Genomic DNA, 71,551 nt, shown 5'->3' with positions numbered 1-71,551 from the left:
ATCAAGAGGCTACCTCCCTGGGTGAGAGGAAAGGCAGCCAGAGAGGGCATCTTTGGTTCCGCCCAGACCTTGACCTATAGCAACTCTATATAAACTTGGTTGGCAGTAGTGCTAACAATAAATAAATAAAATACCCCAAACAAGGCCCCCTCTGTTTGAGTGGCCCATTAAAGACCCAAGGGAGGTTATTTCACTTGGCATCTTCCCCCATGAGTGGCCAAGAAGCCAAAGTTGGAGGCTGTTTTTCCTGAGCCTTCTCGTACTGGGAAGGAGAGAATAAATTCCACAGGACCTGTGGCGGGTGACTTATTTTTCTCTCCCCAAAGGCATTTTCAAAGCTGTGTGGTGCAGTGTTCTTTGGCCAAAGAAAATGTCCTGGGAGTAAGGGTGTGTGTGTGTGTGTGTGTGTGTGTGTGTGTGTGTGTGTGTGTGTGTGTGTGTGTGTGTGTGTGTGTGTGTGTGTGTGTGTGTGTTTCAAACAGGAATTATCTTTCAGCCTTACCTTTTTTTGGTTGGATTTAACCTAATCTATTGCTTAACCTGCTTAAGAAACTTGCTCAAGGTATAGGCTTGGCAACTCTGTGCCCAACACTGTGCTTTGTGCTCACGATACACATGGGGAGGTAGAAGATGAGGATGAGGATAACAGTGATAACATGGATGATGATGATGATGTAAATGTGGATGATGATGACCATGATGGTGAGGATGGTGATGATGGTGACGATGATGGTGGTGGTGATGGGACAAAGAGTCTACTGAGCATGTACTATGTGCCCAGCACTCTTCGAAGTGCTTTCATTTACTTTACTAATTCATTTAGTCCTCACAACCACCTTATGAGAAAGGGTCTATTATCATTGAATCCATCATTTGCTAGTTGTGTGGTGCTGGACAAGGTATTTCATCTCTCAGAGCCTCAGTTTCCCCATCTGTAAAATGGGGAGAAAAATAGCATTTCTCTGTAACATAGTCAATGTTTGACATAAGTGTACAGGAGATAAAAGTGACACTTATAGTTCCTCATTTGGCACTCCTGCCAACCCTGTGAAGAAGGAGGTATTAGATGATACCAATGTTACAGAACAGTGGGCAAGTTCTCCCAGTTAGGAGTGTCTGAGCTGCGGTTCAAAGCCAGGCATAGACTCTCAGTCCTGTTGGCTTGCAGAAGTTGTTTCTGCAGGGCTGTTTCTGATCCACAGGATTCCTGGGCTTAGGCTGGGTTCTGAGGTCCACAAGAGCCCAGATTGGCTCCAGAACAATCTGGACTCAGTCAGCCCCCAGCAGGGCCCTCAGAGGGGGTGGCCTGGAGCTGCCCAGAGGGTGGGGGTCGGGCTGGAGGTCTTGGGCACATAGAATGAGTCACCTGGTACCTAGACTAGTCTGGATGCCAGAGAAACAAATTGTTCAGCTCCCCTCCCTCCCACATAAGGAGGCCATGGGACAGCAGCAGTGATGCTTCTTGATTTGGAGTCTGATGAGTCTAGATAGTTTTTCCAGCTCTGCACATCCACAGCAGGTATCCAGCTCTCCTGAGCTACACCATCCACTATGGTGGCCACTGAACTCTGAGATGTGCAGTATGTGTAAAATGCACACCAGATTTTGCAGTCTTCATATGAAGAAAAGGAATATAAAATATCTCATTGATAATATTATTTTATATTCCTGTCATGTTGAAATGACAATATTTTAGATATATTGGGTTAAATTAAATATATTATTAAACTAATTTCACCTGTTTCTTTTTACATTTTTTAATGTGGCTACTAGAACATTTTAAGTTATGCGTATGGCTCATATTGTGTTTCTCTGCTCTGAAGCTTATAGTCAACTGGGGCGACTTAACAGCTTGGTTAAGAGTTTCAGCCCTAGAGTCAAACAAACCTGAATTCAAATCTCCAGTTAGCCCCTAAACAGCTGTGTGACCTTGGGTAAGTCACTGCCCATCTCTGCGCCTCAGTTTCCTCACCTGTAAAGGAAGGGTAATAAGAGTATCTGCCTCATAGGGTTGTTTTGTGGGTAAATGAGAGGTGATGTGGACAGTAGTGAATAAAATGCCTGGCACGAGGTGAGCATTTCATAACTAAGAGCTGTTATTGTTGTTCTTTTAACTGATATCAGCTAACCCCACAGAGCTCAAACCTCTCCAGACCTAAGAACTGACTTATTCCTCCCTTCTGTGTTTGGAAATATTTTTGTTTCTCAAACAAACTTCATGATTTTAAATAATATTTTTTTCACTAAATTAAAAAAAAACTATCAGAGACACTTATATTTACTGATGAGGAATTCTACTTAAGAATGGACTCTAACTCTGAGTCAATCCATTTCCAGCCAAAAAAGGCACAGAGTTGTACCATTTTTGAGGCTTAAAGTATAATTTCTAGGGTTTTGGAAATCCTAAGAGGTCCCATGGACCCCTGTGGTACCATTGGGGACCTTTAAGAGCTATGAGAGGGGGAGGAGGAGCCTGATATCTTTCAATCTCCTCATCCCTATGGACAGGGGAACAGATGAGCAGAGAGGTTAAGCAACCTGTTCAGTGTCACACAGCAAGTTGGTGGCAGATCATCTGGCTCCAGAGTCTGTGCCTGGAGCCACTTGCTATACGGCATCATCATACCCAATCATCACAGAAATACTATAATTATTTCTTTTTAAAGATGAGGGAAAGGACCAGAGAGGTTAAGTCACTTGTCTACCAACACACAGCTGCAAGTGGCAGAAGCAAAATTCAGTACCTGGTCTGTTGGGTTGAAGAGTGTGCCCCCTCCCCCAAATTCATATCCATATGGAACCTCAGAATTGGACCTTATTTGGAAGTAAGTGTCATTCATTAAGATGAGGCCACAGTGGATTCAAGTGGGCCCTAATTCAATGAGTGGTGTCCTTATAAGAAGCGAAAACAGAGACACAGACACACAGAAAGAATGAATGCATGTGAAGATGGCGACAGAGATTGGAGTGATGTATCTACCAGGCAAAGAATGCCAGCGGTTGCCAGCAACCGCCAGGAGCTCTGAGAGAGGCATGGAACAGATTCTCCCTCAGAACCTCCAGAAGGAACCAATCCTGCTTCCTGCTGACACCTTGATTTGGAACTTCTGGTCTCCAGAACTATGAGAGCCTAAATTTCTATTGTATTAAGCCCCCCAGTTTTGGTAATTTGTTATAGCAACCCTAGGAAACATCCACCAGTCATGACCTGCTGGCTGCCCCTTTACTGTGAAAGCCCCATCTTGTTCCAGGGAGCTGTTGAGATGTGCCCTTCTCCTGTCCCCAGACCCTCCCACCAGCCTGCAGCAGCTGCTGGTCCTCGAAGTGGCTCCACAGGCTCTGGGCTGTGAGAAAGGCTGGCTGTGGTGCAACTGTGCCATTCCGTCTGCTCCTTGCATTGTGAGCTCTTGCAAATTACTGTTTTCAGTTGAAAAGAGGCTCCACGGAGCTCTTCAGCTGCTCAGCAGGAGCCGTGGATGCTCTTGAATTAACATGGAGAAGCAGAACCTTCTATGGCTGATGGCCCAGGGGGTCCCCCTTTGTTCTGTCCCTTGGTCAGGCCTGGAGGGACAGTGGTGCCTCTCGGTGTCTCCCACAAAGGCAGTCTCTGTTGAGACTCTGAACGCAGAGTTGCCTGTGTTCAGCATGTCTGTTGAGAAGGGGTCAAGGGATGCTGAATTAGGCTCTGCAGTTTCCAGGGGTTATCAGGCTTCTGACTCCTTTGGTAGAAGGGCCTGCATGGGCCACTTACCTAATTGGCGGCCTGTCATTGGTCAGCACACACACAGTGGACCTCTGTTTGGTCCAATCAGAAGGGCAGGAGGGCATTGAGGAATAACCAACTCTGGCGTGTGTGTGTGTGTGTGTGTGTGTGTGTGTGTGTGTGTGTGTGTGTGTGTGTGTGTGTGTGTGTGTGTGTGTGTGTGTGTGTGTGTGTGTGTGTGGTGGGGACTGTCTGGGATTCAAACACCCTTCCTTTGCTGGGTAATTTGATGTAAACTCACCTCTCCCTCTGGTTTCCATCTTATATGGGTCCATTCTCCCCATAGCCTATTGAATGTATCTATCCAACTAATATTTTTGAGCTCAGGCCACTTTCTAGGCTCCAGTAAGCACTTTACAGCATTATTTTGTTTAATCTTTACAAAAATCCTGTCCTGTATTATTGTCTTTGTCCCCACTTTACAAATGACAAAATGAGCCCCCCCTCCACTTGCCTAAGCTCACAGAGCTGGTAAGTGGCCAAGTGGGATTTGGATGCTGGTAGGTCTTGCACCTAAGTCCACAATCCTTACTATATAAATCTTGGCAGATTTTCCGCTTTTCAACCACATTCTCGCCCCCATGCATCTAACAATAGATGCATGTATCTGCATCTATTGTTAAAAAAACAGGGCCTCCCTGGTGGCGCAAGTGGTTGAGAGTCCGCCTGCCGATGCAGGGGATACGGGTTCGTGCCCCGGTCTGGGAGGATCCCATATGCCGCGGAGCGGCTGGGCCCGTGAGCCATGGCCGCTGAGCCTGCGCGTCCGGAGCCTGTGCTCCGCAACGGGGGAGGCCACAACAGTGAGAGGCCCGCATACCGCAAAAAAAAAAAAAAAAACAACAACCAGAGCTGGATAGTAGTTGAAGTGGAAAAGCAGATTTTATTCAGGACTATTGCAATGGGAGAAAAGAGCTATCTGGACAGAACCAGCTCAACTCTGAATACAGCATGGGCAAATGGACATTTATAACTAAAAAGCAAGGTGGGGTGGGGGGATCAGTGGATGGAAAATTATGAGAAGCAAACATCGGGAATAGGGGAGGATTCTGACTAAACCAACCTAACAGGATTCGTGCTGAAGGCAGACCAGGTGACCTGACATTACCTGGGGAATGGTGAAGGGGGAGAAAACCTATTAGATTTAGCAGGTGATCAGATGTGGAGGATGGGAGTTCTGCTAAACTGACTTAGCAGGATTCTTAATAAAATTGGACAATGCAGAGACACCTGTGTGTAAAAGAGTTCAGGGGAGCCTGAGTAGAGTTTGGTTAAGGAGGGAATCACTGTCACTATTTGTTCTCCATCTCATCCTTAAAAAATATTTAAGGCTGCAGCTGCCTTAAATGGAGTGTGATAATCAGAAACTGGGACCTGGCATCAGACATCTCTAGGCTCAAATCCCAGCTCTACCACCCACTAGCTCAGTGCCTCAGTTTCCTTACCTGGAAAATGGGGGATAATCATGGACCTCGATCCCGGGGCCGGGTGAGGTGATGTGGGAACAACCTGACTCGTGGTGCATGGTGGCCAGAGTCTGATTGCCGGACAGTGTCCTCCAAAACAAGGCAGCTGGTGGCCGTCAGTATCACTCGTGCTGCCATGGTTTGCTCATCCCACAAAATGCCTTTGAGCCTCCAAAATGTGCATGCTAGGCACTACGGCAAGAGCCAGGGATGCAGAGGTGCAAGAGAGAGCATCAGTGCTCTCTTTAGGTGAGTCTTGGAAGGCAGAGGGATGCTGAGCTGAGCTTGCTTGTGTGTATCTTCACACGTGTGCCAGTGGTTCTCAACCAGGGGCGATTTGGCCCTGCAGGAGACATGTGGCAATGTCTCGAGATATTTTGGATCGTCACGACTGGTGGAGGGATGCTGGTAGGCAGAAGCCGGGGATGCTTCTGAACATCCTGCAATGTACAGGGCAGCTCCCCTCAACAGCGAATCATCCAGCCCCAAATGTCAGTGGGGCTGAGGCTGAGAAATGCTGGTGCGTGCACAAGTGATTTCGGTGAGCACTTTTATCGCCTTTGCCCAGAGACCCCAGGGCTTCCTTGGAGTGGGAGGAAATGCATGCCTAAAGCATCCTCCAGCCTGCCCTCTCCCATCCGCTGCTTCCAGCCAGATAATCAGCCCTCCCCACGTTTAATAGAATCCAGGCCGCTGAAGCAAATGTAAAAACAAAACCCTGTGCAAATGTGTTTTTTTGTAAACCCAGCAGGGGGTGGCGGCTGCCTGCAGAGAAAGTACCCTGTGGCTGGTACTTCTCAGAGCAAAAATAACCCTGAATGTGTTCCTGTTCTCAGAGCAGAGCAGACAGTGAGATGAGAGTCACGGTGGGAACCCAGGTGCTCATGGGAGCTTCCCTGCCCTGGCTGAGCCATCCCTTCCCTCCAGGTGAGCATCCCAGGAGCCTGGGATGAGAAGTGAGCAGGTGTTGATTCTCTTGGAAACATCCCTTCCCTTCGGGGCTCAGCCAGCATTGTAGGAAAAAGCACAGTGTGTTGGGATATTTTTTTAATGTTTCTTACTGAGTATCATTTGCCTACAGTAAAATTCACCCATTGTAGTTTATAGCTCTGTGAGTTTTTAACAAATACATTCAACCACGTAACAACCACCAGAATCAAGATATACAACAGTTCCATCGCCCTCAAAAATTCCTCTGTGGCCCTTTGTAGTCAATCTCTCTCCTGATCCTAGCCCCTGGCAACCACCAATCTGTTTTCCCTTGGCCTTTTCTAAAATGTCATGTAGATGAACCATAGAGCCCTTTGAGTCTGGCTTCTTGCACTCAGCATAATGCCTAGGAGATTCATCAGTGCTGTCGCAAATATCTATCAATTGTTTTTCCCTTTTTATGGCTGAGTAGTACTCCCTTGTATAGAGGCACCAGACTGGGGTTGTGGGGAGAATCCTGGGATCCTGTGGATTAGAACAAAGTTCTTTTGAGATGAGGAAAGAGACATTTTCCCCCAGAGATGATGCGTTTGTGAAGTTTGTCCAGGATAAACTCTCCATATGGATGGATCTGCTGGTTTAGGCCAGGCCCGTGCAGCAAACCTTGGCTTGGCAGATGGCCGGCACTCAGTGAATGTTTGTTGAATGAATGAATGAATGAATGAGTAAGTGAGTGAATTGTAATTAGAACTGCCAGGGGGAGAGGGAACAATAAGTAGGAACCAGAAGAAGATTTAGGGTAGTTTTTGTTTTTGTGTTTTACAAAGGAGAAACTGAAGGCACAGAGAGGGTAATCCACTTGCCCTGGGCCACACAGTCATAGAATGAGCTTGAAAGATAGGGCAGGAAGAGGAAAGGAAGGGAGAGGCCAGGCTTGCATCTCCACCCAGTGCCCTGCACGAGGCTAGGAATTTCAGTCACGAGCGTCCTTCCACTTTCACAACTACCCCAAACCAGCTACCTGCTTTGCAGGGCCCGCTACAGAATGAAAATGCCCCTTGTCCAAAAATTATTACGAAATTCAAGACAGTGACAGAAGACAATTAAAACCAAGTGCAGAGCCCTGTGGGACCACACAGGTCACACGCCCTTGAAAATGACCCTGCAACAATTTCAATTATAGATGAGGAAACCGCAGCTCAGAGAGGCTGCACATCTCACCCAGGACACCCAGCCTGTCTGCAGGGGTATCCAGATTCAAACCCACAGACCTTAGTGGTCATCTAGTCCACCCCTTCACTGAACTAGCCTTGCTGGTGAGCCCCATGGATTGAGCATCCGAGCACCCTGACTTTCCGTCCAGCACTCTGGGCCGGGAAGAGGGGAGCTTCCCTTCCCCCAGGGCCCTGGCTGCTGAAGCCTCCAGCGTCAAGCCAGCTGGCCTGCCTCCCTCTTCCTCCTGGAATGAGGAAGGTCGGTAATGAGACAGACCTTCCTCTCTCCCATCCTGGCAGATTTATTCCTGGGGGTGTGTGGGTGGATGTGTGTTTGTGGGGGGATATTCTAAATTTAAAGACATCATGACAGCAGCGACCTATTAATGTTGGGGCTGGGGAGGCCTCTCTTGTAGAAGAATCAGAAATAAGTTGAGAGATAAGGTGCCTCCTCCAGTTCCAACTTCTGCCCCAGGCCCACCCCGCCTGGCTCTGTGCCCGCCAGCCCTCCGGAATGGGGTAATAACAGTCAGGCACTGACTGGCGCCAGATGCCTGTGGGCGACCTTGAGAAGTGGCGTATTCCTGCCCATTTTACACCTCAGGAAAAGGGAGGCTCAGAGAAGGGACGTGCCCTCCCAAGGTCTTGACTTATAAGGTGACAGAGCTGAACTACTAACATATTCCAGAACCCATGTGCCTTCAGCCGTGCTGTAGCTGCCTGGGTTGATTCAAACATGAAGTTAACTATAATTGTGATTATGTTGAGACCCACAAGTGCGCCTGACCCCGAGCTAAGCATTTTACACGCGTTACTTGAACTAACCCTCTAAACAACCCATGCAGTGGGTACTGTCATCCTCATCCCATTTTATGAGTGAAGAACCTGCAGCTTAGAAAAGGTAAGTGGCTTCCTCACGTTCTCAGTGCTAGTAAGCGATGAAGCCAATTCCAGCCCAAGTCTAACGGACATCAAAGTGCACACGCGCTCTCCATCTCTTTCTCTAAACCCCAGCTGATTGTGAAAAAAGAAAATGCAGATAAGCCAAGTGAAAAAAAAAAAAAAACTACTCCTACACCTACCCTGCAAGAGGTAACATCTTTATAATCATTGGTGAGTTTCCATCCAGCTGTTTTTCTCTGCTGAACGGGAGGTTCTTGCTCCCAGCACACGACCCTTGGTGTTCTGTAATTGCTGAGCAACTTAGAGATGACAGGCAGTATGTAATTCATGGGAGCATCTTTCATCCTGGCCGCTGGAAGGCAGCGAGGCATGGCTATCTCCCAGGGAGAGTTTCAACCTTGACATGGGGGGAGATGGGATCTTAGGGGCTTAGAACACAATTTCAGAATCAGAGAACCTGCCAACTGACCTGAAACTGACCCTGGAATCCCAGCATAGAATGCTAGAAGTCGGGGCTCCTAGTATGGAAACTTCTAATAAAATCTTTTGAAAGAGCACTAGAATACAATCTAGAATTGAGCTTTAGAATGGGAGCTTTAGAATGGGAGACTACAACTTTGAAAAGCTGGAGTCAGATGGGTCCAAGAGTGGTGTTCTGGTCCACTTCACAAGGGCAAGATCTAGAACAATGTCTAGGGACATTTTGCATTGTCATAACTGGGGGACTGGGGAGTTGTGGGAGGACAACACCGGCATGTAACGGTTGGAGGCCAGGGATGCTGCTTTAACACCCTACAGTATACAGGATGGCCTCCCACACCCCTGCCAGCAAGGAATTATCCAATATTCAGAATAGTGGTGCTGAGGTTGAGGAACTCTGGCCTAGACTTTTGAAGACATGTGCTGGCTTATGCTTTTGACAATCCCAGGGGCTAAGAAACTATGTTTGGTCAAAGCAAGAAGCTTCAGCTTCTTGTTTTACCTTCAACACTAAACATGTTTCTTGGGCAAGTCACGGAGCGCCCTCTGTGTCTCATCTGTGAAGTGTCTCATCTCCACGTGCTGTAAATGGGGATGGACCAGTAGGGATGGGTACGTATGCATATGTGCTGTGAGGGACGTGGGGGATGCACATGTTCACACGTGCGTGTCTCGGTTGGCACATGCACCTGTGTGGTCGTGTGCCCCCTCAGTGATGTCCAGATGGTGAGCCAGGAGGCTGCCGTGTTGGTCCATTTCTGGCAGTGGTTTCCCGCGTGGGATGGGACATCTTTCTGTTGGATGCCAGAACTCCTTGGGCCACGGAAGGACATGGTGAAGATATCCCAGGCGTCTGGGGACCCCTATGCCTTCTACAAGGGGTTCACTTCTCTCATTCCCAGCTGAGGAGCCCCAAGAAGGGTGCCAGCTTACCGAGCAGACTCCCTGGAGAAAGGCCCCTGGACGTGAGGGCTTCCGAATCCAACCACTCACCCTGCAGAGGTCAGAGGAGGGCACTGTTGTAGGTAATGATTAACATCCGGGAGTCACACAGGCCTGGGCTTGAGTCTCACTCTGCCGCTCCCCAGCTCTGCCTTCTGGTGAGTTGGCTGACCTTCCCTACCTCGACTGCCTCACCTGTACAGTGAGAATAAAACCAACCTACCGAGCAGAGTCACTGGGGATAGTCAATGACACAGTTTAGATGGAAGGGCCTGGCACATAGTAGGTGTGCAATAAATAGTGGTTCATCCACTTTCCTTCCTCCCCAGGTAAGGTGCCAAGGCTTAAGGTCTGGGTCTGGGTAAGTCACTGGATGCATGTGGGGAGTCCCTCCACCTTACCCTTTAAGCCTCAGTTTCCCCATCTGTCAGTAAAGAAGCTGGCCTGGGGACTGTGAAGGGTCCTCCCTCCGGCTCTCATGGGCTCTGAGCCTACCTGTTAGTCCTCCTCTGAGTCAGCTGCAGGGGGCCGGTGACCCCTCCAAGGGCACTGGGTGCTCCATGCTGGAAGAGAACTTGAACCCGTACAAGTGGGCTGTGGGCAGAGACCCGCCCCCAACACACATACACACACACACACACACGTACACACCTACGCACTGCCTTAGACAGAAAAGCTAGGCTTGCTTGATTGGAGGGTGGGGACAGTGGTTCTTGCTGGTGAAACCCCTGGTGGAAAATTCCTCTCTGGGAAGAGTTGCTAATGAGAGCTGTCACTATTCCTAAATTAAAGCTTAAACCTCCATGGCCAGCATGGAGCCTGCAAGCAGCAAGTCACCCGTTGTGGTAGGGTGGGAGGTGATGGGGGCTGTCAGGGCGAGGCATGGGCACTGGGAAGAAACCTGGAACCAACTCAGCCCTGGCCTGGCTGTGTGACCCTGGGCAACTCTCTCAGCCTCTCTGAGCCACAGAGGCATGGCCATAGCCCACTGGGGCAGGGAGGGTCCTTAGGGGACTCCTCCTCCACCCTCCACATTGTATACCAGAAGAAACAGGTGTGGGCCACACTGCAGTTCAGAAACAGTCCTGAGCAGAATCCATGGCCCCTGCAGGATGGGGTCCTGCTCCCCAGCCCCTACTCTCTCCACTCTGACCCCGCCCCCGATTCAGGTTCCTGGGATGTTTGGGGCCCTTTCCCACCTCGCAGTCTGCATTGCGTCTTCTCGGCCTGCAAGAGTCTTGCCCCAGATCTTCCCATGGCTGTCTGTCTCTCATTTTTCAGGTCTCGGCTCAAAAGCCTTCTCAGTAGGTCCTTCTGTGACCACTTTACCCAAAGTAGCTCTTCCCTACTATTCTCTCTCAAATGATTTTTATGGACCTACAGGGAGAAATGCACTTTACATTAGAATCCAGTATACACGCACACAACTAAAGCAAAAGGTTCACAAAATCATACTCCTTACTGCATGTGAGTCAGGAGTGATTCGCTCTGTTCATTCCCTTCCATCCCATTCCTTCCCCTCCCTCCTTCCTTCTTCTCTGTTCTCTGCCGCCCCCTGTAGGTCTGCCCCTGTGGGTAAACATTCTGCCCGGAACCAGCAGAGTCATCCATTATCTCCCCCAGACAATTAGCAGCCTATTAAGGACCTCTATGCAAATGTGCACTAATTGACCCACAAGACAGCATCTCCTGGAGGAGAAGGAGGACACCGGATGGCTTAATGATAGGGATTTAGGGCCTTTCTTTAGAAGTCCCTGTTGGGGAGGAAAGTGATCTGGGCTCAGAGAAGGGCTGCCAGCTGCCTGACAGGGAAGACCAGTGGATCGGGTGACCCTTTCATCAAACCACTGGACAAGGGGAACTGTCATTTTATCATGACCTGTATCCCCTGCCCCACCCCTGTTCCTTCCTGCAACTCTTTCCCTTTTCCCCAGCTCAGAGTTTAGACGGCTCACTGACATCTACTCCAATGGGTCCATGCCTTTTCAAGTATATAATTTCCTCCCCTTTTTAAAAATTGACTTTACTTTTTAGAGCAGTTTTACGTTCACAGCAAAATTGATCAGCAAGTACAGAAATTTCCCACACACCCTGCTGCCCCCCACCACAGACAGCCTCCCCCGCTATCAGCGTCCCCCAGCAGAGGGGACATTTGTACAATTGATGAACCTACACTGACACATCATTATCACACAAAGTTGATAGTTTACATTAGGGTTCATTCTTGGTGTTGTACATTCTATAGATTTTGACAAATATATAATATGTATCTACCATTGTAGTATCATATAGAAGAGTTTCCCGACCCTAAAAATCATCTGTGCTCCACCCATTCATCCCTCCCCTCCTAACTCCCGGCGACCACTGATCTTTTTGCTGTCTCCATAGTTTTGCCTTTTCCAGAATGTCATATATTTGGAATCACACAGCATGTAGCCTCTTCAGATTGGCTTCTTTCACTTAGGAATATGCATTGAAGTTTCCTTCATGTATTTTCATGGCTTGATAGCTCATTTCCTTCTAAAACTGAATAATATTCCATTGTCTGGATATACCACAGTTTATTTATCCATTCACCTACTGAAGGACATCTTGGTTGCTTGCAGGTTTTGTCAATTATGAGTAAAGCTGCTATAAACCACTGTGTGCAGATTTCTGTGTGGGCATAAGTTTTCGACTCCTTTGGATAAATACCAAGGAGCATGATTGCTGGATCATCTGGTTAGACGATGTCTAGTTTTTGTGTAGTGCACCTTTGAGGACTAACTGTAGCTAACTCTTATTGAGTCCCCTTGGTTAAGAGTGCAGGTTCTGGAGCCAGATTGCCTGGGTTTGAACTCTGCTCCACCATTCCTAGCTGTGTGACCTTGCACAGGTGACTGAACCTCTCTGAACCTCAGTTTTCTCATCTGCAAAATGAGGCTAACCAATGAGACCTTTCGTATAGGATTGTTCTAAGGATTAAAGAAGCTAATATGTAGAACAGTGCCTGTCACATAGTAGGTGCTCAATAAACATTAGCACGTGCTATGTATTTTAAACACATTAGCTCATTTAACCCTTACACATTCCCAATGAGGCAGAGTAGATTGGTCCTGTTTTACAAGCGAGGAAACTGAGTCTCAGAGAGGCCACTTGCTGAAGATCACACAGCCACCATGTGGCTGAGGCAGGTTCAAGCCAGAAACGTCTGACACTAGATCTGACCTCTTTCCATGTTTCTCACTATGGCTCAGCCTGATTCCCTGTAACAAGCGATGATAGCCATAAAGTTTGCCCATGGAGCAAGAGGCACTGGAGTCATTACCCAGGGAAACAAAATTTTAATATTTGTTTATAATGGGCACCATATGTTCCCTCTGATTTTTTTATTTAATTACGTCATAGCAGATGGCTGGATGTTAAAGGACTTTAAGCTAATGGCACTTTGCCTTCTCATTTATCTTCTCGAGTTTTAGGAAAGACAGATGAAAATGGACATGGAAGGTGAGCTGTGAGTGCTGGGCGGTGGCAGGTGAGTCTCTGCCCTGGAAACCAAGGGAAGGGAGTGTAGGGGTTCTGGAGACTCTTCCTGGGAGATGGGTGAGGATGCAGGAGGCAACACATCCTGTGATCAGGAGCCCAGAGCAAGGTTCCCCCTGTGTGCACACACAAATATGTGGAATCTTGGATGAAAGCAATCCCCTTTTTTTGACCCAGGAAGTAAGTCTATACATACAGAAGTGCCCATTGCAGCTTCGCACAGAGTGGCCAAAAACTGGAGAAAAGAACACAATACGTCCATCCTGGGCACGATGGGCTCATTACACTATAGCGCACCCATGAGTGGGAGGGTGTGTCCTGGAGGGGGTTCACACACCAGGCAGGGGTGCGAAATTCTTCCCCAGGGTTAGTTGGGGTAATTAAATTCTGGATTCCTAAAGACCGTGAGTGAAAGCCACAAGACTGACAATTATAATGGTATTTCTCAGACTATTTCATTACCTCTTTCACTGGCCAAGTGACTGGTCCAGGAGCAGGAAGGATGAGAAGGAACTTTGATTTAAAGGAGTGGGAGGTTCATTTACCTGGAGAAGTGTTTGAGGGATGTCTCCAAGCTCAGGAAGCTTCCTTCCTTTGAGGCTGGGATTCCACTGAGAGATGCAGAGTGTAAGAGAAAGGGCTAGCTCTCCCGGTGGTCTGCTCCATGCGTGCCATTACATCATGACGTTGAGACTTAGTTCTGCACTTGAATTCATGCCCCACTTCTTGCTATCTGTATGTGTGGGCAAGTAACTTAATCTCCGTGAGCCTTAGCTTCCTCATCTGTAAGATGGGTATAATCGTGCTTACACTTCACATTCATGAGAGGTCCTATATTGCCTTCCAGGAATCTGGGTAAAGATCTACATTTGGGAGGTTTAGCATAGCACGACTTACTTACAAGGGATGAAAACTGGAAATATTTTACACATCTAATGATAAGGAAAAGATTGGATAACTCAAGATATATTCCAAGTAATGGATTGCATGAGTAAGTAGTTTATTGAGGTGAAGAGCACGCTAACCCCTTTCCTCCCCTGAGTGGGCAAGGAAGACGGGGAAGGGAAAACACCAAATACAGTGTGGTGCTGTCAACTCATTTACCACTGAGGGTGACTGAGGCTGGGGAAACTCAAGGAGCCTGTGCAAACACAGCCTCAGAGTTATTCTGTCAGTGGGGTTAGGGAGCTGGGGCATTTATATACCAACTCCCATCAGTCACTCATTGAGGCTGCTTCCAAATGGCATTTGGAAGTCAACTCTACAGGTAGGGCACATACAGCATCTATTACAGATCCACCAGACTGGCAGAAGTGAAAAAGGGTGACAACATTGCGTGCTGACGGCAACTGTAGCCGTAGGCAATGGTCCTACACTACCGGGGGGAGTTGTCACTACAGCCACTATAGAAAACAAATCGGCATTTCTCGGGGTGGTCGTAAGGTGCTCTCACAGTAGGACCCAACCATTTCACTCCTAGGTATATACACACCCTACCTTAATGCTTGTACACATGTATCAGGAGACAAGGATGAGAGCGTTTGCAGCAACCAGGGAGGGGATTCCATTCTGCCCAAGCCATGTGAGCTGAGAATTAATGATGAGGAAGCCCTGTGAAGGAAAATGGGATCCTTATACCAGGAGAAAAGGGGCACTGGGAGGCAAGACCACATGTATTCTCTACAAATGATAATAAGAGGTAACACTTAGGTGACACTTGTACATATTAATTCAATTTAATATTTAGTCCTCACACCAACACTATGAGATAAGTACTCTTTTTTTTTTTTTTTTTTTGCGGTATGCGGGCCTCTCACTGTTGTGGCCTCCCCCGTCGCGGAGCACAGGCTCCGGACGCGCAGGCTCCGGACACGCAGGCTCAGCGGCCACGGCTCACGGGCCCAGCCGCTCCGCGGCATATGGGATCCTCCCAGACCGGGGCACGAACCCGTATCCCCTGCATCGGCAGGCGGACTCTCAACCACTTGCGCCACCAGGGAGGCCCGAGATAAGTACTCTTATTTCCCTCATTTTATGGATGGGGAAAGTGAGGTTAATAGCCATCTCAAAGGGTTCTAGTGAGGCTCAAGTGGTGCAATGGAAATAAGATACTCAGCACAGTGCCTGGCACATAGTAAGTGCTTAACAAATACCAGTGATTTCTGATATTGTTACTCTTTGGCCTGGGCTCTCAGTTTCTTGGAGAAAAACTGAAGAAACTGAACTGTCACAAACCTGGTTTCTCAGCAGCTATTTCTTGGCAAGTTTGGATGGTCAAGGGGTCAGCTGGTGCCTGGGCTTATGCCCTCAAGTCAAGTTCAGGGAGTTGTGGAGGGAATGCTGGCCCCTGCCCAGCCTCCTGGGCTTCTAGCCAGACTTACCTGCTCCCCAGAATCTACGGCGCCTCCCAGGGAGGGAGCCACGGGGCAGGCTACACCTCCTGTTCTCCCTTCCCACAGGGCAGCTCTGCCCTGTCCATCATTCTCTTGGCAGCTCAGCACCCGAGGTTCATTCTGGTGCTAAAAATAGGCTGTATTTAGACACTCCAGGGCTCTGGCTGGAAATACGAACTACAGTAACCAAATACTGTCATGCCCGCAAAAGGGGGCCTCTCAGCCTCACCCTCACCCTCGTGGCAGCTCACACTGCCCTGGAGGCAGGGTAGGGGGCATCCACCACTTTCAACAGATGGGGAAACTGAGGCTCAGAGGGCGGTCTCACGTAAAACACAGAGAGATGAAACAATGACAGCCAGCTTTTAGCGAGCGTCAACTCCGCCGCTATGGGTTATCTCCTCAAGTCCTCCCTGGACCCCGGGAGGGAGATTGTATGGGCCACCCACTCTGCAGAGAGAAATCAGCAGCTCAGAGAGGTGAAGACGCCTTCCCGACTCACACACCCGTAGGTGACGGGAGAGGATGTTAATGTGATTCTGGCTTCCAGCATGTAATGAACAAAGAGAACCTGAGAGGTGAAGGGACTTTCTGGAGGCCAAGCCATGCCCCCTGCCCAGGGTTGGACAGACACGAGCTGTGGAGTACAGGGAACCATCACACCTGCCTTGCAGGTTGCCAGGAGGGAGGAGTTTGTGAGAAGATGTTTGTAAAACCTTTAAACACAGTGTTCAGCCTATGGTAGGTTTTCAGCCGATGGCAGTCAGCTTCATTCCCCAGTTCTGTCTGGACAGGCAGAGGCAAAGAGAGGTTGAGAGAGACTTGGAGAGGGAGAGAGGGAGAGACAGGAGAGAAAGGATGATGGATGGGCATGAGAGACTGAGAAGGTTCCCTGGGGGAAGTGGGACTGTGACTCAGCGGGGGCCCCTGCACCCCAGGACCACGCAGAGCTGCCTCCACAGAGCCCTGAACTTATGGCTCCCTCAGGCTGTCACGCGGGGCATTTGGCACATGGCACGGACCCATTGGTGTAGGTTTAAGCCCCAGGGAGAGGTCAGTCCTCTGAGTCTTCTCACTCATTTTCTGCACCAGTGTTTCTTGGGGACCTGCTGTGTCCCAGAGGCTGGGGCTGACACTGGGAGAGCACAGGTCGGGTCCCACTTACATGGGGCTCAGATTCCAGGGTGTTCTCTGTCCAGGTGACCCTCCCCACCTCCCGGCACTGGCAGGACGGTGTGGGTGACTCAAGTCAGGACCCCCCTTCCCCCGCTCGCTCTTCCCACCACTGCTGCCTCGGTCTCTTTCTGTTCCCTGCCAGCCTCTAATGAGCTCATTATCCTCTTAAAACCCATTTGGCACCCACTTAGAGGAAAGATGTGTTGAAATATAAAAGCACGAGAAGGGAACAACAAAAAAGAACTACACCCAGAAATATCCTCAGAAAGACAAAAAAGCACAGGGAACAGAACAGCTGAAATCTTTGCTGTCTTCACGCCTGCAGCAAATGTGCTGCTGTAGCAAGTGGCTCTGATGGCAGCTCACGTGTGCTCACGAGAGGGGCCGTGGCCGCAGGCTTTTCTTGAGCACCTACTATGTGCCGGGCAGACTTCCTACAATTTTTAATGCAATCCTGCCAGCAGTATTTGCGGGGCGGGGGCGGTGTCAAGCTTCTTCTTGTCCACTCCCCAGGAAAGGAACCTCAGTCAGTGAGAAGAGGTGTCTTGCCCCAGTCACATAGGTGGCGGGCGGAAGAGGCAGGGTTGGACCCCAGGTCGGTCCATGCTCCTGCTTGCCGGTCTGGTGTCCCCTGCCCATTCCCTTGAGGGCTGCTGGCCTTTTTTCATCCTGTCCCAGCTGCAGAAATCTCTGCCATGTGTGTGATCTACATGAAATACCGTGGGGCACAACCCACTGCCTGGAGGTTTTCTAGCTGGTAAGAGACTGGTGAAACTTCAGTTAGAGCACAGTCCAGACTCCTGAGCTTGGCATTCAAGGCTCCCCATGGTCTGACCCCACCCAGCGCTTCCCTGCATTCTCACCATGCCCTAAGCTCCTTGGCTGCCTCCACCCCAGTGCCCTGCCGGCGGTGTGTGCTGTTCCTCCTCCCTAAGGTGTCCTTCTGCTGTTCCTTCACACAGAAAGCTGACTCCCCTTGCAAGACCTGCCAGCGTAAAGACCCCTCCTGGAAGAAGCCCTTCAGGGCAGCTACAGTCCCTCACTTCTCTGGGCTCCTGCATTCCAGGGCTTCTTACCCCGGGGTCCAGAAACCCCTTGACATTGTAAGCCAAACTCTAGGAGCTTATGTGCAAGGGCTCTTTTCTGGGCATGTGTCTGTAGTTTTCGCCATATTCTCAAAGGGATATAAGTCAGGAATAGGCGTGTGGTTAGGAATACAAGCTGTGAAATCAGATGGGCCTTGGTTCACAATCCAGCTGCAACTTCACAGCTGTGTGGCCCTGGACAAGTTGCTTAATAATTCTGAGCCTCATTCCTCGCCTCTGTAAAATAGATACAGATCTCCCTCATTGAATTGTTATGAGGATTAAATCAGAGTAGGTAAGCATTTAGAGCAGTATCTGGCACATAATAAGTGCTTGATAAACATTAGCTATTAATATTAATTGCTGCTCTATATCATATATACATCTACTATGGGATTTATCATTGTCTATGTAGTGTAGTGATTTAGTATAGTGATTGTTTAAATTGCTGGCTCCCTCAGTAGACTCTGAATTTTCTGAAAGCAGCAACTCTGAATTATTTATTTCTGCATTCCAAGCACATATACAGTAGGCAAGCAACACATGTTGTTAAATGAATGGAAGAATGGGTGGATGAATGGATGGGTGGAGAGTTGGATGGATGAGTGGGCTGCTGCAGTTCAGATGAATGGATAGATGGATGGATGGATGATGGATGGATGGGTGGGTGGATTAATGAATAGATTAATGATGAATGGATGGAGGGGTAGGTGAATTGATGGGTAGATTAAAGAATGGATGATGGATGGGTGAATAGATTGTGACTTGATGGATGGGTAGGTGGACTGCTGGATAGATTAAAGGATGATGGATGGATGGATGGATGGATGGATGGATGGATGAACAGATAGTTTGACCCCGTGAGAGCATGGATTTGGGCTGTTTTGTTCATTTAATTATTCCAAGTGCCTACAACAGTAGCTGGTGCATGTAGGTGCTCAGTACTTAGTTCCTGAATTAATTGGATGGCATATGGAGGGACACTGGACTCTACCTTGAACCACAGTTAAACTCCCCTGCTGCTGTCTGGATTGGTAGGGGCTGTTACCATTCAAATCACCCATTGGCTGACAGCTGAATTCTTTGCACTGGCCAAGATTGTCATGAGGCCCCCTGCTGGTGATAAAGTGAAACAACATAGGCCAAGTCGAGTCTTCTATTTTCTAATTTAGATTCTATTTTCCTCCTGACTGATGATTCTGAATGTTTACTCATAAAGCCGTGGTTCTCAAACCTTTGTGCTCATTACCATCACCTGAGGGCACCTTGTTACACTTGTAGGTGTCCTCTCCAACCAGAGATTCTGGTTGGAGAGGTCAGGAAACTTCATGTTTAACCAGGCTGCCAAGTGATTCTGAATCAGATGCTCCTCAGACCACACTCTGAGGGACCCTCAAAGGATGAGCCACTGCTGGTCATTGGGAGGCAGTGGAGATGGGCTGCTGCTTCGGGGGCTGTCTCTGGATTCCCAAGTGATACCCAGACCATCACTTGGAGAAAGAGCGTCAAAAAGGCCGGGGTTCAGAGCTGCGGTTTTGTGTTTGGACCATCCTGGGTTCAAATCCCACCTCCACCACTCACCAGCTGTGTGTCCTCAGTTTCCTCATCTGTAAAATGGGAAATAGTTACTTCCCACAGGAACATGGGGAAGAATCATTAATACACATAGAAGGCTTGGCACAAAGCAGGGCATACCAGAGGCACTCAGTAAATACTGAGTGAGTGCGTATGTTGCTAAATAACTCTGCTTTCCTTCCTTCTTTTCTTCCTTGGATAGAAGAGAGGGGCTATGGATTTGATCTCTCCCATTACAATGTGAGCACTGTGAGGGATGGGACTGGGTCTCTCTGGTTTACAGCTTTATTTCCAGCACCTAGGACAGTGCCTGCTACACAGTAGGTGCTCGCTAAACATTTGTTGGGGGAAAAAATGAATGAATTTGATCTGGATCAGTACCAGCCAGGTACAGCAGACAGTTCAGCAAGGACCTAGGAAGTACTTTTTGGCCTTGAAGTAACCCACGAATCAGTGTATATTTGACAAATATGCAGACGTGTGGGGCATAAGAACCTGTGCTTGTCCAAGATAAAGCTTGCCCTCAAACCAGGACTCAGTAGGATTCGCTTCTACCCAGCACTGCTGGGTGCTTTGAGCCACTGGTTTCCTCCCTTCTCTGACTCTGCATCCCCCCTTGAGAATGTTCAAGAACGCTTCGGGTTCTGGCCTCTGTGAGGAGATTTCTTATGTCTGTACCTGTGCTGTTTTGCAGGTGACAGCCCTGAGCCCGTATGCTTAACCGGATGAAAGCCCGCTAGCTTCTGTTTCTGCCAGGTGGACACGCTGAGCTTGGTCCCCAGCTGGGGAAGAGGCCAGACACAGCCCTCAGTGAAATAATACAGCCCCTATAGGCCTGAGCAACTGAGAAAGGGCAAGAAGCGAACTCCAGCTGCTGGTGAAGCCTCACAAAATCCTCCTCCGATTGCTATTTTCAAAGTTCTTTGGGAACTCTGAGGCAAAGAACAAGATGTAGGAAAATGAGACCAACTCCTGCGTGTCCCGAGCCTCAAAACCCCTTTCATGGCCCAAAGAAGCTCACCTTGGCTCCGGGAGGGCTGGTGAACTCTGTCCTCTATTCTCTTGGCTTCAGCCAGGCATTGGACTTGCCCTCCCGCTCTGATCTTGGCAGTCACCTTCGCAGACGGATTAAGACTGAAGACCCCCAGGGGCTCCATCCCTAAGGGAAGCTTGAGAAGCAGAGCCCTGCCTCCATTCCCTCCCTGGATCACACCCCCCAGCCCCCAGCGGAGCCGAAACGATCCAGTCCGGAATGATCCCGCTATGGCCAAGCTCTGGTTCAAATTCCAGCGGTACCTCCGCAGGAAACCTGTACGTTTCTTTACCTTCCTGGTGCTCTACCTGACAGCTGGGAGCCTCGTCTTCCTTCACTCTGGTTTTGTGGGTCAGCCTGCTGTCTCCCAGAACCAGGCCAACCCCGCTGCGGGGGCCCCAGTGGAGGGCGCTGAGCTGCCCTTTTTGGGTGACTTAAATCTGGGCAGAGCCTTCCGGGATACAGGTGAAACCTCGAGCATCGCCCGCAGGTATGGACCCTGGTTCAAGGGCAAGGACGGGAATGAGAGAGCCAAGCTGGGGGACTACGGGGGAGCCTGGAGCCGGGCCCTCAAGGGGAGGGTCATCCGGGAGAAGGAGGAGGAGCGAGGTAAGAGGGGTGAGCATCTGGGCTTGGAAGGTGGCTGAGGAGAAGGGAAGGGGGATGATGATAATAATAACGTAATAACAGCTGCCAGTGTTCAGTGTTTAATAGGAGCCAGTCATCATACAGGCAAGAGATTTCACAGAGGAGAAAATTGAAGCTCAGAGACATTAAGTAGCTTGCCCAAGGTCACACAGCTTGTAAACAGCCAAGCTTAGATTTGAACCCTGAATCTGTCAGAGTCCAAAGTCTGACCCTCCCCTGCAGACTTTTTTAGCCCTTGTTACATACACTTGAAAATCAAAACACCTAGCATCTACTGAGCACTTACTAAGGGCCAAGTACTTTTCTAAGCACTTGACATGCATTGAATTATCACCACAACTCTATGTGATAGGTGCTATTATTCCCATTTTAAAGGTGAGGAAACTGAGGCACCAAGAGCCCAAGTTTACACAGCTAGCTAGTGGCAGAGCTTCTGCTCCACTGCATTGCCTCTCAGTCCACTTTGCTGGGTCGCTCAGTGATGGCACTTGGGGAACCTCATCGCCCTGGGCATATTTCGTTGCATTTTCTTAGCCTGTCACAGTCCAAAAGGGCTTTTCTTCATAAGTGCATTACCTCATTTGATTTTCACTACACTCCACGGACTTAAACAAGGAATATGAACTTATGCCCAGTTAACAGACGTGGAAACAGGCTTGAAGAAGTGAAGACTCTTCTCCAGGGCCACATAACTGGTAAGTGGTAGGTTCAAATCAGACCCATCTGGCCTGGATGCTGGCTCTATGACTACCTCCCAGAGTCAGCCGATGTCTCCCCATCTAACCCGCATTCTGGGGAGGACCCCACAACCCCTGCAGCTCATGAGATTAACACGAATGGATGTTTCCAGAATCTGGGACAGATGGTTTGGGAGGATCTACGACCAATCAGGACAGAAGGAAAACTTCCCTAGCCCTTGTGTTCCCTGCCGCGTGTCACGCTTCTGCTGTGATTCAACCTATGAAAAACCCCTTCTCCCACCGCGGAAGGAAGCAGGACTAATGGAGGGGACTCATCCCGGGGAGCACATTTCCCTGCTTCAGTCCCACCCTGCACCTGGCTCAGGAGCATCCAGAAGACCCTACCGTCTCACCCTCAGGAATGTCCTAGAATTCTGCCTCTTCGAAAACTTCACGGGGAGGTGAAGGGGATTGTGGGAGGTGGCAGAATGGATTGGAGAACTTGGATTCATAGTCCAGGTCCACTCCAACCAGCCGTGTGGTCCAGGCAAGTGGCTTTACCTTCTCATACCTCAGTCTTGTCATCTGTAAAATGGGAATAATGACCCCCTCACTTCCAGGTTTCTCCTGAGAGTTCAATGAGACACGGTTATGGAAACACTTAGCACAATGCCTGCACACAGTAAATTCTTAGGGGTGATCAGGAAATTCTTGTGAATCTACCTGGGTAAGGGACCCCATCTTGTAGGCACAGTTGAGGTGTGAGGTGCTACACTGATGGAGAAATCATGATGTGGCTTCCCTCTCTCCCTTCTCCAATCAGTAAGCTTCATCTCACCCCAACCACTCCAAACTCCTTCTGCTACTTTGCAAACCCCAAAGTTTGCCACAAGCCTGCGCCTTAGGATATGCTCCCATCATACTTAGGATAAATTCCAGAGTCCCCACCATGGCCCACCAATCCAGCCTCATGTTATAACATTTCCTACCCCTCCTCACCACACACTCCTCCCCGTTCTCCTTCTTGCTGGTCATCGAACACACCAAGTCTTATCCTACCCCGGAGTCTTTGTATAGATAGTCCTGTCCATCTGGGATGTTCTTCCCCGTATCTTTGCATGGCTCCTTTCCTCCCTTCCTCCTGGACCTCAGTCAAACCTGGCCACCCTGTAGAGGTCTTCCTGGACTGTCCTAAAGTAGCCCCACTTTGTGCCTGGTCAGGACCAGATTCCCCAGCTCTATTTTTGTCACAGTACTTACCACTATCTGAAAGTATCTCATTTTTACTTGCTTTCTTGTTTATAGTCTGTCTCTACTACTAGACCGTCAGCTCCAAGAAAGCAGGGATAGTGCCTGTCCTGGTCACCTCATTCTATCAGCACCTGGGACAGCACCAGGAACAAAGATGGCGCTCAGTACCTACTCGTTGAATGAATGAGTGACTGGATGGACAAATGAATGAATGACCACCCCTCTGCCTGGAGTGTCTCCACAGGCTTAGCTCTACTCTTCCTCCAGATCTCAGCTTAGCTCACCTCCAGGAAATTGTCCCTGACCCCCCCTCCAGGCTTGATCGAATGTTCCTCTTCTGTACTCCCTGTCATGGCCCTTATGTGAATGGTAATTGCCTGTGTTTATCGACGTCCTTTGGTAGAATATGATTCCCTAGTGTCACAGTTCACTTATCCAATGACAGTAACAACATCTCCCCATTTGTTATGAGAATGAAATACGACTGCCACTATTACGAGTAATTATTACCATTTCTTGAGCACCTGCTTCATGCCAGTCACTGTCCCATTTGCTTTTCATATGTTATTTGAATGGAATGATATATGTAAAATGCTTATTACACCTCCTGGTTTATAATAGTAGGTCACTTAATAGTTGCTGCCATTAGTAGTAGAAGTAATAGCTAAACATCTATCGAATGGTCATTATTGGTTAGACCATGTTATACGTGCTTCATTGCCTTATATAATTATCACAACAACTCAAAAAGTTAGAGACTATTATCCTATTTTACAAATGGGAAAATTTAAAACTCAGGGAGAGGTCGCTTTCCCCAGGTTACACAGGTAGTGAGTGGAAGAACTGAGGTTTGAAATAAGGTCTATTTAACTCCAAAGCTTGTGAGCCTTCTTCTCTACCACGCTATCCCCGCTGCCTCTGGAAATCTTATATATTTTATAAAATATAAAGAGAGAAGGAAGAGAAAATAAGAAAGAAGTCTGGACCCCAGAGCTCTCATCAGGCAGCTTTAGAATCAGGTGGTCTTAGTAAGAAAACACAAATTCAGACTGTCCTTGATTAACTTATTCAGAGTTCAGCAAGGAAAGACAACATATTAGATTAACGCTAAAAAAAATCGAGACGCTTCTCTGACCTGATGCTACACACATTTGGCTTTTCTCTGAAGCTGGCAAGGGCTCAGCTTGATACAGTGATGCAAGACTTAAGCTGTAAAGGATTCGGAGCCCATCACAGCACAGGAGGTGAGGGTGGAGCTGCTCCCAGGCTGGGCTGGGGCTGGGCAGGAAGTCTGACTTCCTGGGTGGAGCTGACACCTACAATGTGCCAGTCACCTTGCTAGGCTTGCAAAATCCTGTGCTCTGAGCAGCCAAATGAGGGTTCAAATCCCAGTTCTGCAGCTTGCTGGCTGTGCACCTTTGGGCAGGTCACTTCACCTCTCTGAGCCTCAGTTTCCTTTGGGAGATAAAAAGTACTTAACATCAGATGACTGATGTGATGATTATATAAGATAAATCAATAGCATGCTCTCTGAATGCCAGGCACTGTTCTCAACCCTTTGCATCTATTACTTCATGTAATCTTCGTAGCAACTCAATTAAGTAGACACTGTTATTAACTCCCCCATACAGGGAAGAAACTAAGGCACAGAGAGGCTAGGTAACCTGCCCACGGTTATCCAGCTGGAGGAGGGGGTAAACCAATATTTGAACCCAGGTGGTTTGAATTTTACACCTGAACCTTAACCGCTACATCGTCTCACTTCTCAACACACAAGTACTCAGCACAGAGTGTAGCACACAGTAAGCAGTATGTGCTGGCTATTATTATTAATATTGTAATTCTATAGGAGAAAACACAGATGATTTGACTTACCTTAGGTGACCCAGTTGTTGGGACCAGAGCCAGGAGCCAAAGCCAGTTTGATTTCAAAGTCTGTGCTGTTTCTGTTTCCCCCAGATTACAGAGCGGGTGGGCTGGGTCTAAAGAAGGACACGGGGATATTCTGTCAGCATTTTTGGAAAGGACAGCAGGGCACCCACTCCCCATCTCCTCCAGCTGAAGACGCAATCTCTGCAGATTATGGAGGGTCCACTCTGTGTCGGAGACTGTGTGCTCGTACTCAGCCTCACATCAGGTCGGAAGTATTAAACTCTTCTCATACATTAAGAAACAGAGGCTCAGAGAGAGTAAATGACTCGCCCCCCATGTCACACGGCTGCTAAGAGGCAGAGAAGACTCCAACCCGATTCTGTCTGAATCCAAAGCTCTTATTCTTAACCACTGAGCTATAGAATCCCCAACTGTGATCATTCATTCATTCATTCATTCCATATTTACTGCACATCTGTATGCCCCACATAGCTGGGAGGTGGAGACACAGGAATGATTCAAGCAGTTTTTTTTTCCCTCAGGAATATTCACACCCTCCTGGGGAAAGACAGACAAGTAAAAGATAAATTATAATTTCAAAAATAACTTTTTTCTTGATTATTAAAGTAGAAAAATTAGAATACATAGCAAAAAAAGAGGTGGAAATAAAAATAGCCCAGAGTCCCACCATCCAGCAACAGTCCCAGTCAACACTGTTGGTGTATCACCTTTACCTTCCTGTCTTTTTCCTTTATGTGTGTATTTCTAAAGAATAGAATGGTGTATATATAGCATCATATCCTGCTTTCCCCTACTATAGCACTTTTTCATTTTGTTAAAAATTCTTCCCCCATGGGCCTAAATTATTTCTAATTTGAAAAAATAATGGACAATACTTGGAAAATTGTTTCAGAAAAGTGTTAAGGTGGGGTAAGCCAGGGGACTCTGGGATCCCAAAGGAGGGATCCCGTTCGGTCATGGGGCTGTATCATGGCTGCCTTCCTGGGGGAGGTAATAGTTGAGCTGAGCCTGCAAGATCCATGGGCTTTGACCAAAGTGAAAGATGCATCCCTTCTACCCCAGGGAACCCTAGATATGAGCAGGAAATTCCATTCCCTCTGCAAGGAAACCCAGACAGCACTGGAGTGATCCTCTTGAAGGACAAGTTTCCAAGATGATGGAGAATCCCCAGCAGGAATATACAGTTTCTCTTCTCCATGAAGAGATCAATCTTACAATCAATCTTAAAATTACCCCTGTATTAGAGTCTGAGGGCTGCTATAGCAAAATACCATGAACTGGGTGTCTTGAAACAACAGAAATGTATTACCTTGAAGTTCTGGAGGCCAGAAGTGCAAAATCAAGATGGGCTCTCAAAGGCTCTAAGAGGAAATCTGTTCCAGGCCTTTCTCCCAGCTTCTGGCATCAGCAGGCACCCTTGGCATTCCTTGCAGCTGTATAATGCCAGTCATTACCTCTGTTTTCACATGGCCTTCTCCTTGTGTCTCTGGGTCTTAAGAGAGCCACTTTCTTACAGGGACACCATTCACATTGGATTGGGACCCACCTGCTCCAGTATCACCTCATAGCTAATTACATCACCAATGACCTTATTTCCAAATAAGGTCACATTCTGAGGTACTGAGCTTAGGACTTCAACCTATCTTTTTTTTTTTTTTTTTTTTTTGATGAGGGGCACAATTCAACCCATAACTATCCCCACTTCTCAGGCAGGAGCTTGAGTAATACTACAAGGCTACTGCAGTGTCAGGATTAGAACCCAGATCTGGTGGACTCCAAAACTGTTCTTGTAGGACACTGTAGTGCCTCCTGTCTATGAATCTACTCACAGACAGTAAATAAGAGGAATACAAATTAGCATATGTGTAGCTATCTTTTTAACAAACTACTTTCATTGAAGAGAGCAAAACTTCTTGAAAAGGAAGATTAATTGAAGCAAAAGAAAAAAAAGTAAAGGAAAGGGGAGAAAACACAGTCAGGAAAGCTCCTTTCCAGATGCCTGTGCTCTCCTGGGCTCACCCCTCACTGGTTTCTGTGCTTGAGATAAATAGGCAGTCTGGGACAGGACTTTGCCATTTCAGCAATATTTAGATGGCTGCAGAGATAAACTGATAGATTATGTGAACTCGGCCATTAATTCAACCTCGAGTGACCTGTAATTTTTGTGCCTGTGTTACATACTCGATCTCCCCCTCACCTCTGGGAGATTCTGCCACCACAGCAGAACTTGAGGCGGGGCCTTTGGAAAATGGCGGAAGTGGGTTGGACAGTACCCCTGCTGATGAGCTCATTGCTAGCAGGGTGATAGAACTCCAGGGACAGGGTCACCGGTTGCGTTGGCCACAGCCTGCACTGAAGGGTCAGTGGGGAAAGAGTCACCAGCACTTGCCCAGGACAAGGAGGAAACAGATTCAATATCCATTTCCCGACCCAAAGAGCTCAGCCCATCCATCAGGTCACAGTATGTAACACGCCCATTCTTCTCCAGAGCATCAGTGAAGGTACCATGTAACTCTTTTTTCCTCCTGTTGACAGATGAAGAAATGGAAGGTTCACCCAACAAGTCTTTGAGCACCTGTTATGTAGGACATCTCAGCCTGATGCCTGGCCTGTGGGAGGGTTAGGGGTTAGGGAAGGGGTGGCATAACATTTAAAAGCCCAGGCTTAGGGGCAGTTGGACCTATGGTCAAATCTCAACTCTTCTCCCAAAAGACCCTCCCTCTCCCGTCATCCCTCCAGGAAGGCCTCTCTTGGAAGATGGAGAAGCCCTTCTCCCAAGCCGAGACTGAATGTGGTACATGGGAAAAAGCAGCCTAGACATGGATGTAGTCTAGACTCTCCAAGCTGGGTGGACTCAAGCAACTTAGCTTGACGATCAGCATATTAGTCCGTGCACCTTTGGTGACAAGGGACAAAAACCCATCTTGAATCAGCTTAAGCTAAAGAAGAAAATGTATTGTGTCTTGTCTCCAAACTACCAAAGGAGCTAGATTTTCAAATGAATGATTTGTGCCCTTCTCTTCCTAAGTCTCATCTCTGCTCGCCTCTGACTTAGCTTGGTTCTTCTCCTGTACAGACTGACTTTGATGCCAGGGATTGTGGCTGTCGGTAGCTCTGGGCTTAGAGAATGCCAGTGTCATAACCCAAGGGAAACAGATTTCTTTCTCCCAGCTTTAATCTATAAAAATCCAAAGAATGGGTCATGTGCCCTTCCCTGTGGCCATCAGTCACTGGCTGGTGGCAGGTGCAATATGATTGGCTCTTTCAAGGTCAGTGTCTTCTCATGGTCAGGGCAGCTAAGATCTGTTAACAGAAAGAGAGGAAGAGGGGGTGCTTTGAAGGTACAAACAGTACCATTACAGTCCACCCGGCAGAGAACGTGTGTGTACATACACTCGCACTCCTATTAATTTGATTATAAAAATCTCATCTAACACAATCCACTATCCCATATGTGGCCAAACGCACCTACCCTCACCCTAAGGTGAGACCACCCATGGTCATAGTACATCCCACTCCAAGCCCGACATTTCTGGGTCACGAGTGTTACCCTCCATCAGAACTCAGTGTGGCGCCTTGTGATCCTGAAGTCTGCGGGCCAAATGGAAGTGAAGCCTCCCCAAATGTAAAATGGCTGGAGGACATATCTGGGCTTAAATTTTAAGTGAGACACTTCCAAGCTGTAGTAACATAGGCAGGCTACATAGTTTCGAATTCTACATAAAAACGAGTAACATGGAGTAATGTGAGTGGTTACTAGTCAACATATACCATACGCCAAAACAAAGGTTTGCGTCTAAGACAGAGAGATATAATAGTCATTAGGATCAGCCTCTTCATCTATAAAATGGGTTAATAAGGGTGTGAGGACTGAATTTTTTAAAATAAGGCATGGCACTTAGTAAAGTAGATAGCGCATAGTAGATACTCAATACATATTCTCTCCTCTCTCTCTCTCTTTCTTTCTCTCTCTCTCTCTCTCTCTCTCTCTCTCTCTCTCACACACACACACACAGACACACAGAGTTTTTGATCTGATGACAGTGACCTCATGCTGACAAAATAAAACAACCATTTCCCCCCTTCCCCTCTCCCTCCCTCTCCTTCCTCCTTTTTTTTCTCCTCCTGCCCATCCTTGGACACTCTGTCCTCTAGTGAACTATTGAGCTAAATTTGGTGTGAAGCTCTCACCACCATGGCCCATGGAAGTTCTCACTCCCAGCCCAGATGTAAACAGCATCCATGCCCCAGGGCCGTGGTTCCTTCTGTGACACAGGAGGGACATACATTGTTGAACAAGCACAGTGACAAGATGTAGGCTTTTCCAGAGCTGTCACCATCTGATGTGCCCGCTCCAGGGAGGCAATGTTTCTTTTAAAGATGAACTGTTCTTAGTTGACCAAATCACCTCTGTCTCATGAAAGAAATTCAAGGTGATCAGGGATGAGACGCATCTCCAGCGAGGCTGACAAATTCTGCACTTACCAGGGTGGTGTTGAGGGAAACAATTGCTCCATAATGAGCCTGTATCCTCTGCTAGACCCTGCTCTCCACCATGAGTGAGAGGGACAAGAAGCCCACAGTTTAAATAGACAGCAGCCCACCCATGAACGAGATCAAGTGGCATGTAATATTTCCCTCAGTTGTTCCCTATGAGGGCCGTTTAATTCCAAGGGCTGGCTGGTTCCTCGGTCTAACCTTCAGTTATTTCCAAGTGCAAGGGTGGAAAGAGCACTGGTTTGGGGTCCCATAGATCTAGATTTAAATCTTTTTTCTACCGTCAGTTAGTTTCAGGTCTCAGACAGCTCACTTCACCTTTCTGGGCCTCTGTTCAATCATCTAAGAAAAGAGTTTAAGCATGCCAAGGGTCATTGCACCTGGGTCATTGCAAAGATCCTCGGATTCAAAGAGAAACAAGCAGTAGTTCAGAACATGGGCTCTGCAGCCAGATTGCTTGGGTCCAAACCTAACTCCACAGGTATAAGCTGTGTTTCCTTGGGCAGGTGACTTAGCCTCTCTGGGCCTCAGTTTCCTCTTCTACATTGAGTAGGAATATTAATACTTACCTCATAGGGTCATTCTAAGGATTCACTGAGACAATATGTGTAAAACAGTTAGCAAAGTGCATGTCCAAATTAATAATAATGATTGTAAGAACATATGGGAAAAGACTTTATAAACTGTAAAGTACCATCTTTGTGTACTATTTACCAGGAAATACAGGAACATGTGTACTACTTTAAGAAAACTAAGTGAATGGTTTGTAATTGTATAGTTGTTTTACATTATTTAAAAACTTCCTTTTGTGTGGACTGTGTACATTTAATAGGTATGAGAAGAACTGTTCTCATAGTTAGTTGACTCATATAGTAGAGATGACTTTTAATGAGTCAATATGTAAACTGTTTTTTTTAGATACCCAGAAACTTTTTCTGGAAGGAGCTAAGGCAGGTCAGAGTAGGCCTGATGGGAAACTCAGGTAAAGATGCTTTTCTTTTATCTGAACCACTTAATGATTGCTTTACTTTCAGTTTTTAAAATTTGGAACCCCAATAAAGGAAAGCACTGTAACCTTGAAAAAAAAAAATTCCTTTTGGATGAAAGCATTCACCTTGGCGCACAAGGTGGGAAAACTGTAAAGTACTTATACAGCACTGTGAATGGCTGGTTTTTTTATGCCACTCACCTTAACTTTGTGCCTGTTATATTCAAGACTCTGTGGTAGAGACGTTTATACAAATAAGTCCATTTTAACTTCATTGGGCTGATATTTTCATCCCCACAATGAAGAAAACTAGGCCTCAGGGAGGTAACTGGCCTAAATGCACTAGGTCAGCACTAGAATGTAACCAAAATGATATGACAACCTAGATCTTGAGATATCCCAGGCCAGTGTTCCTTCCAAGGGAAAATCACACCTTAAGCCATCTTGCAGAAATGATAACAGGCTGTCAACTTATCAAGCTCTTCAGAGCTGTCCTAATACAGGTCTCATCTGCTTGGTGCTTAGGGAATGATGTTGGCTTGGGTTACTGGGTGCCCAATTGTCACCAGTAGAGCCCAGGGGCATGACCTTAACCCTGGCCTTGGAAAGGTCCCTCCCTCCTCTCTGCTGACCTCCAGGGCCCACAGCCTTACCCATGGGACACCACTGCCCTTATAGATCATGTTCTGCCAATGCACATGAGTTTCAGTCTCTCTTGTTTCTACTTTACTGCTCAGAGGAAGGAACTGGTACCAAAATGTCAACAAGGCCACATAGCCAGAGGCACACTGGTTACTCCTGAAACCCTTTCAGCTTTGTCCCACCTGCCAAATCTGACTTTTTTCATCTCCCCAAAGCTAAGTACATCGGCTGCTACCTGGATGACACCCAGAGCCGGGCCCTTCGAGGCGTGTCCTTTTTCGACTACAAAAAGATGACCATCTTCCGTTGCCAGGACAACTGTGCAGAACGGTAGGGCCCCACCAGTGTCCCAGGCATTCAGACCCCTTCCTTCTCAGATTCCTACCTGTGGTGGTCTTTCTTTTTCCATGGGAGGGCATGATGGAGGATGAACATGTGGCTACAAGGAAACGGTGATGCAAGGGTGATGTGTGTGTGTGCGTGTGTGTGTGTGCGTGCACATGCATATATGCATGCAACTGAGCAGGGAGTTGGTCTATGGGAATTTGTGAGACTCTGCCTAGGAGTGAGTTTGCAGTGTACAGTATGCAGGGTCATATGTTTGTAAGCTTAATGCCAATACCTAACTGTCTTTACATAACAGTGGCTGTGAGTGCAGGAGTCTCTGTGGATATGTTTGCAAGGGTCCCGAATTGTGGGGAAAGCACAAGTGGGTGTTTACATGCAGGCAAGTGTGAGTCTGTGAGCATGAGGCTTGTGTGATGCCCGTGGGAAGGGTGAGGTGGGAGCCTGGGATCAGGGCTATTTAATGGTTTACCAGCCAAGAAACTATTTGTTTCTCTACCAGGGAGAAACACTCACCTGTCCAGACAGTGTTTTCCAATCTAAGAATAAAATGATGTTCTTGATTAGAACATGTACTGGGGGGAGGGAGCTGACTTTCCAAGAGTGGATGAGGCCCCAGAGGACTGGCGAGTTGGGACCCTCAGTCCAGGCCTGGGAACCAGCACTGCTGCCCTAGAGGCACTGTGGAGTGAGCTGACCTTCTCTTCCCCTGTGCCCTGGGTCCCCTGACATGTGATGGCTTGTGAGAGGCCTCTAACATGCTCATCTTCAGGCTCTAGCCAGTTGCCTCTGCTGATCACAAGCTCTAAAGCAGCTCTGCTGCATGGCTGGAGTGGAAACGGGCAAGTGGGTGGCCAAGGGACTCTTCCCTCAGTTCCTGACTAGGAAACACTGTCCCCTTTATAATCAGCTTCCAGAACAGTCCACCATTGAAATCCTGAGCCCAGGACCATCTCCAGCTTGGGAAAGACTCCAAGCTCTTGAGGATATTGATTCTTTAATTTATGTATTGAACGGTGGGGAGACAGAAGTGAATTTCAGAGTCCATGCCCTCAGAGAGGTCTTGTGGGAGTTGAAGAGTTAATATTTGCAAAGCAAATATTTGAGAACAGTGCCTGGAAGAGAGCAAGTGTAAGCTATTGGCATCCTGTGGCCCAAGCCCGTTCTTGCTTCTGCCTCGCCAACTAGCTGGGGAGCCCCTTGGGGGCAGGGCTGCAGCTGACTCATCTCTGCATCCATCTGGAAACCCACGTGGGCAGCCACAAGTATGCGCTGAACCAGAGTGAATTACGCGAGTTGATCTGACTCATCTTCTGAAGCTCCACCTTGGCTGTCACCTCCTCTGAGAAGTCTCTCCTGACACCCCAGGCAGGTTGGGGGCCTCTTCTGCATTTCCACAATCTGGGACTTATTCCATCTCAACCCTCATCTCACTATGCTGGCGTTTTCTGGTTAAGCGCTTGTCACTCCATCTAGGCTGTGAGCTCCAGGACATACACGTCAGCATCACCTGGAATCTCTCAAGATTGCCGGGCCCCACCCGCAGCTTTTGATTTGGTGGGTTTGAGGTAGGGCCCAAGAATCTGCATTTTTAACAAGTTCCCAGGTGACACTGGATGCTGTTGGTCCTGGAACTATGGTTGGAGCACCACTGCTCTGATTTTCACACCCAGCTGGGAAATTTTAGAAACTTCTGCTGTCCGGTGTTCCTTCTATCAGTGGGTCCAATTATATGAGACGGGCCCCAAGGGCACCTGAGAACCAAGGCTTGAGAGAGACAGTGACAGACAGGTGGAAGAAGGAGGCTGGCCCAGCTCCAAGATGCCCAGATAGTTTAAGCTGCTCTTACTGCGTCTGCCCAGGTGACTGTGTGATTACACGCTACCCGAGTAGTAGGGGTGTTTGGAGACATGAGTCTGGGTGGGTCTGTCTCTCCAGCCAGCCCCCAGAAGTCCCAAGTGATGGCATGAGCTGACACCTCCCATAGTTCCAGCCTTGCATGACCAGTATTTTGCAGGCTGCTCCCCCAAGGAGCTTTCACGATTCTGGAAAGTGCCTCAGAGGCCACAGTGGGCAAGAGGACTGAGCAGGGGCCGTCCTACTCCCCTCTCCCCCACCACTTCATACCTACCCCGCGAGCCAGAGCAAGCACTTCCCTTTTCATCTGTTTACAGAACAGGTCCTTACTAAAAGTCCTTTTTAGGAAATGATTCCAGAGCTATGAAAAAAATTGACAATCTTGCAGTGCCTGGATTTTTTTTTTTTTTTTTTTTTTTTGCTTTAAGGAAAGGAATTTTTTACTTGGCTGGATACGTGACCTTGGTTTTGCCACCTTCCAAAGACATACGAGAGTCCCTGCCCCCTCCCCTGGGTCCAGCTCCTCTCAGGGGACATAGAGGCATCATTCCTAGGGGATGTTTCCTGGAATAAAGAGGCTGGACTCTGCAGATATGATTGGCTTGTGGCTCTAGACAGGGAAGAGCAAGAGAGTGGGTGAGGCAGAGGGACCACAGGACCAGAGGGGTGTGTGTGTCAAGTGTCCTGTGTGTTGAAGGTATATGTAGATGGGTGTGAATATGACGTTGTGTGTCTATGTGGGTAAGTGTATGGGGGTGTGAGACATGAGGCAGGGATGGAAGCAGGTGGTCCCTGGGGTCTTGTCCCCTTCCAGAGTCTCCCTGTCCCCCAGGGAACTCCTTGTATTCCTTCTTGGCTTCCTGCCCATCCCACCTCCAAGACTTTCTAACCCCTTAGCCTCCCTGACCCTCTCAGGGTCTCCTTATTCTCAGTCCAGATCCCCCGTCCCTTGGAGTATCCCTGTACCTCAGATCTCCTTGGGTCTCCCTGACGCCCAAGGTCTTCCTTGTTTCCCCGCTTCCAGGGAGATAGGGAGACCCCCACCCCAGTCTCCTTATTTCTCTGGGGTCTCCCTGTCTCCTGGAAGCCTCTGTCTCCTGTCCCCTGAGGTCTCCCCTGTCTCCCTTCCATCATCTGTCTCTCCATTTCCCCTGGGACCTCCTGGTCCCCAGAGCCCTCCCATCCCCCAGGCCTCCTCACTAGGTGAGTCACCCTGTCCCTGGGGTCTCCATGGTGGCAGTTACCCTGGCCTGACAGCAGCCTCCCCCAGGGGTTACCTGTATGCTGGGCTGGAGTTCGGCGCCGAGTGCTACTGTGGCCACAAGATCCAGGCGACAAACGTGAGCGAGGCGGAGTGTGACATGGACTGCAAGGGCGAGCGGGGCAGCGTGTGCGGTGGCGCCAACCGCCTCTCCGTCTACCGTCTGCAGCTGGCCCAGGAGTCAGCCCGCAGGTGTACGTGAGTTGGCCCCTCCCCTCTCTGCCCTTGCCCACCTGTACCTTCCACGGCTCCCACCACTCCTAAGCCCTTGGCTGCCCTCCAAGGCTGCCACCATCCTGCCCCAGCCTCACCTCCAGCCACGCCCCTCTTCCTCCTTAACAAACAGCTAGAGCCTGAGCTGGCCTGTCCTTCCTCATTTTCCAAAAGCAGATTGTGTCTAACGATGGTGACAATGACAATGACAACAGCAAACACTTCATCGTTTTCCAAGTGCCTTCTATGGGAGAGCACATCTAATCCTCACGATGACCCTTGAAATCGCACTGTTATTCACCCACTCCCATTTTACAGATGAAGAGACTGAGGCTCAATGTCACACAAGCAGCAGAGGATTTAAACCAACTCCAGAGCTTACGTCTTTAATGCTCCTGTAGAGAGAATTTATCCCTCGCCTGCCAGTGCTTCAGTCTTGTTGGAAAAACTCTCCAGTTTCCAAACTGAGGGAGGGAAGGGGATGAATAGCCAAGGACAAGAGCCACCCCCTCTTCTGTGGATATTGTCCCGTTGTCCCCTCTCTGGGTGTTTAATAGCAGTTAATGTCTATTTATCAAGCATCTGCCGTGTGCCAGGCACCGTGCTGAGCCCGCTGCAAGCCTGATTTTGTTTCCCTTCCCTACAAGCTTTTCAGGCAGTTACCATGGTTAATCTCCATTTTACAGTGAGGAAACCGAGGCTTGATGAATTTAAGTAAGCCTGCCCAAGGTCACACAGTCTTGTGACCTCAAAGGTGACCTTCAGACCTATACGAAGAGCTAATGGCCTTGACGAAAGACAGAGGGCTGAGGTTTGTCCTGGTTACTCTTCTGATGCAGTCCTGAGGTAGGAATAGGAATCCAGAACTAAGAATCCCAAATTTGAATGCTCCAATGAACCCTAGGGAGATCTCGTTAAAATGCAGATTCTGATTCAGCGGGTGAGATTCTGCATTTCTAAGGAGTTCCCAGGTGATGCTAGGTTGCTGGTCCATGGACCACACTTTGAACAATAAGGCCTTAGACCTCCGTGGCACTGACAAGGTCTGCTGAGAATGTCAGCCTGCCCACCCAGGTGGATTTGGCAGAACCTTAATGCCTGTCTGCATGCAGAGAAAGGCCTCTTCCGTATGAATGTCATTGTTTATTAAATTCATTGCTGGTGTGCTTGACACTGTGTTCTGTTTTCCAAACCCCATGTTTCTGAAGCCCTGTTCAAGCTTTGCTTTACAGCGGGGTCCTGCGTGCCGCCAGTTTACAAAGTGGCTGATTTCTAGAAACAGAGGCACCGTCTGCCTCCCCATCGTTGCCTCAGTTCATCCAGCTCTGCAGGTCTGGCTGGCAGAGGGTGGGGAGGGTGTGTGAAATCCAGGCTGGATAATGTCCACACAGCAAGTCTCTGGTTTGGCCATTAGTGTAATGAGGTTTTAATTTGATAGCAGATTTATCATCCCCAATACTGATTTCTTTATGCCAATGTTTACATTATTTTGATGGTGACGTTGACCATATGAAGAGATGGCCTTAAAGTTGTGTGTATTTAGAGGGAAAGCTGATGCCACTAGAACATTCTAGTGGATGATGCTGAGCTAGATAACAAGAATTGGACTGTGTATGTCATCAGCCACTATCAGCTAGACCTCCTTTTGGTTAATGTTCAGATTGGCTGGGTAATGTGAACACTCTCCTGTCTTTCTGTCTCTGTCTCTGTCTCTGTCTCTCTCTCTCTCTCTCACACACACACACACACAAACACACACAGTATTGAGATCACCTGGTATAATAACACTCTCATGGACCATCAAAGATTTTTCAGTCAGCTAAAATATATAAACCTCAACACACCGAGACCACTAGATCCCGTTACAATTGGGTGTGTTTTGCCCTGGTAGCAGTGGGCGGGCTGTCTGGGTGGTGGCTGGTGAGAAACCCCTGAGGCTGATGGGAATGCTGCTGTGCCCCTCAGCTTGCCCACCTCTGCAGTGGTGTTTTGTTCCATCTGAGAAAGGAATCTTTGTATTTATGACAAAGGCGGGGAACCCATTCATTTCTACTGAGAGGGGAGTCCTGGATTCTCTAAGTCCACCCCAGTTGTTCTGAATCATCACTGTACAAGGTTGGAAGCTTGGCCACCTTCAGCTGGAAACTCCAGAAGGAAATCTAAGCCTTACTAATCTCAAGGCTACTGTGGCTGAGATGAGAATGGAAGTGGCTTGGATAAGGAGACAGATGGTTTGTCAAATGGGGACTCCTGGTGGGCTCCCAGTTGGCAACATGGTATTTGGAGAGATCATGGGGACTGTTCATTAAACACTTGATTGCTCCCATGTGTACTAGGCATGGAGAGGACAATGGGGAATAAAGCACAGTCCCTGCCCTCAAGGAGATCACCATCTAGTGGAGAGACAGACCCAAGATGAGTGGGATCTGTTCAAGCACGGGGGTTATATATAGGAGCCACGGGAGCAACATTTGAGCTGAATCTCATTGTGAGATTTCCAGGTGAAAGGGAGAGTCGTGTATTCAGCCATGAACAAAAGGATCATCAAAGGTGATGTTTTGAATGACCTGTTGGAAGCACCTTCCTCACTGATGCTTCCTTTTACAGCTTTAGAAACTGAGACCCAGACAGCACAATTGGCTAAATTGAACAGCCCTGTGGGAGGCTCCACAGAAGAGGGGTGACTGATTAAGGCCTTGAAAGATGCATAGGATTTTGCCTGGTGTAAAAGAGGAGGATATCCAGATTCAAGAAATTGCCAAAGGGTGGGGGAGAAATCTAGGCAGAGGGAATAGAGTGTGCAAAAGCTGAGAGGTAATTTCTAGAGATGATGGACAGGCATGATTTTTCCAAGGCCACAGCACTCCTTAGGGACTGAGCATAGGCTGGAACCCAGGTCTCTGACTCCTAGTTTGAATGCTAACTCTATATAGTGCTGTAGGCACCTTGACCTCTTGTATTGGATTTTGGACCCCATTGCCTCTCTTTTGGGAGTGTTCCTTGGATTTAACTTACCTCCTTTCTTCCTTGACCCCTAACCTCTCCTTCTGCCCTGCGTCCTGACTCTACACAATACAGAATATCCAGTGCCTTTGTTCTGACTCAGTGGCTTCCCATTCCTGAGATCTGATTTATACACAAATAAGTCAGAAAGGGAGGCCTTCCACTGGCACACAACACTAGCATGTATTACATTAGGGAGGGCAATGAGCAAACACTCCAGGAAACAGGTATGGTGGAAACCAGATTCCATTTGTAGAGTCATTAGTTTGTATTAACACCGTGTCCTAATTGTGTTTCCCTGAGCAGTGGCACAGAACTCTTAATGATTGTGAAGATCCAAAGGAGGCTTATTATCGCCCAAGCACCACTCTGGTGGGGTGTCCACCTTGCGTGGGGAGCCAGCCTACATGTTTCCGAGGTGATGGAATGCTCCTACAGTAGTGAGAGCATTAAAAGGTTGGCAGAGCAAATGTCTGCAGGCACCCTGCTGTTCTTTCTTGCCACAGACACTTGGGCACATGGACTTTTTGCCCTTGTTACAAAAGAACTGAGAAATGGACTTCCTTCTTGGTTGGATTACATTTTTTCGCAGCAGTTTGCTAAATGTGTCAGCAAGTGTAGCTTCTCCTCCCAGGGGCAGAGACCTGCTGGTGACTTGAGAGTATTATGGCTTTATAGGGTGTTGCAAGAGATTTCATTTGCCTGAAAGATTCTTGCAAGATTTGCATTGCAAGATTCATTAGAATTACACAAAATATACAATATATGTGTGGGTCCCGTGGGTGGCTGTCCGTGGTGCTGACCATCCTTTAGTGCTGCCTAAAACCCCCATGACTGCAGACCAGCCTCTCCCAGGACTCAGCACTTTTCCTTCTTGTTTTTTTCTTTTCTATCTTGGTGGAAGTATTATGAAGCTCATGTTATCACTGAAAAAATAGATCTTGACTTATGGATCACAATTTACATAGTGACTCTTGTGTACTATTGTTAGTTCTGGCAACTTTTTGTCTTTGAAAGTTAGAAGGGAAATGTTGTGCAATGCTTGTACTTTTTGTTCACTGATACTCCATTTTAACCAGTTCTGCTGAGGGGAGCCTCAGATGACCATGGAAAGTCATATTGGATGCATGGGCTATGCCTAGCTCCTTCTTTGCCAGGCCTGGAGGCCCCTCCTTTCCCTTGATATATGCCTGGGACCCCTGAATTTTATAAGTCATATGGGTCTTCATGTGTTCTGCTGTGTAGGGCCAAGGAGATGTTAGCTAGAAAATTTTTCTCCCTCTGCTTGATGATGGGGGAGAATTAGTTTGCTCTTCTCCATGAGCCATAATCCAGGAAGGCTACGGGAGCAATGATTGTAGATTTTGAAATCAGGCAGACATTGTTTCTATCCCAGCTCCTTCACTTACTTGCTGTGTTGATTTTGGTCAAGCCACTCATTCTGTCTGAGCCTCAAATGCCTCATCTGTAAAATGGGGACAGTTCCAACCTTGAAAGATTGCTCTGACCACCAAGTGAGATAAAATTGAGAAAGCACATAGCACAGTGCCTGTTATGGAGTAGTGGTGATGCACCCTCCTTCCCGAAATGAAAATTCCTCAGTTCACTCTGAGTAGCACCCAACTCAAGCTATTTGAATTTCCAACAGCTCATGGGAGCCTTTGGTGATGCCTAAAAATAGCTGGTTTGAATTCTCCTCGGACAGTTAGGCTCTTTGTGTAATTCAGTCCCTCTCTGATTATAGGTAGCCATTAACAGCTCCCAGCTCACTGCCTTTCCTCCTCACCAGCATCTTTAATGCAGTAGAGCTTGGCCTAATTACCCGGGGGGTGATGGCCTCTTTCAAACCAAGGAGAACTCTTCCACGCCTGCCTTTAAGCTGATGCCTGGTGGGATTTACCTCATCTTTGTGAAGCCCCAGAACAAAGAGATTATGGACTTCAGAGATACTTGCAGCTGGTTCCAGGATGTTCTTCATCTGCCCCCAGTAAAGGGAGTTGATGAACAGTTGCTCTGCTCGCCTCTTGCTAGTGAAAACTCCAAGCTTCCGAGGTCATGCACCATCCCAGCTGGCCTGGCAATGAAGAGCTGACATTATCAGAATGTGGGGCACGGGCTTTTGTGATCCTTGGACCCCTACTGTGGAGCCTCAGAGGGTTTCTGGGAAATTCAGGTGGCTGGCATGGGGTCTCTGGAGCCCAACCGTGTTGGAATTCGGCAGGCCTCCTGCAGAAGAGCAGAGAGGTGGGAACCTAGGATGTGATGTCAAGTAAGATTGGGGTCAAATCCCTACTCTGCTCCCCACTAGCTGTATGAGCTGGAAAAGTGACCAAATCTTGTTACGTCTCGGGGTCTCCACCTGCAAAACAGGATAATAGCATCCTCTACCTCTTAAGTTGTTGTGAGGATTAATTGAGGTGTGATATGTGTAACATACTTAGCACTAACGACATACAGTAAACGGCTGTTATTATTACCTTTGTTGCTCTTCTTCAGCAAGGGTTGGTCGTTAGGAAGACACTACTCAGGGCTGCTGCTATTGTCCACGGACTGTGTACCTCACAACTCCAGGGAGTGCCATTCTCACAGGCTACAGGCTGTGAAGAGCAGTGACTCTGAACTCTGCAGGATTTCCCTTGTGAATTAAGAATGCTCAAAGGGGCTTCCTTGGTGGCGCAGTGGTTGAGAGTCCGCCTGCCAATGCAGGGGACACGGGTTCGTGCCCCGGTCCAGGAAGATCCCACATGCCACAGAGCGGCTGGGCCCGTGAGCCATGGCCGCTGAGCCTGCGTGTCCGGAGGCTGTGCTCTGCAACAGGAGAGGCCACAGCAGTGAGAGGCCCGCGTACCGCAAAAAAAAAAAAAAGAATGCTCAAAGAGGCTTAATCCCACTGGGGAGCTGTGGGAGGTGCTGGAGAGCGTGCTTCAGAGACGTCCCATTGGAGGAGCAGGAAGCTGCAGTATTTATCCTCCAGCGTTCACCCATCATTGGCTGAGGGTGGCTCCCAGGGAGATTAACTCCCTGGCAAGTGCAGTCTGTCCCTCACATACCCTAGGTGTTTACAGTAGGTCACTGTCAGCCTGTACTGGGATGGTGAGTGCCAGGAGTGTATTAATGGGGCACTGATAGTGTCTCCTACCTGCGATCTAGCCACCCTTCACCTATCATGAACGAGCAATGAAGAAGGAGCAGGAAGACACATTGACTGAATCCTGGTAGGTCTCAGGCACTGTGAATGTCACTGCATCGCCTTCTGTCCCACCTGTGCAGGGTAGAGATAATCATCCCCATATACAGGTGAGGAAACCGAGGCTCAGTCCAAGGACACACAGCTAAGTAAGTTGTTGACCCAGGTCTGTCTGAATTCAAAACCAAGGCCCTTTCTGCTGGGCACGAGAGCTTTTCTGCAAACAGGAAGGCATCTACCTACTGCTGTGGAAGTCCAAAATTCTTTGTATCACAGGAAGAGTGTTAGGAAGGTCAAGGGACCCAGGCTGGCCACTTCTCTTTTGTTTTCAGACGTAAGAGAAAAGAAAACCTCTCACCACTGGTGTGGAGAACCGGTGACCCAACCCATTTTACAGATGGAGGAAATGAGGGTAGCAGGAGGATTCAACGTGTTGGCCACCGTGCATGTTCTCAGTGCTCCAATCACCAAGCCATCATGGAGAGCAACCTGCAGAGAGAGGTGGCCTCCAAAGTGTTCTCCAGATCCCTGGGAGTCCGACCTTCCCGTTAGACATCATAGAATTCTCTGTGAATCCATGCGGTTTCCCTCCAAAAGCAGAATGGGCAAGACTATAGGACTATAGGAAGACCCCACATCCAGCAGGTTTACTGCTCCTAGAACTAACTTCCCAAACCTGTTCCTCTCCCCCACCCCACCCCAGGGCACACCTTGACCAAAGAGAGACTCACAGCAGCAGCTTCTGATCCCTCTCTGGCCCTTTAAGGCCTCTGAAAACGTCACCTTACTTGGTATTCAGGACATTCAGCTCAGCTCTGCTTTCTAAGCTGGGAGGGTCAGGGACTCATTAGCAGATGCTTAAATGTCAAAGGGAGACCTGTCTCAGCAGAGCTGGGCTTACAGAGTCTTCCTTCCTCTTCCCACACTTGCAGTCTGGACTCCTGGCATCCAGGAAGGCAGGAGAAAATCATCTGGGGAGATGCCAGGGTAGAAATTCTACTTCCTCTAAGGAGACAGATTCACAGCCCTTTGCCTGTCCCTTCCACTGTACTGACAAATCTCATTCATGTCCGTCTCTGAATGATCCACCCAGTATTTATGCCTCCATTTTAGAGATGAGAATACTGAGCCTCCAAAAGGAGAGGAAACATGCCAAGGTCAGTGAAGAAGGGTGGACCTGCCAGTGTGCACTGTGTGGAGGAGAGCTGCCCGTTTGACAGGTGAAGACGCCACCTTTCAGGGAGGAGAATCGAAGTCAGGATTAGAACTTGTGTCTCTGAGCCACTGGTCTTCTGCTCCTTGGCCAGGGCAGCTTGTCCAGAGAAGTGCCATGGTCCTGGGAAGTACCATGGCCTTCTGGTGTGGTGCCAGGCCAAATGGCCTCTTCTGGAGCCCCTGGGTCAGAGTTGGGCCCTCGAGGCCATCTGGAGATGCGTGCTGATGTGGCCCAAGAGACAGGCATCCAGTTGGGGGTGATAGGAGGGCAGAGCATTTGGCCAGAGGCCTAGGTGAAGAGCCTGTGGGTTCACAGGGCCCTGAGTGATACCCCAGTGCCCTCAGTTACTCAAGGTCACGTCTCCAAGAGGATCCAAGGGTGAGCCCCTAATCGCAGGTGACTCCAAAGACTACCATGGGTGGACTCCTGGTCTCACGTGCCTACAGTCAGACACACACACTCCTGTACAGAGACCCATATGCAAGGTGTTCTGTGATATGCAGGACCTGGACCGGTACCAACAGTGCACCTGTCTGTGGGCTCCAGGTAGAAGGGTCTCTGTGGTCTTGACATCCTGGGGAGAGGCTCAGTCTGGGCTGGACTCCAGCAGAGGGGCCTACCCCTCCTGTTCTGCTCTCTCGTGTGGCTCAAGCGTGAAGTGGCCTTGCACTTAGGAGACAAAAGTTTTTGTTCGAATCTGGGTGCTGGCTGTTCAGGGGTTGTTGGGAAATGCCCAACCCTGGTGGCATTGGGCCAGTCCAGTGGGAGGCTGGCTGAGGCTCAGCCAGGCCTTCTGGTAGAAGAGGGGGAACTCTTCTCTCTGGTGCATGGTTGCCAGGCAACCCAGAGAGAGCATCCAAGATTATGTCTCCTCCCCTTGATAAGACTCATCCCGTAGAGGTCCAGTGCACAACCATACAGTCACAGCCCGAAGCACACAGCCACAGCCCAGTGCCCGCTGTCAAGAAACCAGGCAGGCAGGTGGACATACACCTGCTCACACAGGTTCCTAGACTCCCACATGGACAGACCCAAGTGTACTCGGATGAACCAGGTCCACGGGGGCACATTTGTAGTCTCAGAGCTCAGTATCCATGCACCCAAATAGGTAGATCTCTACTCACACCATCACAAACCCAGTCACACACACGCACGTGCACACACACAAGATGCACACACTGCCTCCCTGTCACACACACTGTGCACAAGTGTCCCACCTCCCAGACACACCCTCACTACAACCAGGCCCAAGCTACCCTCATGGTCTGCATCTCCTGCCCCATTGGTTCCCTCACACCCACACGTATCCCCAAACCCCCAACGCCTTCTGATACAACTCTGTCTTCCTCTGCACAGTCCTGGGTTAGGGAGGGTCTCAGACCCCCCAGGGTGATGGGAAAGGGCTCCAGGAAGGATCCACCCTATAAGATAAAAGGTGGTGGGCTTTGCACCCCTACAGTGTACCCAGGACCACACCAGTCCTGAAGGGGCCTCCCTTGGCCTCAACCCCAAAACCATTGCCCCAGCTGGGACCCAGGAGGATTATAAGATGGTCCCTCGAATAGGGTCCTGGTGGGGAAGGGGCAGGTTAACAACTTGAATATGTTTCTGGAGACTCAGTGTCAAGTTCTAGGCATTTTTAGGTGCTTAAAGAGAGCGACAGCCTTTGTGAATGATTAGTGGTCAAAGGGGAGTGAATATATATCACAGTGTTTTGAAAATGCTCAAACAGTGCCTGGGGGTGGTTCCTTAAAGAGGGACAGTCCAGAGTGTGAGGACTCGGAGCTCAGATGTTCCCAGGTTAGAATCCAGATGCTGCTAGTTGTCAGCTATGTGACCTTAGGCAAGTCACTTACCCCTCTGAGCCTCTGTTTCCCCTTCTGTATAATGGGGAGAGTGAGACTTTCTTTATAGGAATTAGGAGGATAAAGTATATCAAGTGCTTACACAGTGCCTGGTATGGCGAGAGCATTCGATAAGGTCGTCAAGAATGGAAGCATCTCAGACTTAGATGCCAGTCTCAGCTCTGCCTCTTATAAGCTGGGTGACTTGTGTCAAGCGGTTTCAGCCCTCCGAGGCTTGAGTTTCTCCATCTGTAAAAGTGGGGATCCTTATACCACCAGAATGATGCAAGGGTTCAACGGGGCCGCACGTGTCAACAGTTGAACCTAGTTCCTGGCTGATAGCACGTGACCCATATATGGTGGCTGTGATGATAGCAATGATGTTATGATATGACTATAAGCATCTAATGATCATAGTAGCATTATTATTATTGGAAGAAGCATAGACTTGGGAGACAGAGCAACTTGGCTTTGACCTCACTCTGTCCTTAGACAGCTTTGTGACCCTGGAAGCCAGAGTGCCTCCTTGAGCCAGCCGTGGCAGCTACTGCTCATGGCTGCTGCGAAGATTCAGTGGATCCAAAGCTCCCAGCTTGGAGCCTGGCATCCGTGCAGGCTCAATAAGCACTGGTGGAGTCTAAAGAGAAAAGGCGAGTCCCCTTATTTCTGAGAGTAAGGCCAGCGTCTCTGCCCTGGGACCTGATTGGCATCCAGCTAATTGCGTTTTCTGGTTACGTGAGGTTTCGTCCACACTGCATCCGGCTTCTCATCTCATTGCTGTAAACCTTTAGCTTAAACGCCTGACTCCACTCCCCATCCTCACCTCGTACGGCACATTCTCTGAGCATCATTAAGTCTTCCTCAGGGTGATCGATGAAATGGCGCATCCCTCGGTACATCCTGGGCCACGGGATGGGAGACTGTCCCGTGTTCCCCCACGGGATACTAGTGCCATTTGGGGTCTGGCCATTCCTCATTTGGGGGATGGAGGACTGTCCTGTACAGAAGAGACTGCATAGTCTAACCCCCTCCCTATCATTTACATGTGGGGAAACTGAGGCCTGGACCACAGCGTCCACCACCATCACTTCTCACCAGCCTCTCGCAGCAGCCTGGAGTGAGAGGTGGGGAATGGAGGAGATGGTGCTGGGTGGCGGGAGCCTGCAGCATGCTCCGGAAATCAGTCATTTAACCCAATTCCAGATGTCTTCTCAGCTTGCTAGATTTGCCTCCACGATGAGCACTTTCAGGCTACGGGGTGCCAGGTGGTAGAGGTAATCACTAGGGTGCCTTTGACAGCTGAGATTTAAAATTTTCATTCCTAGACTCCCTCCCCCCTCCTCCACCATCCTTCTGCCCGGGGAGTAATTTCATATCCTTTTCTCTGCACTTAAATATAGATATATACGTATATGCTAAAAAAAAAAAAAAGAGGGCTCCTTCCTGGAGCCCTCTCCCACCACCCTGGGGGATCTGAGACCTTCCCCAACCCAGGACTGTGCAGGGGAAGAAAGAGTTGTATCAGAGTTGTTGATTTTTGTAGCTTGCTTCACTTTTCCCCAAGGATTGGCATTGTCTTTCTGAGATAATCCTTAGCACGTTTTCGCTAACAGTGGGTCCCTAGTATTGTCACATAAACTCCCCTCTCTAAGCCCTGTGTCTCTCATCCGTAAAATGAGAGTTTACTATGGACCCTGCAGAGTTCCCAGGAAGGTAAAATGAGATGGCATTCGCAAAGTTCTCAGAAGAGTGGATCACATATAGTAGGTGCTCCGTAAATGGCACCTACTTTTGCGCTCCTGATTTGATTCACTGCATCAACAGTGTCCTTTATTTTATGTGAAAGCTGTGCTTCTAGAAAAGTGTATACAGCTCAGATTTGAGAACAGTGGAACCCAATTTAAAATGGGCACCATGAGTCTTTAGATAAATTTGACGGGGCCACTTATAATTTTTTAAAATTTGTTTTTATTACATTAAAAAATAGCTATGCACTCTCGAAAAAGTTAGAAAAGAGTTTTACAAAAAGGTGGAAATAAAAATTGCCTATATCCTATCAGAGTTCTCCAGAGAAACAGAACCAGTAAGATATATGCAAATATATAAATTAAGAGATTGATTTAAGGAATTGGCTCATGCAGTTGCAGAGGCTGGCAAGCCTGACATCCAGAGGCTGAATTCCTTCTTCTCTGGGAAACCTCGTTTTTTCCCCTCATCCTTTCAGCTGATTGGATGTGGCCCACCTACGTTTTAGAGGGAAATCTCTTTTAAGTCTCCTTAAAGTCAACTAACTGTAGATATTTATCCTATCTTCAAAAAAACCGTGACAGCAACACCTAGACCAATGTCTGACCAAACAACTGGGCACCATAGCCTCACCAGGTTGACACAAAACTTAACCATCACACCTGCTATTAAGAGATAACCATGGTTGTTAACGTATTAGTCTATGTCCCTCCAGAGATTTACACTGAGAGATAATTTGCAGACACAATTGATATTTTATAACATGTGGAGTTTCATGGTCTCAGTTTTTATTTAACATTCTATCTTGAACACATCTTCATCTCTTTAAAGTAACCTTTAACATCATTATTTTTGATGGGGCATAGAACCCCACTGTGTTGTCATTCCCTATTTTATTTGTCCAGTACTTCATTGTTGGACAGCAGGGTTGCTTCCAGTCTTTCACCTGTTAATTTAAATAAATGCTGCAATGAGCATCCTTATTGATAAGTCTTTGTGTACACCTGTGATGGATGCAAAGGGTACCCACCCAAATCCTCTTTACCACCAATGGCTCACATCTGCCCCCTTGTCTGAAAAATGACCCTTGCCCCAGCAGCCTTCCAAATGACAGACGTTGGGGAGGGCGGCACATAGGGCCAAAGTCGGCCCCTTTCCTTAAAGTGGGACCAACTCTGTGGTAGTTTACCCTCCAGGCTGGAGGTGGGACCCAGCCAAGATCACATGCTTACTTAGCTCCTCCCCTGTCCTGTCCTGCTTCTCCTGAGAAGCCATAAAACATTGTCTCAGGTTCGGCTTCAAGTAAACCCAGCTGAAGACGACATCTCTGAGTATTGTTTTGAGGATGACTTATATTAAAGAGATAGCAACGTCTTCTGAATTTTCTGTTGCATAGCTGGGATGTTTCCAGGTTAGGTTATCTTAAAGGGAATCTCTCCAACAAATCAGTCCCTTAGAGCACTGAGTGGGGCAGAGACTCCCGAGGCCCCGGTTTTTCCCCTAAAGCCCAGGACAATGGGAGGGAGGGGGGCACCCCAGTGCTGGAAGGAGGGGCAGGAGAGCTCTGGACCCTTTGCTTTCCTCCATCCTCAAATGCCCAACCCTCTCCTGATGAGATCACGAAAATCCTCCATGGCATCTATCATTTCCCTAAATGAAAAGTTGCTACCACCAAGAATGGGAAAGCAAGACATAGGAATGGTGACAAAGAAAAGGGGATTATATGGCCCAGCAAGAACATCTCAGTGACCAAGGGGCCTCCCTGGTGGCGCAGTGGTTGAGAGTCCGCCTGCCGATGCAGGGGATACGGGTTCGTGCCCCGGTCTGGGAGGATCCCATATGCCACGGAGCGGCTGGGCCCGTGAGCCATGGCCGCTGGGCCTGCGCATCCGGAGCCTGTGCTCCGCAACGGGAGAGGCCACAACAGTGAGAGGCCCGCATACCGCAAAAAGAAAAAAGAAAAAAAAAAAAAAAGAACATCTCAGTGACCTGTGTTGTTGACAGAGATGCCAGGGTTGAGGACATTCTTTGAATTTTCTAGCTCATGGGTCTCCTCTGTGGCTCACTGCCTGACCTTGGGCGAGACTCTTGCCTTCCCTGGACTTCAATTTATAAGTGCTTCCTTCTGAAGGTGGTTCTCCCAGCCTACATCTGACTAGTTCTTTTCCCTCTGTCTCTCCAGATGGAAGTGCAGTCTTCCGAGGCTGCTTCCGCAGGCCCGACAACCTCTCCCTGGCCTTGCCCGTGACGGCTGCCATGCCCAACATGTCTGTGGACAAGTGTGTGGACCTTTGCACAGAGAAGGTGAGCTCAGTTCTGGGCACGGAACTCTGGGGAGGGTGGTGTGGAACAGCTGGAGGAATGGGATGCTTGGCTGGAGGAGCAGCAGCCCAACTGGGATGAGAGAGGTCATTACTGTGATCTGTGACATGGGGGGGATGTGACTGTTTCATGTGGATCCAAAGGGTAGGAGTTACAGAGGGCCCATTTCTTTCCCTCCAAAGAAGTGTGTTTGTTCTAATAGTGAGGACTGCTCAGGAATGACGGCCACATGTGAACTGGGCCTAGAAGCATGAGTAGAAGATTGCCAGGTAAAGGCAAGGACAATCCCACCTTGGGACAGAGTGAGTTCCCCGTCACTGGAGGTATGCAAGCAGAGGCAGGGCTGGTGTGGCATACGGAACTTTGGACATTGGATAGCAGTTGGACTGGATGATCCAACTGGCTGATCCTTTCTCAGCCTGAGATCCTTGATGGGTGACTGTTTATCCTTCCTCCCAAGCCAGACAGGGAACACCACAAGAGTAGAGACTGTGGCCTAAAACATTTTGTGACCACTCCCAATACCCAGCACAGAGCTAGGCTCATCGCTGGCATTCAGTGATGCCTGAGGAGCTCCCTCCTTCACTCAAGGTGAGCTAATTACACGAGGGTCCAAAGGAGAACCACCCCTCCCCAACCACAAGAAGGGGGTTGCCCATTTCATTCATTCACTCAGCTAATATTTGATGAGAACCTGCTTTGTGCCAGGCCCCTGTGCTCAGTGCTGGGCGTGCAAAGTCAACAAGATATGGTCTTTATCTATCCTCCATGATGCTGGCATTTGCTGGGGGCCAACTTTGTGGCTCTTCCTGGGTGCTCAGCGTGCACCCCAACTGCTGAATGCCCCCACCTGCTCTGACTCATCCTGCTTGGCTTTTCTTTTATCAAGGCTCCTAATTCACAAAGCATGTCTCAGGAAGACTGAAAGGATCATCATAGAAACTGCCACTTACTGAGCACCTCCTCCATGCAGCCCTCTGCCCCACGGGTCACACAGTTTCCCTCTCACAACAAAGCTAGGTGTTGGGAATTTTCATCCCCATTTCACAGATGACAAAACCAAGGCTCAGACAGATGAAGTCACTTGCCCAAGCTCACAGCGCAAGCAAGTGTCAGAACTGGGACTGATGCCAAATCTATTCTCTTGACTTCTGAGCTACCCTAGAGACCCCACAGAGAGGCTTCCAGGAACCATTCAAGGGCAGCCAGGCCACTTCAAGTCACCAAGCATTTCCTGAGTGCTTGCTCTGCTCCCAAGAGGCATCCTGGAAGGTCAGGGGCGATGTTCATAAGAACAAAGAAGGTTTGACCATCTTTTTGTCCAGCTTTCTGTCTTGGGCAGGAATCCCCCTCCCATGGCATCCCCTCCAGGTGGACATTCCTCTGTCCTGAGGGCTCTGGAGGAACCTACAGATCAGCCGGAGGTGGAGGACAAACACAAGACAGTGAGGTCACAGGGCAAACCAGTATGGAAGAGGGTCCAGCTGCACATAGGACTGGAGGGAAGCAAAGGTGTGGGCAGGTTGCGTGGGCGGGGGGGTGGGGACAGGAAGGCCCCGCTGCAAACCTCCCTCTTCTGGTTTCTTCTAATCTCCTTAGGGGACCACAGGAGGAAAATTGAGGGGATTAAGTGGACAGGGGTCCAGAGCTGCTTGTGTCAAGTGGTGGAGGGTCTCAAAGACTTAGGGTGTCAGAGGAGGCTTCAACATGGGTCACCAGCTAGAAAATACCATCAGTCACAGCCCAGGTTCACCCACCTGCGTATCAGCATCTCTCTGATCTTTGGCTATGTGCTGTAGCTCACATTTAACACCTGTGAGAAATAAACCAAACCTACCTACCATGGCAAAGCTCACCAGAACCAGCCACGGTGGTATGACCTTGGTTTGTTACCAGATTATTCCTGGACCAACTGCCAGGGAGAATTCTGCTTCATGGGTCTGAGCAGAAGCAAATTGGACAAAGGACAGTCCATTGCCCTCCACGTCTCAGGTCCAGCCAGCCCCCACTTAGCTCTTTCATAGAACAAATAAAACAATTAGGAGCAGCTCTCCCAGCAAAGACTGTGGCTACACGTAGGTATCAACATCCTCTTCGGCTTAAAAGAAAGGATTCAGACAGCTTTTCCCAAAGCATGGGCTTCATATCACTGTCAGACACAGAGGATTTACTCTGGTATAATGCATGGCCATAAGAAAAACTTTTCTTTTTCAGTTTTCTTTCAAGACCTCCAGGAGAAAGCTGCTTTTCAGTGCTAAAGTATCTTTAACACCTCTCTCCCCTCAACTAATCTCCCTTTTGCAGGAAAAACAGAGTTGACCCCAGGCTCAAGTTCTTGGCAGGCAGAGTGCCTAGTTAGAATTTAATCACATGGTTTTGTTTCTCTAGTATTGGGGTTTACAGTATGGAAATGTATGGAAATAATACTTCTCTACCAGTACTGCTTTTGGGAGTAATATATAGTTTCCTTTGAATAGAGGAAGCCCGTGCACAGCAACGAAGACCCAACACAGCCAAAAATTATATATATATATATATATATATAAATTAATTTTAAAAAGTGACTTGACACATAAAGGAAACAAGTAAATGAATAATAGTACAGGAAAGCAAAAAAGAAAATGGTAATTATGTGAGGTGATGGGTGTGTTGACTACCTTGATTGTGGTGATTATTTCACAATGTATACATACATTGAAACATCAAGTCGCACATCTTAAATAGATGCAATTATTTACTTAATTATACCTCAAAAAAGCTGGAAAATATAACAGTACAGGAGGTACGCAGATAGGGCAAAATCTTGCTGATGAAGCTTGGGGACCCTTGAGTTGGAGAGAGTGATTGAGAAGGGGACGATTGGAACGCAAATCCTGTTCTGCATCCAGAGTCTGGGCTGTCCAGGGATTTGGTGACTCTCTTCTCTTTCCTCTCCTGCTTCATCCCCAGGAGTACCCACTGGCAGCCCTTGCAGGCACTGCCTGCCACTGTGGCTTCCCCACTACGCGATTTCCCCTCCACGAGAGAGAGGACGAACAGCTCTGTGCCCAGAAGTGCAGCGCGGAGGAGTTTGAGAGCTGCGGGACACCCAGTTACTTCATTGTGTATCAGACGCAGGTCCAAGGTAAGCCAGGTCCCCCCCGACCCAGCAGGCCCCCAGAAGCTCTCCCAGCGGCCTCCCTCCCAGAGATGCTCCAGCCAGTCCATTCCAGCCAGCCTGTCAGCAAGAGAACTGTGCAGGCCAGAGAGCAGAGGGCAGAGGGCAGAGGCAGGGCTGGTGAGCGTAGCCAGGCTTAGAGATCCTGCATGGGCAATGGAGGGAGGACCCCTGGCAAGGGGGATGGTTCTGAAAACCTTCATCTCTATCCCTTATACTGAAGACCCCCTTGGTGACTCTTCCTGTAATGGGGGCTGTGAGATTGAAAGGGAAAACATCTGATCTGGGAGTCGGAGAATTGGGTCTTCAACACAGACCCACTGCATGATCCTGGGCGAGTCATGTCCCCTTTCTGGGCCTCAGTTCCTCCATCTGTAAAATGAAGCTGTAGATGGTTAGCCTTCCAATTCTAGGATTCTGCACATCTACCTGTAACTTTTTCTTCTCTTTCTCTGTCTCACTCATCCTTTCCACTTTTATCCTTCTTCCTTTGCTGGTGGAACCCACACTCAATGTTTATCTCCTCTTCCATCTATTGGGGTACCAGACTGTGATGAAGATGGTGGTGGTGGTGGTGATGATGGTGGCACTTAGGGACTTTCTTTGTGCCAGACTCAGTGTTGAGTCCTTCATATGCATTTTCTCACTGATTCCCCTCAGCTTTCCTGTGAGGCAGGAATAGTCATTATGCCTACTTTACAGGTAGGGAAACTGAGACTCAGCACAGGTAAAGGACTTGCCTGAGGTCATGGTGTTTATAATATTTCTAGATGGAAATCTTTTCTCCTGATGGAGGCATCATGAAGGGTGGTGGCACTTGGAAAGGTGCCTTGCTGGGATGCTCAGCCCAAAGGTGAAGGATTACCCCAATATCTGAAAAAACTGTCCACCTATGATGTGCAGTCCTACGCCAAGCTTCATCTCATTTAATGATGGGAAGCCCACAGTAAGCCTATGATCAGGATGATACCATCCCCATTTTACAGATGGGAGAACCAAGACTCAGAGAGATTGAGAACTGGCCATAATCACACATCTACAAGAGTGATTTGCTTTCAGGTCTCTGACTCCAAAGCCCCTGCTAGAAACCTCTGCCCACAGTGCCAAGGACACTCCCCGCACCCTCTGAAGCCTGGAGAGCTAACAAAACACCACTGGGCTAGACCTCCTCTTCATCTCCCAGGAACTAGGCTGCCATATATGGTCGGGCAGGTTGAGCACTGCACAGGCATAACCTAGACGAAAAGTAATGCCTGAAAACCAGCCTGTGCTCTGCCTGTCATGCCGTGCACTCTGGATGGCAGCACATCTGCCCAGAGGAAGGGGAGGGAACCTTGATCTGATTTTTACAAAGGTGCTGTAAGAGCTAGTGGCAGCTTCACCAACAGCCCGTCCCCTGTTTGGCCTGATGGGGGTACCAGTGGTGGCCAACTGCGGCTGCTTCCATGGCAGCTGAATATTGCTAAGAGCCCAGTGAGCAGAAATGTCTTTAGCCAGTGTGGCCCTTGGCGTTATTTACACTCTGGTGAGGAAGGATGAGTGTTTGTTAGTTTCCAGGAAGTGTTGGTTACTCTGTGCAGAATGGTGTTACCCCAGCTTGGGGAAGGGTCATACACAGCTTAATTATCCCCTGACCATGAACAGCTTTGATGTGGACAGAACCGACACTGGAGCCTTTTCAATAGCCCCTGATTGATGGGTTTGCTCATTCCCAGTGCCTGGCCCCAGGCCTTTACTGGTGTTCAATTTCCCATGTCACACTTGCAGGCCCTACACACTGGGGTGGCTTGAGAGTCATGTGGTTCATGAGGCTGCCAAGAGTCTGGTCCACGATGGCTGCCATTTATTGAGTACCTACTGTGTGCCAGGTACTGTCTAAGCTCTTCAGACTGAAGTAACTCATCTAATCCTCATAACAGTCCAATGACATAGGTGCTGTTATTATTACCATTTTACAAATATGGCAACTCGGCACAGAGAGGTTGAGTAGCTTGGCCAGAGTCACACAGCTAGGACAGAACAGAGTTGGGATTCAGACCAAGGCAACCTGGGTCCTGAGCCTGCACTCTTTTTTTTTTTTTTTCCTTTTTTGTGGTACGCGGGCCTCTCACTGTTGTGGCCTCTCCCGTTGCAGAGCACAGGCTCCAGACGCTCAGGCTCAGCGGCCATGGCTCACGGGCCCAGCTGCTCCACGGCATGTGGGATCTTCCCAGACCGGGGCATGAACCCATGTCCCCTGCATCGGCAGGCGGACTCTCAACCACTGCGCCACCAGGGAAGCCCCTGAGCCTGCACTCTTAATCTCAGCTTCTCAACATATACTGCAAATACTTCACAGGCATTATCCATCTAATCCTGTAAGGTTTATTAGCCCCACTTTACAGGTGAGGAAACTGAGGCTCAGAGAGGTGAAGAGCCTTGTTCAGTGTCACACAACTAGGCCATGATCATCCTAGATCGAAACACAGGTCTGTCTGATTCCAAAACTATATACAACACTGCCTCCAGCATCTATTTCGATTTGTGGAGCTTAAGAACCAAATAAACTTCCTTTTTAGTGCTGAAAATAACCACCTTTATCCTCGCCGCCCAGGCAGTATTTGAATGGAGAACTCTGTTTTCAGGGGAAATTGAGGGGCCAGGTTCTTTCTCTCTCCCAACATTTTATTATGAAAAAATGTCAAACCTCCAGAAAAAAATGGAAAGAATTACACAGTGAACCTGCTAGACTTATCCTACAGATTTTACATCTGTCAACATTTTGTTCTGTTTACTTTATCATACATCTCTCCATTTCTCCATCCCTCAATTTTTATTTTTGGATGCATTTCGGAGTAAGTTGCAAACATCATTACACTTCAGTCTGCATATCACTAATTATAATTCAATATTTGCCTATGATTTTTTGAAGTAGCATTTACATAGAGCGAAATGCACAAATTTTAAGTGTACTATTTGATGCCAACTGGGTGGGTCCTATGAAATCCACACCCCTGTCAAAATATAAAACATAACCACTCTCCAGAACGTTTTGCATATAGGCCCCTTTTTGCAATGTGTTCCCATGAAAACCATTCCCAGACACCTACTTGGCTTGATAAAGATGCTTTCTGGTTTGTTTTTTTCCAAAATCTGCTCTCCTCTGAACAAACAGATTAAACATGCATGGCGGGGAAGAGACCTGGTCTCTGGCTAGCAGCATCAATACTAAGAGCTCACAGCATGTGAGCCCTGTGTTAACACTCAACACCCATTCTCCCTTCTAACCCTCCTAACCAACCCCCAGGATGTCATCATTATTAGCATTCCCATTTTACAGGTGAGGAAACCGAGGTTTATTCAGATCCATCATTTTTCCAAGGTTACCCAGCAAGGAGGTGGCAGAATTGGAATTTAAATTTAGGACTTCAAACTTTTCCCTTGAAGGGCTATTGTGAGAAAGCAAATAAGGATAATAAATGTTTCTTGGATGAATGGATGGATGGATGGATGGGTAAATGGATGGTTAGATGGATGCCAGATAGTATGGAAAGTGCCAGGGAATCAGCAAAGGACAATATGGGCAGGGTTTCTGACTAAACAAATAATTGTTTGAATTACAGTAGCAGAAAGTAATACGAGAGAGATGGACATAGTACACTAATGATAGCCCAGGGAGTCAGAGAAGGAAGGGAGGGAGGGAGGGAAGGAAGGAAGGGAGGGAGGGAGGGAGGAAAGAAGGAAGGAAGGGTCCAGTTCAGCAGAGAGCAGGATAATAAGCAGTCAAAGGCAGGTAGGAGGCAGTGAAGGCTGAGGGACCAGTGCACCTGAAGCTGCCAAGTCAGGAAGGAACAGAGCACGGATGAGACAGTGAAAGAACCAAGTGGCTGGCAGGTGGGGGAGTTTGAGGGGCCAGCATGTGGGTGGCGTGAGCCTGGGAGGATGCGAGGGCCAGGCCACACGGGGCTTGAAGGTCAAGATAAAAACCTTGGACTCAGTCCCATGCAGATGGATGGCATTTGTGAGTTTTAATCTGGAGGCAGGTGTGGGGGTGATAAGAGACTCACTGGGACAGGGGAGAAACTGAGGCTGGAGAGAAGGCTCTTCCTCCTGGCTGACTTTTATTGAATCCCTACCATGTGCTTATCCTTTTTCATATATTATCTCATATAACCATTTTCCCATTTCTAAATGAGGAAACAGGCCCAGAAAGCACCGGGTCGCACAGCTGGGAAGTGGGAGGGATGGGACTCACACCCTGGTTCCTTCTGAACAGTCTCCTTCTGATGTGTCCCTGCCACTGACCCCTGTCTGTGCCCTGCCCTTTGCAGACAACCGCTGCATGGACAGAAGGTTCCTTCCAGCCAAGTCCAAGCAGCTCATCGCTCTGGCCAGCTTCCCAGGTGCCGGCAACACGTGGGCTCGCCACCTCATCGAGCTGGCCACCGGCTTCTACACCGGCAGCTACTACTTCGACGGTTCTCTCTACAACAAAGGTGAGGAGGCAGAGGGGAACAGGGGACGGGGGCAGGAGCTCAGGAAGGACGCCCTGGGAGGGCATGGGAATACCCCTTCCTGAGCACCTACTATGTGCTGCTCAGCTCACCTGGGCATGTCTATCGAGACCTACTATGTGCTTAGGACCTTCCCTTCACTTACATCCCACAAACATTTCCTGAGTATCATGTCCTGGGTACCTCACCTGCTTCCGTCAACATTAGACACTTATCAAGCACCTACTATGTGCCTGGGACCTTCCCTCCATTTAAGTCATTCCTTCAGCACTTACTGTATGCTGGGCACCTCATACAGGAAACTGAAGCCCAAAGAGGTGACACGATGTCCCAGATCACTCATTTGAGTTGGAAACACAGCCAGTATCTTGGAGGTCTAGTATTGATACATTAGCATTCTAACTGGCTTTGAAGAGCCCATCCAAATGCCTTAACTCTCATGGGCATGGGAGGCCAAGATGGAGAAGAGCACAGTCTTGGGCGGCAGGATGGCTTAGCTTTGAACCTTAGCTCTGCCTCTCGCTAGCTCTGTAACTTGGGCAAGTTATTTGCTCTCCCTGGGACTCAGTTTCATCATCTATCAAATAAAACCCACAAAGGATTATTGAAAAGATCAGTTGTCTACTACATGAAAAGGGCTCAGAACAGTGTCCAGCACAGAGTCGGTGCTATAGAGGCATCCTCCAGCTACCCAGAACGTCTTTCAGTTCCTCAGCTTTTGAAATGAGAACCTGATCAGGTCCCTCCTTCCTTTTGCTTAGTTCCTTTTAAGGGCTGTGTAGTCTTTCTGGTCCAGTACTAAAACTCTTCATCACAACCCCCTCTTGCCCTCTGCTCTCCTGTACCAGTCGCTCATGTGCGACACATTTCTTCCCACCCACCACAGGACCTTTGCACCTGCTGTTCCCACCACCTTTCCCTCCTCACTTGGGATGGTAAATTCTTCCTAGTCCTTCAGTTCTCAGCCTAAGCACCTCTTCTCCCAGGAAGTCTTTCTGGATGTTGCCTGACTAGGTCAGTGATCTTGGCCAGGCTGGCTGGGCTGCTCAGCTGCAGAATGCAGGTTGGACCCATGTCTGTTCCATGGGTCTCTCACCATCTGGGACCAACAGGCTTCCAGGGCATGTCCTTCTCACAGTGACAGCAGAAACACACAAGAGTGACAGAAACATGATGCATCCTGAGACTTTGGTAGAGACCCATTTCCGCCCTCAATCCGCTGGCCGAAGCAAGTCATATGGCGTGCCCAGCATCAGTGGGGTGGAGATGTAGACTCCACCCAAAGAGGAATCCTCCAGCACATCACTGTCAGGCCCCTCTCGTGTCACGTAGGCATGATTACTCCTCTTCTGTAGCTCTAACCACGGCAGTGACTTTACATTCATTTATGTCACTATTCAAACTGGCTCTCAAAACTAAGACCCATGGATGTTTTTGTAAATCATTTTCTCCCTGCACAGTGCCTGGCATGTAGTAGGTGCTCTCTAAGTATGTGAGTAAATGAATGAGTGGACAAATGAACGTCTGAGGATTCCTGAAGGGGTCCAGGAGGGGGTGGGGTGGACCTCTTGTCTCCCTCAGCTCAGTGCCACGTTCCCTAACCCCCTGGTTGTGGGAAGGGTTTAAAGGTGAGCGGGACCACTGGCGCAGCGGGAGGACCATCTGCATCAAGACGCACGAGAGTGGCCAGAAGGAGATCGAGGCCTTCGACTCAGCCATCCTGCTCATCCGCAACCCCTACAAGGCCCTCATGGCGGAGTTCAACCGCAAGTATGGCGGACACGTCGGCTTTGCTGCCCATGCCCATTGGAAGGGCAAAGGTACTGCTTTGGAGTGGGGGGGTGGAGCCCTAGGGTGCAGAGGGCAGTGCGAGGGGCTAACGCTGTCTCCTGGAGGGTATCCTCGAGGGCATGTGTGTAAGTGTCCAGGTCCCGCTTACAGATGAGAAGGTATGCTTTGCACATCCCACCATACCTACCAGCATCACCCTCTGTGAGCCAGGTTGTTATCATGGCATAGTGGTTAAGGGCATGGGCTCTGGACCAAGACTCCCTGAGTTCAGATCCCAACTCCACCACTTCCTAGAAAAGCTCCTTCACCTCCATGAACTTAGATTGTCCTGTTTATAAAGTGGAGGTAGTAAAATCTAGGAATTTAACCCTTTAAAAACACTCGGTGGACTCTCGTCTTCAAGAGCCCTTTCCTGGGATCTGAATCCAGCCCAAGGTCAGTGGCTGAGTGGCCATGAGGTCACCTATGAGCTCCTAAGATCATCATTCTGCGAACCCTATCAACTACTCTGGATTGGAAAACTCAGAGAGGTTAAGTGACTTGCCCCAGCTATAGCTGGGAAGTGACAGTGTCAGTCTCCGAGCGCTAAACTTCATTAAGATGATCTGAGTTTGATGTTCACGTCTGGTGCTTAGTAGATTCCAGAATGGAAGAATGTCTCAGTACAGAGCAGCGGCCCACAGTAGTGGGGAGAACTCCGAAGTCAGACCCAACCTCCTCAAAATCCCATGTCAGTTATCACCCATATCTCCATTACCATAATGGAAGTCACCTCCATGCGTGACCAGAATGTCAGCAACACCCCAAGATGAGAGACAGCCTGGTAGCTAATGCCTGCGTTAGGTTCACACAGTTAACCCTGGGTTATGGATGGGGCAAGCTACTTTCAGGGAGGTGAAGGCACCTTTCCAGGAAGTAGTGGGGCAGGGGTTTGAACCCAGGGAGTCTTGCTCCTGAGCCCACGCCCTTAACCACTGAGCTATGATAATGAGTTAGACTGAACGTCAGTGACTACAAACCCGCTGCTCAGAGCTCCTGGTGCCGAGTAAGTACTCTGTGAACGTGAGCCCAGCCGACCTCATCCAGCTTCAAGGAGCCAGGCTGCTGCAGCCTCTAGGCCCAGGGGTGCTTCCCACTCCTCCAAACCCTCCCCCCGGCCCCCAGCTGCTCCACGCTCCAGCCCCTCCCCAGAGAGAACCGGAGCAGGCAGAACAGCATTAACTCAGCCAATCACATTCTCAGCACTGATGTCATTGATGAAAACCCTTGGGCCTGCCTGACCAACTGTGCCCTGGGTTCCGTTTGCTCAAGGGGCCTGTCTGTCCCTTCCCCTGCTTCACGCCCTCTCTCGGTGAGGGGGTGGAAGCTGGGACAGGTGATGACGTTTGTTCCCAGGGGTAAAGAAACCTCTGAATTATTTATTTATAGAACAATCAAAAATGGCCACTGTTTAGAGCCAGGCTGAGAAGTCTGCAGGTGCCAACGGCAGGATCCTGTCCCGGGAGCAGATGTTCTGCTTGTCAAGCTGGAAAGGACCTGGGAGATCGCTGAACCCATGCGTCCTCAGCCCCAGCAGCACATCAGAATCCCAGGATGTGGGGAAGTCCCAGTGCCCAGGCTGCACCCCAGACGATTACTGGAGTGGAGCCTGGGCACTGGGTTTTTGGTTTTTTTTTTTTTTTTTTTTTTTTTTTGCGGTACGCAGGCCTCTCACTGTTGTGGCCTCTCCCATTGCGGAGCACAGGCTCCGGACGCGCAGGCTCAGCGGCCATGGCTCACGGGCCCAGCCGCTCCGCGGCACGTGGGATCTTCCCGGAACGGGGCACGAACCCGCGCCCCCTGCATCGGCAGGCGGACTCTCAACCACTGTGCCACCAGGGAAGCCCCGGGCACTGGTGTTTTTTAAAGCAGTGTGCAGGCAGGCCTGAGAACCACGGATTCATTCTCTATTAATGGGGAAATTGAGGCCCAAGAGAGGCAGGGCCTGCCAGAGTCCTTCGGGCACATAATGGCAGGACCAGAGTCCAGCTCTCCACCTCCCAGGCATCCTACTGCCCCAACTAAAAAGGGAGGGAATTCACTTGGGAAGCTCATATGGGACCAGGCACTTAGCAGTAATTATCTCATTTAAATCTTCTAATTACCCGAGGAGGTAAGAAGGGTTGCCACAATCACCGGTAGCAGAAAACCAGCCCAGGAAGGGAGCAAGTCATGTGGCAGAGGCCCCAGGAGCTGAGCGAGCTGAGATCCAAACCCAGGCATTAGCTACCAGGCTGTCTGTCACCTTGGGGTGTTGCTGACATTCTGGTACATTCAGAGGTTCCCCCCTCCTGGCATAACCCCTCGTGTCAGGTTTAGGCAATTTCCTAATTCCCAAGAGCCACCTTGCCTCTTCCTTATTCAAGACAGTTGGGAGCTTTAAAACCAAAGATAAAGGAGGTGTCAGGACAGGCTGAGCCCAGAGGCCAAAGGGGATGGGAAAGAGGAGATTTCAGGACACACACCTCCTATTGGGGGCCTGGGGCGCCCTCATTAGTCTGGGTTGGGAGGGACCTTCTCCCAGTGCTTCCTCCCAGGCCTGACCCAGGTCTTCAAGTGCTCTGCCTGAGAGCCTTCCCCAAAGAACCCCGTCCCCACGGACCCCACCCACCCATTCCTCTCATTTGCATTAACATCTGACCCTGTAGGCACTTGAGTTTGAGACCCTTGCCTGCTCCAGTAGCGTCCGTACCACTTGGGAATTAGTTTGAAATGCAGATTCTCAGGTCTCACCTCACGCTTACTGGATCAGAATTCTCATTTTAACAAGATTCCTCCCAGAAGCTTCTTGTGAGCTTTCAAATTTGAGAATCACTGCTTTAGGACACCCTCGGCCGGGAATGTGAGGGTTACTCCCACATAAGAGCAGAGGTCACTCATCTGCTGAGAGGTCACCCGTGTCCCCCTCCCAGTTATAGCTGGGTCGAGGCTCGTGTCACCACCACCCGCCCCCCGGCTTCTGTTTCTATAACACTGATTTTATGATATCCCTGGAGTGGGCCCAAAGCAAAGTTTTATGTGATATGATTACACAAGGTGAATTGTCCTGGATCTGTTTAATGAAACAGAGACCGTGTTTAATGATTCCGTGGAGAATTAAATACAGTTAAGCTATTAATCAGACCCCAGTTCCTCCCTTTGACAAGAAGATGAAGCAGAGAGTGGCCAGCCCGTGCCCCACCGGGCCCCTGTGGAAGACAGTTCTGGCAGAACCAGCACTCCTTACCAGTGGTCCATGGCATGGTGGCCTTTATCACCCAGTTTGAAGGCAGCCATCAATTACCGGGAATCCTGAGCTAAATGAGGGCTTTTGTTTTTCATTTTCATTTTTGTTCTTCTTCATTCCAGCGAAGTCATTCAGGAGCTTCAAGTGAGGGATCTTGGCTCTAGGAAGGGGTGGGGAGGGGGCAAGTATCTGCTTCCCCAAAATGATGGGCCACTTGGGGCATCTCCGAGATGCTGGGGACCAACGTCAAGAATAATTGTAGCCCACATTTATCCAGCGCCTCCGATGTCCCAGGCCTGGTGCCAGGGTCTGCACATCTTATTCCATTCCATCTGTATGGTGTGTCTAGGATGGAGTTCTTAGCACAGTTGCCATTGTGCAGATGGGTAAACTGAGGCTCAAGGAGACCTCCTGACATTCCCAAGGTCACACAGCCAATATGGAGATGAGCTGGGTTTTGAACCCTGGCAGTCTGACTCCAAAGTCTTCTGTGAACAGACCCGTGTCTTAGATGACACCTGAAGGTGAGGTAAGCGGACGTAGACTAGGATCTGGGGCGAGAAGAGTGCTGGAGATGGTCAGATCAGGTGCTCTTAAAGGGTTTGCCAGGAGGGCAGGAGCCAGGCTCAGTCTGGGATAGATGTGGGTTCAAATCCTGCCCTGGACACCCACTGTGTGGCTTTGGGCAGGTGGCTTCACATCTCTGAGCCACCTTTGTTCCCATGTGTAAAATGGAGCTAGAGTAATTCCTACTCTCCAGGCTTCTTGTAAGGGGCACTGCATGAGGTAGTGCATGCAAAGTGCCCAGCACAGTCCTAGCACACAGTAGGTACTCAGGCAACATACATTCCCACCCCAGGGAGGTTTGCAGTCACAGGGATGCCATGTCATCTCCCCCCAACCTGTGTCCAAGGCCAGGGGCACCATCTGGAGGATCCAGGCCATCATGCAGACAGGCTTTTCCTTTTTCTTGAGGACCACCCTCCAGGAACCTCTTGAGATGGTCACAAGTGGCTAAGCCTGGAAGTCCATCCAGATCTGTGTGTTACTGGGTGACCGAGTGCCTTCTTCATCCATCTGGGTTTCTGCCATAGGAGTGGCAGTTGTCCTGAATCACCAGGGATGCTGTGAGATGACTCAGGAATGGGGAAATTCTTTCTCAAAAAGTAAAGCAGAGTATACACATACTAGATTTTTTCCTAATCACACAGATACATCTGGTCTTGTAACAGTACGGGCCCGATTAGCTAGATACATTGTAAACAATCTATTTGAAGGATAAAAAATATCTTTGTCGGGGGCTTCCCTGGTGGCGCAGTGGTTGGGAGTCTGCCTGCCAATGCAGGGGACACAGGTTCGTGCCCCGGTCCGGAAGGATCCCACATGCCGTGGAGCAGCTGGGCCCGTGGGCCATGGCCGCTGAGCCTGTGCGTCCGGAGCCTGTGCTCCACAACGGGAGAGGCCACAACAGTGAGAGGCCTGCGTACCGCAAAAAAAAAAAAAAAAGAAAAGAAAAAGAAAAAATATCTTTGTCATCAGCATAAATATTTCCCAAGCGGCTGTGGTGTTCCAGGGGGTCACTGGGGGAGCAGGAGCCTCACCACAGATTCTGATGTGCTCTGCGAAGAAAGAGGAGCCCTTTATCACATCACAGCTTGGCGGCTGGGAATTTCAATTTAGTTCAACAACAATTTATTAAGCCCCTGCTGGGTGTGAGTCAGTGGGAGGGAGTGGGGGTGAGGCTGCTGGTGCCTAGGAAAGATGGGGCCCTGGAATCAGGCAGTCCTGGTCTGGATGATGCTTCCCGGCTGTGTGACCTTGGGCAAATTACTTCACGTCTCTGAGCCTCAGTTTCCTCACTGGTGACAAATGAACAGTAGTCTTTTCCTTTCAGGGTAGTTACTATGATTAAATGAGATAAGGGGTATCCATCATCCAGCAAAGGATGAGGATTTAGTTATTAAGAACCAGCTGGGCTCCCCAACCCAGCTTGGGAGACTCACTGAGCCTCGTTCAGTAAACATATCCCTCGGAGGGTGCAGGGTGGTGCTGCCCCTGTGAGAAGCAGGGGGTATGGCTTCAGGGTTCCAGAGTACAGGCCCCGTGATTCTCCAGCTGGGGCTCAGAATTGAGGCTGCAAATCCCTCTCTCTGCTCCCAACATCCTCCAAGACCCCCCTCCTGGGTTCCCCTTTATCAGGGTTTCAACAGCTCCTGGGGCTGGCTGGCTGGCTGTCTGAGATCTTCTCCAGGGCTCTCTGGTGAATTTCCCACATTCTGTTGCAGCCTGCCTCTTGAGTCAGGGGATCCCAAACACACACTCCCAATCTGGGTGACAATCCATCCTGTCCTTTTACCATGGCAAGGGAACAAACAGCACAAAGAAACAGTGTGTGATACTTGAGTAAAAAGCAAAGAAAGAAAGATAGGATAGAAAGATGTCAAAATGACGATGTAAATAATCTGATTTAAACTGCCCTCAGCCCAGAGGAGGTACCTGCCTGAGCCTGGGGAGTCAGGGAAGATGACATCTCACCTGAGAACAGAATAATCACAGTAATAATAATAGCCAGCGTTTACTGAGCACCTACTGGGTACAGGGCACCATGCTGAAAATTTTATATGCTTTTTCCACTTCTCTGTACAAAGGCCCTATTACTATCCTGTGAGAAGATACTGTTACTACACAGGATAACTTGGTAGTTAAAAGCCCAGACTTTGATGCCAGACTGTTTGGTTTCAAATCCTGGCTCTGCCAGTTATTAGCTGTGTGACCTTGGGCAAGTTCCTTAACCTCTCTGTGCCTGAGTACCCCCTTCTGTAAATGAAGAAAACGATGATGCCTACCTCACAGTGTTCTTGTGAGGAATAAGTGAATTGATAGCTCTATTAGTATATTTATTACACTCTATATTAAGATCAATATATATTAAAATATAAAAATAGAGTAACAAGGATTTATATATAAGTCTGTGCCTGGCATGGAGTAAGCAGCAGACAAATGTCATTCTCCCCAGAGAGAAGGAAGGGCTAAGATGATTCCAGGCAGAAGCAGCAGCCCTGAGGTGGGAGGAGGGAGGCGGGTTTGGTGATCTAAGGGTTAACAGTGGTGGCACTGCTGTGAATTGCCAGCGCCATCTGACCTGTGTCCTCCCGCTGACTTGGGCCTCCTTGCTGTGTCCACAGAGTGGCCAGAGTTCGTAAGGAACTACGCCCCGTGGTGGGCCACGCACACACTGGACTGGCTCAAGTTCGGCAAGAAGGTGCTGGTGGTGCACTTTGAGGATCTGAAGCAGGACCTCTTCGTCCAGCTGGGCCGGATGGTCGGCCTGCTGGGCGTGGCTGTCAGGGAGGACCGACTGCTGTGTGTGGAGAGCCAGAAGGACGGCAACTTCAAGCGCTCGGGGCTCCGGAAGCTGGAGTACGACCCCTACACGGCGGACATGCAGAAGACCATCTCTGCCTACATCAAGACGGTGGATGCGGCCCTTAAAGGGAGGAACCTCACGGGCGTTCCCGATGACTACTACCCCAGATGATGGGTCGGAGCAGGGCGGGGAGCTGGCGGTCCAGACCAAGCAGGCCCTGGGGACTCCAGACCCCTGGGGGCCCACACCCATCAGTCCCCTCTTCGATTTGGGGACAATCCCCTTGGCTGCTATTGCCCTTCGATGAGTTTCCTGCATGACAAAGGAGGCTCAAGCGAAGAGATTGTGCAGGCACTCCCCACCTACTCACACCGCGCCCCCAGAGATGGAGGGGGCAACTGGTTTAGGGAGCTCTAGCCACATGGACCCTTCTCTGTCTCCCGTGTCCCTGTGCCCACCACTCTGGGCTCCACTTGTGGGAAGGAGGGCTCATGGGTGTCCCAGAGACAAGGGTGCCCCACCGCAGGTGTTGAGGACCCTGGTGCAAGAGCTAAAGAGAATGACAAGGAAAAATGTGGCCCCAGACCCTCCTCCGTGCTGAGCTGAGCACTCATAGCTTCCCCGTCTCTGCCCCACCCAGGAAGCACTGGCGCCAGGGTTTATCCTGGCCACTTCTGTTTGAAGAAAGATTGCTGGGGAGTTTCTCTGTGGCCTTAGGTTTCTGACATTCTGGGTGGGTCAGGGAAGCAATGGTGCTCAGAGCAGGTTAACTGGGGCCACCGCGTGGGGTCACTGACATCCCAATCCACCCCCCTTCCAGGTCACAGTGCTCCTGAGAAATGACCCGGTTCCTGTCCACCTTGAGGGCTGGAATTCTTCCCTTTCCTCCCCAGCTGTATCCAGGTGGTGACCCACTTCCAGGGTCCTCAGGCACCAACCATTATCTCACCAGGACAGCCACAAGCCACATGCAGAATCTGAGTGAGAATGAGAGCCCTGGTAACACACCTCTCCACCGTGGGGTCCAACACGTTGATCTGACACTGCCCTTCTGACCCCTACCAGTAGGTCCCTTGCTATCCAGGAGAGAGAACAAGAGTGCTCCAAATCAGGTGAAACCAACCATGAGCGAAAGTGACCCCCACTACCTTACCAGACCATAGACCTCCCTTTAGTCATAGGCCAGCTTCTCTTAGGGATTTAAGGAACGGGGTGAATGGGATGGTTGTTCATGTACATACAAACGCTGCTCTTTTGATGCTGAGACATCAAACCAAAGGATTCCCGAGGACCTGAATCACTGATCATCTATCTCATCATTGAGATCCAGGATCCCATCTCTCCCCCGACCTTGGGTACCAGTGATTTCGCATCCAGCCCACATTTGTGCACCTACACCATCCCCCTACCATGTAGGTGCAAAAGCCATAGGTCACAGCTCTTTGCTATTCTGTCTGGAGCAGCCCCCCAAGCAGCCACCTCTGAAGCCTTGGGGTGCAGATAAATGCTCATTCCCAAATAGCCAAGAGACTATGGAGAAGGCGAGTGTAAAGAGATATATTTTTTTAAGAGGAATATGACTAATACATTCCACCCCTTGGAACGTGGCCATGCAAAGAGAAGGGCCAGGGGATTGGACCTGTGGTTCTCTTCCCTGAGCCCCTCATCTGTAGGATTCGGGCCACACCAGGGCCCAGCCAGGGGACTCTGAATGTATTTTGTACCGTGTTTCTTTCCCCCAGGCAAATTTCTAGTCTTCTTTCACGAAGCAGTTAGAAGGCTTGGCCTCCGCTCCCTCTTAGAGGTCAGCTCTCTCTGGGAGACTCTGGGTCCAAGACCTGGGCCAGTTCTTTGCTGGTGGTCACCTCAGGCCACCAGCCTCTGTCTGAAGATTCCTCAGGTCAACACCATCATTAAAAACAAGTTTTGTTGATAATCCTACCACGTGATAGACTCGTGTAAGGCGAGGTCACAAATGGAACGTTTTTCTGGTGTGTGTGTGTGTGTGTGTAAGAGACAGAGACAGAGAATGTTCTGGGAGCATCATTGCTTTGGCGTCTGTGCAACTCTAACTGCCTGTGAAGAACTGTGTATCTTGGTGTGTAACATTGTCTCTGCCTCTGTGTTCAACTGCCCTCCTGTGTGGTGATGCTGCATCCCCCAAGCTGGTGTGATGACCGCCCAGTGTCTGATGTGTCTGTGTGCCCTCTCCAAAAAGTGCCACCCAAACCCTGGCACTTGAGGAAGAAGGAAAGCTTTGCATTCCAGTGGTCCCCAGGGCAGGGGACATGCCTGGCCTGCAAGCCGGGACACGTAGGCTCTCATCCTGCTGTCACCTCCGGTACATTGTGACTCCAGAACTCAAGGAGAACAAACAGGGCCCAGCATCTGCTGACGGCTGAGATTTCCTCCTGATTTCTCCAGGAACCCTGGAGGCCGCTGCAAACATATTCCTGGTAGACAATGTGGGTGGGAGAAAAGGATGGGGAGGCAAAGGGGATGGTGGGGGGCAAGGTCCTACAGGGACCCAGCTCCTCCTAGAGGCTCTCTTCCCTTCGCCCCATCTCTCTTGCATTGGTTTGTTTTCTAGCCATCCCCACCCCCGTCACTGTTTTTCTTTACACTGCCTCCTGCTCTCAATTTCTCTCTTTGTGGTCTGTTTTATTCCTTCCAGCTGCTCATTAAACCTCTTTTCTTTCTTGTCTTTCTCCTCTCTCTCTCCCTCCCCCATCCCTGAATCTCTCTCTCTCTTTCATCGTAATCTCTTTCTTGATTTCTGCTTCTCTTTGTGCAAGCATCTCTCTCCGTGTCTCTCTTAATCTCTGTCTCTCGGCCTGTCTCTTGCTCCCTCTCTCCCTTCCTCCCCACCCCTGTTGTCCTCTCCCACCCACTCCTCCTCATCTTCCTGGAGAGTGGGGGCGACTCAGTGGGATCCAGACCCAGTGAGACAAATGCTACCCAGGCCGGTAACCAAGGAAGTGGTTTCCTTAGCAACAGAATCTGCAGGCACGCGCTCCACTGCCCCATCCCTTAGCTATTACAGTAAGTACTGAGAGGGCGGGGGGCAAGCCTGGAGATGGGGCAGTCGGTATAGACGCTGCTGTATTGGTCCTCTTGAGAGGGGACAGCGGTCAGAGACCAGCTCAGTGCCTGGCACTTTGGGGACATTCCAAAAAAATAGAGGGGCTGTGGGGTCAGAGAGAGGCAGAGAGAGTGGAGACAGCTGGGGAAGGAGTCCACAGGACCTGGTGACAGGCTGGATTCGGGGAAGGGGAGGTGGCCAGGAAGGTAAAGGGGCACCAAGCTTCTGTCTGTGCATCTCCAGGAGGTCCTTGGACTGAGATGGAGAACGGGGGGCAGAGGAGGAGGTGGGGGTGGGGGGGTGGTAAACTGACATAGCTCCCTCTCCCCAAGAGTTCACCATCTAGTTGGGGTGACGTTGTGGGAGGGAAGGTGGCAACAGACTCAGAAATATCTCACTCAATTCTCCCTACAAATTGGCAACAAGGAGCCGGGGAGAAAAAAGCACAGCCCCGAGGGTGGTGAGAGACTCAGGGACGGTAAGTAATTTGATCGTGTGGCCCAAAAGTTGGTGGTGACACTTGGATTCGAAGAATCCAGAACCTGTTCCGAAGATGGAAGACAGAAGAGGGTAGAATATAGAGACAGGCAGAGAAGGAGACAGGAAGAGAGAGAGAGATTTAAATCATCGATCTGGCACTTTTTCCTACTGGGAAAACAAATATGTTCAGTTTTAGAGAAATGACAAAGGGGGAGGGAGGAAACAAAAGCACCCTACAGGATGATAGCTTTTGCAGCTATAACTATCCCCAAAGAAAACACCTGTCAAGATGCATTCACTCCCAGGGAGACGGATTGTGTCCCTGGTCTAGGTTGATATTTAAATGACTCAGAGTGGGTTACGGGGGGCAAAGGGCAGAAAGTTGATCAATGTAGCATGAAAACCTCGCTCTGCTTTTCCCCAAATGCAATAAAGCATGCAGGCGAGGAGAGCTGTAAATCTGGATGATAATAATATCCGTCCCCGCAAAACCAACATGTTTATTTATCACGTTTGCACATTTACTATTTCCCCTCAAATTTACAGTCTGCAATCTGCCAGCGTGCAGGGGGAGGAGCATGGAAATGAGAACAAACTGGCAGAACATCAAGAAGGGAAGAAATGATGAAATATTTATCCCCTCTGTCCACTCGCCCCCCAGCCCACACCCCAGCTGTCTTAAATCCACTTTCAAACCAAGGTGGTGATTTAGCCGAGCAGTACCATGCATCTCTATTTCAGGCCTCTGACAGCTAATTGAAATGAAGTCATTATAGAGTGGAATGTGTTGCAACAAAATGATTTTTGTGTATTCTGGAGTCATTTGCTAAACAATTACGGGGAATGAACAGTCCTCCAGAAGTGAGAGAGAGGGTCGATCTTGGGGACAAGACTTGTGTGTGTCCTAATGTCGGGGTTGAGAGGGAACAGGAAGCAACTTGGAGGCCAGATTCTCTTCCAAGACCTGAGTTAGGCACCCAACCCATAGCCAGAGTTCCCTGGGCCTCCAAAACGTGGAATGCCCATGCCTTATCCTAGACCTTCTGGATCAGATTTCCCAAAAGATGGAGTCCAGGTGTGGATGCGAAGGATCTGGTGGGCTTGCTGGGAGGCAAAGCCGTATTTACAATTGCCTTGTTGATAATTACTGGCTCTGATCTAGGTGCCTCTATGGTAGAAGCATTCAAAGGATTGTTGTTATCATCCCTACATCCATGGCTTTTCACGCGCCGTGATCTACGTATCCCTAGAACTAGCACAGTGCTTGGCACACAGCAGGTGTGACTGAAATGCTTGTTGATTTTCTGAATGAGTGTATCAAGGACTATTAAAGGATATTCAGAGAAAAACCACAAGTCATCAGCCAAAGCAAGCCCTTAGCTGCCCTGAATTTTCTCTCCAGTAATACTGAATTGTTTTTCTATTCTCTCACCCCCAGCCTGAGCCCCTAGAGCCGATGGTGTGGTGCAGCCCACTTATACTAGCTCTCAAAAGCCCATTGTGCACATCTCTTCTCAAATTCACATTCAGTGACATCACATCGGTAGCTTGAAATTGGCCATGGTGAGAATATTTACACCATGGAAATTGGCAACTGCTACAAATCAGGTGAGTGGTTTTTTTGTTTGGAGAGCCAGTTGTTAAGTATCTGCCAGCACACCACTGCCCAAAGCACACAGGCACATATGTCCTATTTCTAGTCTTTTCCATGCCTTTATTCATGCTGCCCCGTCTACCTGGAAAGCCTCCTTAAGACTCAGCTCAGTATCTTCCTCCTCCAGGCAGCTTCCCCTGATCACAAAGACCAAATTCAACTCCTCCTCTAACAGCTCTGGACGTGGCCATTGTGATCTCCTCAGTAATCTGGTGCATGTGTGTGTCTCTCAGAGCTCAGGGCATGAGCTCTGTTAGGGCAGGAACCTTGTCTTTGCCTCTGGATTTCCATGTGCTTCCTGGCCCACATGAGCAAACGTTGACCCAATGAAAGAATGAATACATCAATTACATTTAACACCATCCACCAACCTCTCAGCTATCACAGACTTTGTGGTGAGTGGATAGAAGGATCCACCTGCCCAGACAATGGCCAGGAAGGCAGGAGAATGAAAAACTATTCAGAGTGATGATAGTAGCTAATATTTATTTAGTACTAATTGTATGCTGGGTACTGTGCTAGGAGCTTCATAGGTATGAATCATCGCCAGAACTCTGGGAGACAGAGACATTTAGTCTCCCCACTTTACAGTGAGGGAAATCCAGGTTCAGAGAGGTTGAGTACTTTGCCCAGTGTCACACAGCTGGGAAATGATAGATCTGGGCTTTGAATTTAGGCAGTCTAGCTTCAGAGTCCATATGTTTAGCCACAATGCTTCCTCGCAGCAGGAGAAATGAGCGCAGAACCGAGAAGGAAGGGGTGGTTCTCAAGTCAACACGGAGAAGATTGCTGCAATGGGAGATGAGGGAAGAAAAAAAATCGTGCAGAGGATTGGCCTTTCTGGGGTTGAGGAACCACCGGGTGAAGAGGAGGTAGAGACAAGGCCGGAAGCTGGTGCTCCAGACAAGTCTGGGTTCTCAGCAGCAAGGTTGGTTTATAGGTTCCCATGGCAACTGCCAAGCAATAATCTCTTACTCCACAGCTCAGTGATTCTCTGGAAAGTCCTTCCTACTCTCTGTCACTACCACTCCTCCCAGCTGACAGAGGCAGGGTGACAGCGTCTTCCCCAGGACAGACTGTGCTGGAGAAGAAGAAATGGCCTGAGACCCTTTCATGATGATGATGGAGGAGAAATTTGAGTGGGGGGACCAAAGAAAGAACAAAGGGGCTTAAAACCTCACAGGTCTAATCATCAGACTGGGAAGGGGGTGTCAACTCAGCTTATAAATCTCATGAAAACCATGAACTGTCTCCCCAGAAAAATGTGAGCATACACATATACCCATGCATGCAGAGTTTTGCATAGAGTTTCAAGGAGCATTTAGGCTCTTTGGGACCTAAAGTAGGAAATTAAAAATCATGTAATCCAGCGGTTTCCACATTAGGGCAGTGGAACCCTATCTTCAATCAAAACCAAATGTGAAATCCTAGTCTCTAATACAGTGGTTCTCAATCAAGGGGGATTTAAACCTGGGGATACCTAGCAATATCTGGAGATATTTTTGGTTTGGGTGGAGGCCAAGGATGTAGCTCAAAATCCTACAAAGCACAGAACAGCCACCACAACCAAGAATGATCTGTCCCAAATATCCATAATGCCAATGCTGGCAAACCCTGGTGTAATATAATAAAAGGGGAGCTGCTCATTCATTCATTCACTCATTCAGTGAAATGGGCAGGGAGTGGGGTATGGAGCTCCTCCAGCATCAGACTAAACTGACTTACATTTGGACTCAGCTGTGTGACTTGGGACCAGCTGCCAAAGATCTCTTAGCTTTAGTTTCCTCATCTCTAAAATGGAGATTATCATGGAATATAACTACTGGAGTTCTTGTACTGGGCACAGTACTCTATACACAGAGGGAATAAAAGTGCAAACGTATTCTCTTTATTATCATTACTATGATTATTCATGATGTTGTGGAAGATTTTTGCAAATGAGGAATTCAGTTTGTAATAACCCGGAAAATTGTCTGCCATTGGCTAACTTGAGGGATCAAGAACAGCTATAAACTATCTGTTTGTGTCCTCCTGAAATTCGTATTTTGAAGCCCCAGTCTCCAGTGTGATGGTACCAGGAGGTGAGGCCTTTGAGAGGTGATTAGGATTAGGTTAGGTCATGAGGGTGGGGCCCTCGTGATGGGATTAGTGCCCTTATAAAAAGAAGAAGAGGCACTAGATCTCTTT

The 71,551-nt window shown here is 49.0% G+C and overlaps 1 protein-coding gene across 1 annotated transcript; it reads left to right on the top strand.

The window, feature by feature from the left end:
• Positions 1-20,712: 20,712 nt before the first annotated feature.
• On the top strand, positions 20,713-64,391 carry WSCD2 (WSC domain containing 2). The gene is made up of 8 exons (XM_060119233.1): positions 20,713-21,091; positions 31,297-31,411; positions 34,554-34,738; positions 47,936-48,057; positions 51,025-51,199; positions 55,543-55,707; positions 57,345-57,545; positions 63,967-64,391. Exons 1-8 carry the CDS (start codon positions 20,713-20,715, stop codon positions 64,317-64,319), a joined length of 1,695 nt encoding a protein of 564 aa, XP_059975216.1. The 3' UTR covers positions 64,320-64,391.
• The last annotated feature ends 7,160 nt before the right edge of the window (positions 64,392-71,551 follow it).

Source organism: Mesoplodon densirostris, chromosome 15 (genome assembly GCF_025265405.1).
Source record: "Mesoplodon densirostris isolate mMesDen1 chromosome 15, mMesDen1 primary haplotype, whole genome shotgun sequence".
Classification (NCBI taxonomy): Eukaryota; Metazoa; Chordata; class Mammalia; order Artiodactyla; family Ziphiidae; genus Mesoplodon; species Mesoplodon densirostris.
The sequence above is the reverse complement of the archived record's forward strand: the minus strand, read 5'-3'. Positions and strand labels throughout refer to the sequence as shown.

Bases quoted from the DNA above. Each gene is read 5' to 3' on its own strand.
- WSCD2 (XM_060119233.1), top strand. From the start codon at position 20,713: ATGGCCAAGCTCTGGTTCAAATTCCAGCGGTACCTCCGCAGGAAACCT. The intron at 48,058-51,024 runs GTGAGCTCAGTT...CTTCATCCCCAG, and splicing joins TGGACCTTTGCACAGAGAAG to GAGTACCCACTGGCAGCCCT. The intron at 51,200-55,542 runs GTAAGCCAGGTC...TGCCCTTTGCAG, and splicing joins GTATCAGACGCAGGTCCAAG to ACAACCGCTGCATGGACAGA.